Genomic DNA, 71,926 nt, shown 5'->3' with positions numbered 1-71,926 from the left:
GTGGGGGGAGGGGTATATATGTGGGGGGAGGGGTGTATATGTGGGGGGAGGGGTATATATGTGGGGGGAGGGGTATATATGTGGGGGGAGGGGTATATATGTGGGGGGAGGGGTATATATGTGGGGGGAGGGGTATATATGTGGGGGGAGGGGTGTATATGTGGGGGGAGGGGTATATATGTGGGGGGAGGGGTATATATGTGGGGGGAGGGGTATATATGTGGGGGGAGGGGTATATATGTGGGGGGAGGGGTGTATATGTGGGGGGAGGGGTATATATGTGGGGGGAGGGGTGTATATGTGGGGGGAGGGGTATATATGTGGGGGGAGGGGTATATATGTGGGGGGAGGGGTATATATGTGGGGGGAGGGGTATATATGTGGGGGGAGGGGTGTATATGTGGGGGGAGGGGTATATATGTGGGGGGAGGGGTATATATGTGGGGGAGGGGTATATATGTGGGGGGAGGGGTATATATGTGGGGGAGGGGTGTATCTGTGGGGGGAGGGGTGTATATGTGGGGGGAGGGGTGTATATAGATTGTAAGCTCCTCTGAGCCGGGCCCTCCTGTATTTTATTGTCTCCTCTATTATTGTAAATCCTGAATAATAATAATAAATATTAGGGGTGGGCTCTGTATATGTGGGGGGGGATGGGGACATATATGTGGTGTGATGTATATAGGGGGTGTATATACATATATGTGGGGGAAGGGTAGGTTGTATATATGTGGTGGGGGGGGGTATATAGATATGTGGGGGAGGGGTATATATATATATGTGGGGGATGGGTAGGTTGTATATATGTGGGGGGAGGGGTATATATATAGATATGTGGGGGATGGATATAGATATGTGGGGGAGGGGTAGGTTGTATATATGTGGGGGAGGGGTATATAGATATGTGGGGGATGGATATAGATATGTGGGGGATGGGTACACACACAGACATAGCGGCGGTTATCCCCTCCCCCTCCAGCCCGGTTCCCTGTCACACACGCCCGGTTACCCGCTCTCTCTCCGCCGCTCTCCGCTCAGTCTAGCCATGGAAGTCCGGACATGCGCAGTCCCGCCCCGCCGTCAGCTTTATTCCGGGGCGGAGGAGGAGGGACTTCCGCTGGGCGGCCATCTTTACTGAGGGCAATCTTTGTGTGAGAAAACCAAGTTCGGCGGCCATCTTTAATAAGGGAAAGCGGACCGCTGTTTGTTACATTGTCTGATGTGTATTCTGACAGGACACCGCCATCTTGGGGTGCAGATGCAGATCCCACACTATCCTTGGTCAGCCATCTTTACTAAGGGCAATCCTTCCAATGAGTTCGGCTGGTGACTGACACGTGACTTGTGAGCATGCGCAGTGGCTGCTCTTTCCGATGTGGAGAAAAAGGTAAAATATCAACTAAAAATTTCCATGAAGAAAGGCGAAAAATGAGATTTCTGTGTCCTGTGTATGACGTCATAGTCTGCCTTCCCTGACTCTCTACATATTGCAGGCTCTGGGAGCGACCCTCCCCCATATAGGTATATATACACCCCTCCCCCAATATATATATATATACCCCTCCCCCTAATATATATATATATACTCCCCCTCCCCCATATAGGTATATATATACCACTCCCCCAATATATATATACTCCCCTCCCCCATATAGGTATATATATACCCCTCCCTCAATATATATATACTCCCCTCCCCCATATAGGTATATATATACCCCTCCCCCAATATATATATATATATATATATACACCCCTCCCCCATATAAGTATATATATACCCCTCCCCCAATATATACATACTCCCCTCCCCCCAATATATATATATACACCCCTCCTCCATATAGGTATATATACACCCCTCCCCCAATATATATATACACTCCTCCCCCAATATATATATACACCCCTCCCCCATATAGGTATATATACACCCCTCCCCCAATATATATATACACCCCTCCCCCATATAGGTATATATATACCCCTCCCCCAATATATATATATATATACACCCCATCCCCCCAATATATATATACAGTGCCTTGCGAAAGTATTCGGCCCCCTTGAACTTTGCAACCTTTTGCCACATTTCAGGCTTCAAACATAAAGATATAAAACTGTAATTTTTTGTGAAGAATCAACAACAAGTGGGACACAATCATGAAGTGGAACGAAATTTATTGGATATTTCAAACTTTGTTAACAAATAAAAAACTGAAAAATGATTCAGCCCCTTTACTTTCAGTGCAGCAAACTCTCTCCAGAAGTTCAGTGAGGATCTCTGAATGATCCAATGTTGACCTAAATGACTAATGATGATAAATAGAATCCACCTGTGTGTAATCAAGTCTCCGTATAAATGCACCTGCACTGTGATAGTCTCAGAGGTCCGTTTAAAGCACGGAGAGCATCATGAAGAACAAGGAACACACCAGGCAGGTCCGAGATACTGTTGTGGAGAAGTTTAAAGCCGGATTTGGATACAAAAAGATTTCCCAAGCTTTAAACATCCCAAGGAGCACTGTGCAAGCGATAATATTGAAATGGAAGGAGTATCAGACCACTGCAAATCTACGAAGACCTGGCCGTCCCTCTAAACTTTCAGCTCATACAAGGAGAAGACTGATCAGAGATGCAGCCAAGAGGCCCATGATCACTCTGGATGAACTGCAGAGATCTACAGCTGAGGTGGGAGACTCTGTCCATAGGACAACAATCAGTCGTATACTGCACAAATCTGCCCTTTATGGAAGAGTGGCAGGAAGAAAGCCATTTCTTAAAGATATCCATAAAAAGTGTGGTTTAAAGTTTGCCACAAGCCACCTGGGAGACACCAAACATGTGGAAGAAGGGGCTCTGCTCAGATGAAACCAAAATCAAACTTTTTGGCAACAATGTAAAACGTTATGTTTGGCGTAAAAGCAACACAGCTCATCACCCTGAACACACCATCCCCCACTGTGAAACATGGTGGTGGCAGCATCATGGTTTGGGCCTGCTTTTCTTCAGCAGGGACAGGGAAGATGGTTAAAATTGATGGGAAGATGGATGGAGCCAAATACAGGACCATTCTGGAAGAAAACCTGATGGAGTCTGCAAAAGACCTGAGACTGGGACGGAGATTTGTCTTCCAACAAGACAATGATCCAAAACATAAAGCAAAATCTACAATGGAATGGTTCACAAATAAACATATCCAGGTGTTAGAATGGCCAAGTCAAAGTCCAGACCTGAATCCAATGGAGAATCTGTGGAAAGAACTGAAAACTGCTGTTCACAAACGCTCTCCATCCAACCTCACTGAACTCGAGCTGTTTAGCAAGGAGGAATGGGCAAAAATTTCAGTCTCTCGATGTGCAAAACTGATAGAGACATACCCCAAGCGACTTACAGCTGTAATCGCAGCAAAAGGTGGCGCTACAAAGTATTAACTTAAGGGGGCTGAATAATTTTGCACGCCCAATTTTTCAGTTTTTTATTTGTTAAAAAAGTTTGAAATATCCAAAAAATTTCATTCCACTTCATGATTGTTTGAAGCCTGAAATGTGACAAAAGGTCCATTGATGGAGGTGGGGAGTGAAGGCTCATTGATGGAGGTGTGGGGGAGAGGGAGGGTTCATTGATGGATGTGGGGGGAGGGAAGGCTCATTGATGGAGGTGGGGGGAGGAAAGGCTCATTGATGGAGGTGGGGGGAGGAAAGGCTCATTGATGGAGGCGGGGGGGGGGGCTCATTGATGGAGGTGGGGGAGGGAGGGTTCATTGATGGAGGTGGGGAGTGAAGGCTCATTGATGGAGGTGGGGAGGGCAAGCTCATTGATGGAGGTGGGGGGAGGGAAGGTTCATTGATGGAGGCGGGGGGGTGGGCTCATTGATGGAGGTGGGGGAGGGAGGGTTCATTGATGGAGGTGGGGAGTGAAGGCTCATTGATGGAGGTGGGGAGGGCAAGCTCATTGATGGAGGTGTGGGGGAAGTGAAGGTTCATTGATGGAGGCGGGGGGGGGGCTCATTGATGGAGGTGGGGGGGGTGGCTCATTGATGGAGGTGTGGGGGAGAGGGAGGGTTCATTGATGGATGTGGGGGAGGAAAGGCTCATTGATGGAGGTGTGGGGGGGGTGGCTCATTGATGGAGGTGGGGAGGGAAGGCTCATTGATGGAGGTGGGGGAGGGAAGGCTCATTGATGGAGGTGGGGAGGAAAGGCTCATTGATGGAGGTGTGGGGGGGGGTGGCTCATTGATGGAGGTGTGGGGGGAGGGAAGGTTCATTGATGGATGTGGGGGGAGGGAAGGCTCATTGATGGAGGCGGGGGGGGGGGCTCATTGATGGAGGTGTGGGGGGGGTGGCTCATTGATGGAGGTGTGGGGGGAGGGAAGGTTCATTGATGGATGTGGGGGGAGGGAAGGCTCATTGATGGAGGTGGGGAGGAAAGGCTCATTGATGGAGGTGTGGGGGGGGGGGGGCTCATTGATGGGGGTGGGGGGGGGGAGGGCAGGCTCATTGATGGATGTGGGGGGAGGGAAGGCTCATTTATCTCATTGATGGAGGTGTGGGGGGAGGGAAGGCTCATTGATGGAGGTGGGGGAGGAAAGGCTCATTGATGGAGGCGGGGGGGGGACTCATTGATGGAGGTGGGGGAGGGAGGGTTCATTGATGGAGGTGGGGAGTGAAGGCTCATTGATGGAGGTGGGGGAGGAAAGGCTCATTGATGGAGGCGGGGGGGGGGCTCATTGATGGAGGTGGGGAGTGAAGACTCATTGATGGAGGTGGGGAGGGCAGGCTCATTGATGGAGGTGGGGGAGGGAGGGTTCATTGATGGAGGTGGGGAGTGAAGACTCATTGATGGAGGTGGGGAGGGAAGGCTCATTGATGGAGGTGGGGAGTGAAGTCTCATTGATGGAGGTGGGGAGAGAAGGCTCATTGATAGAGGTGGGGAGGGAAGGCTCATTGATGGAGGTGGGGAGTGAAGACTCATTGATGGAGGTGGGGAGAGAAGGCTCATTGATGGAGGTGGGGAGAGAAGGCTCATTGATGGAGGTGGGGAGGGAGGCTCATTGATGGAGGTGGGGAGTGAAGACTCATTGATGGAGGTGGGGAGGGAAGGCTCATTGATGGAGGTGGGGAGTGAAGTCTCATTGATGGAGGTGGGGAGAGAAGGCTCATTGATGGAGGTGGGGAGTGAAGTCTCATTGATGGAGGTGGGGAGAGAAGGCTCATTGATGGAGGTGGGGAGTGAAGTCTCATTGATGGAGGTGGGGAGGGAAGGCTCATTGATGGAGGTGGGGAGTGAAGTCTCATTGATGGAGGTGGGGAGAGAAGGCTCATTGATGGAGGTGGGGAGTGAAGTCTCATTGATGGAGGTGGGGAGAGAAGGCTCATTGATGGAGGTGGGGAGGGAAGACTCATTGATGGAGGTGGGGAGGGCAGGCTCATTGATGGAGGCGGGGGGGGGCTCATTGATTGAGGTGGGGAGGGAAGGCTCATTGATGGAGGTGTGGGGGAGAGGGAGGGTTCATTGATGGAGGTGGGGAGGGAAGGCTCATTGATGGAGGTGGGGGGAGGGAAGACTCATTGATGGAGGTGGGGAGGGAAGGCTCATTGATGGAGGTGGGGGGAGGGAAGACTCATTGATGGAGGTGGGGAGGGAAGGCTCATTGATGGAGGTGGGGGAGAGGGAGGGTTCATTGATGGAGGTGGGGAGGGAAGGCTCATTGATGGAGGTGGGGAGGGAAGACTCATTGATGGAGGTGGGGGGAGGGAAGACTCATTGATGGAGGTGGGGAGGGAAGGCTCATTGATGGAGGTGGGGGGAGGGAAGGCTCATTGATGGAGGTGGGGGGAGGGAAGACTCATTGATGGAGGTGGGGAGGGAAGGCTCATTGATGGAGGTGGGGGGAGGGAAGGCTCATTGATGGAGGTGGGGGGAGGGAAGACTCTTTGATGGAGGTGGGGGGAGGGAAGGCTCATTGATGGAGGTGGGGAGAGAAGGCTCATTGATGGAGGTGGGGGGAGGGAAGGCTCATTGATGGAGGTGGCAAGGGAGAAGGCTTGTTTATGGAGGTGGGGGGGGGTTCATTGATGGAGGTGTGGGGGGGGGGTTCATTGATGGAGGTGGGGAGTGAAGGCTCTTTGATGGAGGTGGGGGGGTTCATTGATGGAGGTGGGGGGGTTCATTGATGGAGGTGGGGGGTTCATTGATGGAGGTGGGGGGTTCATTGATGGAGGTGGGGGGGTTCATTGATGGAGGTGTGGGGGGGGTTCATTGATAGAGGTGGGGGGGTTCATTGATGGAGGTGGGGGGGTCCATTGATGGAGGTGGGGAGGGGTTCATTGATGGAGGTGGGGGGGCTCATTGATGGAGGTGGGGGGGTTCATTGATGGAGGTGGGGGGGTTCATTGATGGAGGTGGGGGGGTTCATTGATGGAGGTTGGGGGGTCATTGATGGAGGTGGGGGGGTTCATTGATGGAGGTGTGGGGGGGGGGTTCATTGATAGAGGTGGGGGGGTTCATTGATGGAGGTTGGGGGGTCATTGATGGAGGTGGGGGGGTTCATTGATGGAGGTGTGGGGGGGGGTTCATTGATAGAGGTGGGGGGGTTCATTGATGAAGGTTGGGGGGTCATTGATGGAGGTGGGGGGGTTCATTGGTGGAGGTGGGGGGGGTTCATTGATAGAGGTGGGGGGGTTCATTGATGGAGGTGGGGGGGTTCATTGATGGAGGTGGGGGGGTTCATTGATGGAGGTGGGGGGGGGTTCATTGATGGGGGTGGGGAGGGCAGGCTGGCCGTGTAGTCACATCCAATAGTAGAGCTTCTGGATCTCCAGTTGCTGGTGGGGGTCATGCTGGTTGTGGTAGGACGGTGTCAGGACACGCAGGGCATCGCAGTTTGTTGTGTATGGGGGAGGGGCTGGGTAGCTGCAGAGCGGTCAGGGTGTCCATGCTGACCCGTGTTGTACAATGGAAGAAGCTGGCCGCTCTAATGAATGACATTTTCTGTCTCATCATGTGGGTGGCCTGGGTGTGACACTCACCTGGGAAGAGGTGGCCCTGGCATGCCGTATGGGAAGAATCGGGTGGAGGCAGTGAGATGCTTTGTGCAATGTTCTGCTGGGAAACCTTCACTCATTGCCATTCATGTAGATGTGAGACGTACCGACTACTATGGAGGCCCCTCCTCCCAACTTACAGGACTTATAAAGGATCAGCTACTGACGGCTTGGTGCCGATACTTCAACATTCCTTCAGAGGTCCAGAGGAGGCCATGGCTGGAGGGGTCAGGAAAGGGGAACCTCAATATAAGGGGGGTGGCCATAATTGTGAAGTGGAAGGAAAATGATAAATGATACAAATAAAGTGTGGCTGCATTTGTATTCACCCCCCGGAGTCAATACTTTGTAGCTCCGCCTTTCCCTACAATTACAGCTGGGAGTCTTTTTGGGGATGTCTCTACCAGCTTTGCACATCTAGAGAGGACATTTCTGTCCATACTTCTCTGCAGAATATCTCATCTCTGTCAGATTGGATGGAGAGCGTCTGTGAACAGCAATTTTCAAGTCTTGCCACAGATTCTCAATGTGATTTAGGTCTGGACTGTGACTGGGCCATTCTAACACATGAAACCATTCCATTGTAGCTCTGGCTGGATGTTTCGGGACGTTGTCCTGCTGGAAGGAGAACCTCCGCCCCGGTCTCAAGTCTTTTCTTCTAAGATTGTCCTGTATTTGTCTCCATCCATCTTCCCATCAACTCTGACCAGCTTCCCTGTCTCTGCTGAGGAAAACCATCCCCACACCATGATGCTGCCACCACCATGTTTCACAGTGGGGATGGTGTGTTCAGGGGATGGGCAGTGTTAGTTTTCCCCCACACATGGACCAAAAAGTTGAATTTTTGTCTCCTCTGAGCAGAGCTCCTCCCCCACATGTTTGCTCCTCCCCCACATGGCTTCTCCCAAACTGCAAACAGGACTTCTTATGGCTTTCTTCCACCAATGGCTTTCTTCTTCTCACTCTTCCATAAAGGGCAGATTTGTGGAGCGCACGACTAATAGTTGTCCTGTGGACAGATTCTCCCCCCTGAGCTGTGCATCTCTGCAGCTCCTCCAGAGTTCCCATGGGCCTCTTGGCTGCTTCTCTGAGGATGAATGCTCTCCTTGCCCGGCCGGTCAGTTTAGGTGGACGGCCATGTCTTGGTAGGATTGCCCGGCCGGTCAGTTTAGGTGGACGGCCATGTCTTGGTAGGGTTCCCACGGCCGGTCAGTTTAGGTGGACGGCCATGTCTTGGTAGGGTTGCAGTTGTGCCATACTCTTTCCATTTTCCCATGATGGATTGATCAGAGCTCCGTGAGATGGTCAAAGCTTGGAAGATTTTTTTATAACCTAACCCTGCTTTACACTTCTCCACAACTTTATCCCTGACCTGTCTGGTGTGTTCCTTGGCCTTCATGATGCTGTTTGTTCACTAAGGTTCTCTAACAAACCTCTGAGGGCTTTAATGTATTTATACTGAGATTACATTACACACAGGAGGACTCTATTTACTAATTAGGTGACTTCTGAAGGCAATTGGTTCCTCTAGATTTTAGTTAGGGGTATCAGAGTAAAGGGGGGTGAATACAAATGCAGCCACACTTTTCACAGATTTATTTGTATCATTTATCATTTTCCTTCCACTTCACAATTATGGCCACTTTGTGTCGGTCTATCACATAAAATCCCAATAAAATACATTTATGTTTTTGGTTGTAACATGAGAAAATGTAGGAAATTTCAAGGGGTATGAATACTTTTTCAAAGCTCTGTATATGACCCCTCCATATGTCTATGCCAGTATGGGGGGTCCTCTCATGTACAGACAGACTGAGGACTCTATATATAGTATACACATATAGGGTACAAGGTGTATATATCCCCCCTCCATACGTTACATAGTTACATAGTAGGTGAGGTTGAATAAAGACAATAGTCCATCCAGTTCCCCCTGTGTAGGTGTGTGTGTGGGCGGAGTCCCCTGTGTAGGTGTGTGTGGGCGGAGTTCCCCCTGTGTAGGTGTGTGTGGGCGGAGTTCCCCCTGTGTAGGTGTGTGTGGGCGGAGTTCCCCCTGTGTAGGTGTGTGTGGGCGGAGTTCCCCATGTGTAGGTGTGTGTGGGCGGAGTTCCCCCTGTGTAGGTGTGTGTGGGCGGAGTTCCCCCTGTGTAGGTGTGTGTGGGCGGAGTCCCCTGTGTAGATGTGTGTGGGCGGAGTTCCCCCTGTGTAGGTGTGTGTGGGCGGAGTTCCCCATGTGTAGGTGTGTGTGGGCGGAGTTCCCCATGTGTAGGTGTGTGTGGGCGGAGTTCCCCCTGTGTAGGTGTGTGTGGGCGGAGTTCCCCATGTGTAGGTGTGTGTGGGCGGAGTTCCCCCTGTGTAGGTGTGTGTGGGCGGAGTTCCCCCTGTGTAGGTGTGTGTGGGCGGAGTCCCCTGTGTAGGTGTGTGTGGCTGTAATCATCTCACATACCCCTGAATGTTCTGATCCTTGAGATGTAAGTCTAAGAGTCTCCCATACTTCCCGCAGAAACCACCTCTTGTGGTAGAAAATTCCACACTCTTGTTGCCCTAACAGTAAAGAACCCCCCACGTTGCCTGAGGTTAAAACGCTTCTCCTCTAATCGCATTGTATGCCCCCAAGTTCTCATGCAATCCTTTCGACTGAATAGCTTTTTTTCTAAGCTGAGATCCCCATTGAGATATTTATAAATTGCTATCATGTCCCCTCTCAGGCGTCTCTTCTCCAGGGAGAATAAATCGAGCAATTGCAGACGCTCTTCATAATTAAGGTCCTCCAATCCCCTAATCAGTTTAGTTGCCCTTCTCTGGACTCTCTGCAGCTCCAACACATCCCTCCTGAGGACTGGCGACCAGAACTGGACAGAATACTCCAGATGCGGTCGGAGCAGAGTTTTATAAAGTGGAAGGATTATAGTCTTATCTCTGGAATACATCCCTTTCTTTATGCATGCTAATATTCTGCCGGCTTTGGCAGCTGCAGCTTGACATTGCATGCTGTTGCCTAATCTATCATCAACCAAGACTCCCAGATCTTTCTCCATTTTTGATTCCCCCAAGGGTTCCCCTCCTAACGTGTATTGTGTTTTTATGTTTCTAATCCCCAAGTGCAAAACCTTACACTTCTCCACGTTAAACCTCATTTGCCATGTCGTTGCCCACTCCGTTATTTTGTCCAGGTCATTTTGCAGGATATCTGCTTCATGCTGTGCAGTTATTGCCCTGCCCAATTTTGTGTCATCTGCAAAAACTGATATCGAACTCCTGATCCCGTCCTCAATGCTGTTTATGAATAAATTGAACAAGGTTGGTCCCAGGACTGAGCCTTGGGGGACCCCGCTTACCACCCCAGACCAGTCTGAGTATGCGCTGTTTATTACCACCCTTTGGACACGCCCTTTAAGCCAGTTCCGTAACCAAGACCAAACCCTGCTGTCGATACCTGCAGACCTTATTTTACAAATTAAGTGCTTGTGGGGAGCTGTATCAAACGCCTTAGCGAAATCCAAGTACACCACATCCACTGGTCTGCCCCTATCTAGGTACACCACATCCACTGGTCTGCCCCTATCTAGGTACACCACATCCACTGGTCTGCCCCTATCTAGATACACCACATCCACTGGTCTGCCCCTATCCAGGTACCCCACATCCACTGGTCTCCCCCTATCTAGCTCACAGCTCAGCTCCTCGTAGAATGTTAAGAGATTGGTTTGAAAAGAACGCCCATTTGTAAACCCGTGCTGGTTACTGCTGATGATGTTGTTGTCTTTAGCATTCTCTACGATATAGTCCCTTATCATCCCCTCCAGAAGTTTACATACTATCGATGTCAGACTGACAGGCCTATAATTTCCCGGTATATGCCTCTGCCATTTGTTGAATATCGGAATCACGTTTGCTTTCCTCCAATCCCCTGGTACATCTCCTGTCCTAATACTGTCAGCAAAGATCAGGAACAGTGGTCTAGATATAACCTTACTGAGTTCCTTGAGTACTCTCGGATGTACGCCATCCGGGCCTGGTGATTTGTTTGTGTTAAGTTTATCCAGCCTTTCCCTGATTTCACCCTCTGTTAGCCATAGTGGCAAATCCTGTGTATTACTACTAACCATACAGTCATGGTCAGTGTACCCCATACAGTCATGGTCAGTGTACCCCATACAGTCATGGTCAGTGTACTCCATACAGTCATGGTCAGTGTACTCCATACAGTCATGGTCAGTGTACCCCACATACAGTAATGGTCAGTGTACCCCATACAGTCATGGTCAGTGTACTCCATACAGTCATGGTCAGTGTACTCCATACAGTCATGGTCAGTGTACCCCATACAGTCATGGTCAGTGTACCCCATACAGTCATGGTCAGTGTACCCCACATACAGTCATGGTCAGTGTACCCCATACAGTCATGGTCAGTGTACTCCATACAGTCATGGTCAGTGTACCCCACATACAGTCATGGTCAGTGTACCCCATACAGTCATGGTCAGTGTACTCCATACAGTCATGGTCAGTGTACTCCATACAGTCATGGTCAGTGTACTCCATACAGTCATGGTCAGTGTACCCCATACAGTCATGGTCAGTGTACCCGATACAGTCATGGTCAGTGTACCCCATACAGTCATGGTCAGTGTACCCCACATACAGTCATGGTCAGTGTACTCCATACAGTCATGGTCAGTGTACCCCATACAGTCATGGTCAGTGTACCCCATACAGTCATGGTCAGTGTACTCCATACAGTCATGGTCAGTGTACCCGATACAGTCATGGTCAGTGTACCCCATACAGTCATGGTCAGTGTACCCCATACAGTCATGGTCAGTGTACTCCATACAGTCATGGTCAGTGTACCCCATACAGTCATGGTCAGTGTACTCCATACAGTCATGGTCAGTGTACCCCATACAGTCATGGTCAGTGTACCCCATACAGTCATGGTCAGTGTACCCCATACAGTCATGGTCGGTGTACACCATACAGTCATGGTCAGTGTACCCCTCCTTTTCCTGTGTAAAGACTGAGGAGAAAAAAGCGTTCAGCACGGTTGCTTTTTCAGTGTCCTCTGTAACCATCCTCCCATCATCGGTAATTATGTGTGCAATATGCTCTGCCCTAGTTTTTTTGCTGTTGATATATTTAAAGAATTTCTTTGGTTTTTTTTTTACTATCCTCCTCTATTTGTCTCTCAAAGTCTATTTTAGCCATCTTGATTTCGTGTTTACTTTTCTTATTTGCCTCCTTGTATTGCTGGAAAGCTGATACTGTGCCCTCTGATTTATATTTCTTGAAGGCCATTTTTTTCCCCTAATAAGTTTTTTAACGCTACGGTTTAGCCAGCCAGGTTTGGCTTTGTCTCTTCTAAATTTATTTCCCATAGGAATGCACTGCGAGATGCCTTTGTTTAATATGTTCCTAAAGCATTCCCATTTATCCTCTGTGGTCAGTGGTCCCAGGGTTTGGTCCCAGTTTACCCTTTCCATCAATGAGTACAATTTGGGAAAGTTTGCCCTTCTGAAGTTTAGGGTTCTTATGTTCCCCACTTGCCTTGTTATATTGTTATTTACACTAAATGTGATCATCCTGTGATCGCTAGAGCCCAGGTTGTCCTGGACTCCTACCTCCGAGATTAGGTCTGGGTCATTAGTGATCAATAGATCCAGGACTGCGTTTTCTCTAGTAGGAGAATCCACCAGCTGTGACATGTAGTTGTCCTGTAAGGTTTCCGTGAATAGACGGGCCTTCTGTGAGTGTGCAGTCCCCTCTTCCCAGTCAATGTCGGGGTAATTGAAGTCCCCCAATATGATGACTGATCCTAGCTTTGCCACTTTACCCAACAGTGATATAAATTCCAGCTCTACCTCCTCCCCTTGTTTAGGTGGCCTATAGCAAACCCCCACAATTACTTTTCCCTTTTCTCCTTCCCTATGGAGTTCAACCCACACAGATTCTAACTCCATACTCATCCCTTCCGTAATGTCACTCCTCTCTATCACCTTTATATTGTTCTTGACGTAGAGACATACCCCTCCCCCTCTTTCCTTCCGGTACACCGAATACCCTGATTTCACCCTCTGTTAGCCATAGTGGCAAGTCCTGTGTATTACTACTAACCATACAGTCATGGTCAGTGTACTCCATACAGTCATGGTCAGTGTACCCCATACAGTCATGGTCAGTGTACTCCATACAGTCATGGTCAGTGTACCCCATACAGTCATGGTCAGTGTACCCCACATACAGTCATGGTCAGTGTACCCCATACAGTCATGGTCAGTGTACTCCATACAGTCATGGTCAGTGTACTCCATACAGTCATGGTCAGTGTACCCCATACAGTCATGGTCAGTGTACCCCATACAGTCATGGTCAGTGTACTCCATACAGTCATGGTCAGTGTACCCCATACAGTCATGGTCAGTGTACCCCACATACAGTCATGGTCAGTGTACCTCATACAGTCATGGTCAGTGTACTCCATACAGTCATGGTCAGTGTACTCCATACAGTCATGGTCAGTGTACCCGATACAGTCATGGTCAGTGTACCCCATACAGTCATGGTCAGTGTACCCCACATACAGTCATGGTCAGTGTACTCCATACAGTCATGGTCAGTGTACCCCATACAGTCATGGTCAGTGTACCCCACATACAGTCATGGTCAGTGTACCCCATACAGTCATGGTCAGTGTACCCCATACAGTCATGGTCAGTGTACTCCATACAGTCATGGTCAGTGTACCCCATACAGTCATGGTCAGTGTACCCCATACAGTCATGGTCAGTGTACCCCCATACAGTAATGGTCAGTGTACCCCATACAGTCATGGTCAGTGTACCCCATACAGTCATGGTCAGTGTACCCCATACAGTCATGGTCAGTGTACCCCATACAGTCATGGTCAGTGTACCCCTCCTTTTCCTGTGTAAAGACTGAGGAGAAAAAAGCGTTCAGCACGGTTGCTTTTTCAGTGTCCTCTGTAACCATCCTCCCATCATTGTTAATTATGTGTGCAATATGCTCTGCCCTAGTTTTTTTGCTGTTGATATATTTAAAGAATTTCTTTGGGTTTTTTTTTACTATCCTCCACTATTTGTCTCTCAAAGTTGATTTTAGCCATCTTGATTTCGTGTTTACTTTTCTTATTTGCCTCCTTGTATTGCTGGAAAGCCGATACTGTGCCCTCTGATTTATATTTCTTGAAGGCCATTTTTTTCTAATAAGTTTTTTAACGTTACGGTTTAGCCAGCCAGGTTTGGCTTTGTCTCTTCTAAATTTATTTCCCATAGGAATGCACTGCAAGATGCCTTTGTTTAATATGTTCCTAAAGCATTCCCATTTCTCCTCTGTGGTCAGTGATCCCAGGGTTTGGTCCCAGTTTACCCTTTCCATCAATGAGTACAATTTGGGAAAGTTTGCCCTTCTGAAGTTTAGGGTTCTTATGTTCCCCACTTGCCTTGTTATATTGTTTTTTACACTAAATGTGATCATCCTGTGATCGCTAGAGCCCAGGTTGTCCTGGACTCCTACCTCCGAGATTAGGTCTGGGTCATTAGTGATCAATATATCCAGGACTGCATTTCCTCTAGTAGGAGAATCCACCAAATGTGACATGTAATTATCCTGTAAGGTTTCCGTGAATAGACGGGTCTTCTGTGAGTGTGTAGTCCCCTCATCCCAGTCAATGTCGGGATAATTGAAGTCCCCCAATATGATGACTGATCCTAGTTTTGCCACTTTACCCAACAGTGCTAAAAATTCCAGCTCTACCTCCTCCCCTTGTTTAGGTGGCCTATAGCAAACCCCCACAATTACTTTTCCCTTTTCTCCTTCCCTATGGAGTTCTACCCACACAGATTCTAATCCATGCTCATCCCATCCGTAGTGTCACTCCTCTCTATCACCTTTATATTGTTCTTGACGTAGAGACATACCCCTCCCCCTCTTTCCTTCCGGTACACCGAATACCCTTGGATATTTGCCAGCCAGTCATGTGAGGGGTCGAACCAAGTCTCCGTTATTCCCACAAGGTCTATGTCCTCCTCATGTACTAATATTTCCAACTCATCCATTTTATTAGCTAGGCTCCTGGCATTAGCATATACCCCTCTTAGTTTTGTGGAAGTTAATGGCGGTTATGTTTATTCCTGTTTGGTCTGAGGTTTTCCCGCACAGACCTGCCAATTGACGTTGTGGACCTACTGTCGCTTCTGACCCTACAACTGCCTTCAGTCCTTTGCTCCCTCCTGACTAATTCTACTTCTGATCCCTCCCCCCCGTCTCCTAGTTTAAAAGCCCCTCCAACTTGGTGGCCCTCTTTCTCCCCAAAAGAGCTGTACCGTCCCCATTAAGGTGCAGCCCATCCTTACTAAAGAGCCGGTAGCCGACTGAGAAGTCAGCCCAGTTCTCCAGGAACCCAAACCCCTCCTTCCTACACCAGTTCCTCAGCCACTTGTTAAGTTCCCTAATCTCCTTCTGCCTCTCCTGTGTGGCTCGAGGTACCGGCAGTATTTCAGAGAAAATCACCTTGGAGGTCCTATTCCTCAATCTATCCCCTAAGTCCCTGAAATCGTTCTTTAGGATCCTCCACCTTCCTTTTACTTTGTCATTAGTGCCCACATGCACCATGACCGCTGGGTCATCCCCAGCCCCGCACAATAATCTGTCTGCCAGATCTGCGCCCTGTAAACGTTGGATAGGGGTCCTCTCATGTACAGACAAGGCTCGGACAGACTGAGGACTCTATATATAGTATACACATATAGGGTACAAGGTGTATATATATCACCCCTCCATACGTTGGATAGGGGTCCTCTCATGTACAGGCAAGGCTCGGACAGACTGAGGACTCTATATATAGTATACACATATAGGGTACAAGGTGTATATATCCTCCCTCCATACGTTGGATAGGGGTCCTCTCATGTACAGACAAGACTTGGACAGACTGAGGACTCTATATATAGTATACACATATAGGGTACAAGGTATATATATATCCCCCCTCCATACGTTGGATAGGGGTCCTCTCATGTACAGACAAGACTCGGACAGACTGAGGACTCTATATATAGTATACACATATAGGGTACAAGGTGTATATATATCACCCCTCCATACGTTGGATAGGGGTCCTCTCATGTACAGACAAGGATCGGACAGACTGAGGACTCTATATATAGTATACACATATGGGGTACAAGGTGTATAAATATCACCCCTCTCATGTACAGACAAGGATCGAACAGACTGGTGTCTCCACACGTTTATTATTGTACAGATCGTCAGATTTACATACATTGACATTCCATTATTTTCTGACCTTATAATGGATAGTTGGCGTTCTGTGCTCAGGCTCCACCCACTTCCAGATTGTTCCATGAGCCATGCTCATCCATACATGTGTTCTGCATGGTATTCCATAGTGTGACGGGGACGTTCCTTTACAGAATGTACATTTATGGGTAAAATATAGAATGATGGAACTTATATACAGTCCAGGGTAGTAAAATAAAAAGGAGAATTATTAAAGAAGTCCCAGGCTCCGTCACCATTTATACAACACGACCCTCTCATTACAAGAACATGTCTCATTGGATGGGAGCAGTCACATGATATTCAGAGCAGGGACCGGCGTTGATGACAAGCTGTATGTATGTGGACATCGTCGGTGGACTGTTGGCCTATCCTTGGCATGCTAAGGCGGTTCCTCTGAGGAAGTTCCTTGGTGTAGACTTCCTGATGGAACGGAGATTGGGCTCCGTGTATGGACAGTGTATTCTGATTTTCTTGTAGGAAGTTATTTCCTCTAAGTTCGGTCTCGGTAGAAGACGTACAGCTTAGGGGTCTGTGTGTTCTGCTGCTGGCTGCCTTTATGGTAAATTTGGGAAAGTTGGATGAGTTTTCCATTTTAGAGTCTATAACATCATAAGAATCTCCAATGCAATAGGTTTGCATGCGCCTAACTGGGTTTTGGGACTGCTGGCGATCTTTGGCTAGAGCCATTGCTGTATCAAAGGACACACTGGTGGCGTTCCTCCAGCTGGATCTTCTTTTTGGGGCGCAGTCACTTCCCGATTCTGCAGGCTCTGAGCCAACAGCTTTGTCTGGTTTTTGGGTTTTCGGTGTATCTCTGGTAGTGGATAATAAGGAACCAGCATGTAATTTACTCTTAAGAGCTGGGGGCAGCTTGGCATACTGGGGTTTTGGTGGCACCACTGGCACAGATTTGACTTGCTGCACCTTATTTGGGGTGAAAGTCAGTGTCATGGTGACACTTCCATCTGGGTTCATGCTGGAAGATCCTGAGCTTTTTGATCTGACTGGAGACTTGGTGGAGTTTGATGGTTGCTGCTCTTTGTAAGAAGAGGTTTGACTGTTCAGTAGTTGGGATTCACTTGACTCAAGGTGGGGAGTACTTAATTCTGGATTATCAACATGGACGGGTATAGATACTTTATCAGATAAACCATCTTTCTGTATCATCTCATGGGGTGAGCCAAGGTCACATTGTGAGCTTTCACTGTCCTGCAATTGGCTCCCAATAATGGATCTGTCTGCTTCCCGAGGACCACCTTCATTTTCCTGATATTGATCTTCAGCTGTCTCAGGAGACATCGGCAAAGAGAGAATTTCTGGTGAACAAATATTTTCTATCATGTTTATTGTATTATCAGCTGTTGGAAGAGGATTATCATGTACGGGGTTGTCTGATAGACAGCACAGAGGTTCTTCCCTATTCTCAGTAGTCTTCGGGGCCATATTATCCTCTGCAATATTCAAATCTTCAGCACATTCCAAGCCAAGCCGGACTGTCTCAGAGTGGGATTCCATGTTTTCCTCTAGTAAAATGTTATCTTTGTCATGATGCTTAGAAGAGACTAAGTTCTTTAATGTAAACTCCGGTACAAGAGGGACATCTCCGTCATGATATGGAGGATCCGGTACCAGAGGGACATCTCCGTCATAATTTGGAGGATCCTGTACCAGAAGGACATCTCCGTCATGATATGGAGGATCCTGTACCAGAGGGACATCTCCGTCATGATATGGAGTATCCTGTACCAGAGGGACATCTCCGTCATGATATGGAGGATCCTGTACCAGAGGGACATCTCCGTCATGATATGGAGGATCCTGTACCAGAGGGACATCTCCGTCATGATATGGAGGATCCTGTACCAGAGGGACATCTCCGTCATGATATGGAGGATCCTGTACCAGAGGGACATCTATGACATGATATTGAGGATCCCGTACATCTGCCAGATCCAGGTTCATTACGGTTGGTCGATTAATCTGTAGCACTTCCTGGCTGTAGGGATCAGGCTCCTGCTGTTCTGGGCAATCCAAGTCTTTATTATTAAACTCAACCACCAATGGAATGTCCGTGTCGTAATATTTAGGGATAGATAAATCTGGAGAACATAAATCTAATAACATTGCTTCTAACTCCAGCATATCATCCTTTCTGCCAATGGCCCCATCTTGTAGATTGAGAGGGACAGAGATTTTCTCCTGGCTCTTCTCCTCCACACTATCTTTGTCCTCCAGATTAATGCCAGGAGTTACATCTCCAGAACTGGAGCTCTCCGCTGTCTCCTTGCCTGGATGGTCACAACCTATGTAATCTCTCTCTGTACAGTAGCCAGATTCTTCAACAGAACAGATGGCCTCTGATGTTGCTCCATCTGATAGATTACATTGTGGACGACACTGATTTTCCTGATCTCTCTGGATATTGTTTGATCCATCGACCCTGTCTGGCTGACTAATAGGCTTTTGAGATTCACACAGAGCTTCTTCCTTTCCATCCTTGGTTGTGTCGGGAAATCCATCAGACGTCTTCTCCTCCATTATTTTCTTCTCTTTGGGCCTTTTGGTTTGATCCTTCTCTCCATGCTCAGGGTTCTCTTCCTCCAGCTCATGAAGATCATTCGATTTCTTGGATAAGGGGCTCAGGTCATCGTAAGCACTTAGATAAACATCTTCTAAGCTGTCATGCCAGGTACTTAATGGGTCCACACGGTCCAAGCAGCCTGCCGGAGTGAAGTACATCTGATCCGACTCATCTTCTGTACAGGGATCATCCTGGGGTGGCTCCACAGAAAACTCCTCCATCTGAACGACAAGAAAGGATATATATTAGATTTAGCCCATCCTCCCGGGAAAAGATGGCGTGTTCACATATATATATAGTGATCTATCTGAATCCCATTATCTCTTCTCTATGACATACTGCTTCTACTATGGAAGATTTCTGCCCCTGTACCCATAAGTTAGACGTTTACAGAGTGGTTTATTTATCCACTACACATGTAGAGGTATTCTCTAAGCATCTATCTCGTATCTTATGGTACTTATTCGGGCACCCTCTATGAATGTATAGGACTTTTTTTATAAGAGAAAGAACGGGCGAAGTGATCCCGCGGAATGATAAAAAAAAGGGCATATCAAATATAACTATATGTATATGTCTATATATATATATATATATATATATATATATATATATATATATATAATAAAATAGTTACTCAAAATCATGTTATATCTATATTTTGGATGATAAAAATATTTCAATATTTAAAAATTAAAGAATATATTAAATATATATTGAAATGTATAAAAGGCCTATGTGTAAAAATGGCATAAAGACATATATTTATAAGATGGTACTAATTTCAAGTTCCTCGTTTAGGCCATGCGGTTTTAATGTGTTCAAAGAAAAAATCCAAAAAGTTTCGCGCTCTAGAAAAACGTTGGGCCTCTGGCAATTTATTGGATATGGCCTCAATAATCCAAACTCGTAATCCCTCAGTAGATTTATTATGAAATTCTAGAAAATGTCTAGGAACACTGTGCTTATCGGAAAGGATTGTACCATCTCTTCCTCCCTCTGGGCAGTAGCGCTATGTACACCTCACCGTTTGACTTCGCATCGAGCTGATTACATCCCTAATTCTTGTGAGTTGCCATGTTTTTATGTGCCTAGATTTTAATAAAAATACTGCACTTAGAGGCGCTTCGCCCGTTCTTTCTTTTCTATTGTCCACAGACTGACTTCCTGTGCGGTGTTCCGTGAGAATTACCTACCCGTGAGAAAAACCTACCCTCGTCACTTCCGGTTGCACGGCAGTGTGTGTAACGCGGCGGTTACATTAAAACAGCTGTGCTGCAATACGAGTCATCTCCACTCCTGTCCCGCTCACTTCCCTCATCTTGGCTAGTAAATCTAAAAGCGGCGACGGATGTATGAAAAGACAAATCACGGAGCCCAGAGCCGCTTTTATATTTACTTGCCAAGATCAGGGAAGTGTCAGGGACAGGAGCGGAGATGACTCATATTACAGCTGTTTTAATGTTACCGCCGCGTGGGTAGGTTTTATTCACGGACACCGTGATCATTTCATCCTAGTGCGCATGCGCACTAGTCTGATCCTCAGCTGTTCCATTACGTATCCGGGGCTGTGAGCATGCGCACTACTGCGCTGCTCAGCTGTTTCTGGCAGGAAGTGACGAGGGTAGGTTTTTCTCACGGGGTAGGTAATTCTCACGTTACACCGGCCCTTTGTGCAGATTCACTTCACCCCCCATCTCCATGGTTAATCAACCTTATGGACTTACTTAGTTCCTGCTATTGCTTTATAGGTAACTTCATTGTTTTCTAGCATCTTATTGTATTATTGAGCACCTGATACATCCTCACACTGACCGCATTACACTGGACCAGAGCGCCAGCTAATCTCCCTTTTTTGTTAGGACTTTTTTTATAGGGTAACTTATTGTTAATGGCCGCAATCCAATGCTGTACGATCGAAGGTGACTCCCTGAGTCGAACCTCGCAGTTAACATTCCGGCCATGAAGAGTGTTTCTTGTAGAAGAATATGAAGTTGTTTATCCTCCTCCGAGGTGGGGAGAAGGCCCAGTAAGCATTACTTAGGGCAGAGGGTTAGTGAAAGCCTATTTGGTCTTGTAGGAATTTGACGCCTTGTGTCAGTACCCTTCGATAACAGGGCAAGACCACATTAAATGGTAAAAGGTGCCACTGGTCTCACCACATCTGGGGCATGCTGGATTGTAATTTGGCCAATTTTTAGATAAATGGATAGGCGTTAGGTAGGACCTATTTAAAATGTACAGGTGAGTGAGACAGTCAGAATGCCTGGGAGACACTCATTTACAGGTCTCCAAAACCTCATCCCAGTCTTCATCCTCCAGCTCCCCAGCATCCGCCACCCACCATGATTTTAATTGGTGAGCCAAGTTAGTAGCAGCCAGCAATAGGAGATAGCTAAAAAATGTGGAATTCAGCTTTTTAGGATCTGAACCCATAATCACCTCCACCAGGTACAGGGAATGGAGGTTGGTAATGGAACTGAGTATGGATAGTGTGATGGAGTTGGAGATAATGAAAAAAATTGTGGTTGTGTAATCCAAACCCAATCTTGAGTTCCTGAAATGATTTAACCCGCCATTGGAAAGAACATGTGAGAGATAGATGACCCCCCTGACAACTCAGATCCCATGATTAGGCACTGATAATAATTCACGTTTAGGAAATATATTATTCTTATTAAACTACCCATTCCTATATATTGATTGAACTTACAGTATATCTCCACAGGCACCACCATCTTAGCCCAGCACTCTATTACATGTTGGTAAGGACACAGTCAGGTTAGGTGTATGGCAGGGGCATCTCTTTACATATGCCGGTCCAGCGGGGAAAGGCGGTAGAAATGGGGGTGGGCTCTCTACAGGAAATGTCATGTCACAAGTCCAGGTCTTTGTGATCCATACATATAGATACAATTGATAGACACATAGGCATTGATTTACTAATACTGGAGAACCTGGTGCCCCGCTCCATAGAAACCAATCAGCTTCTAGGTTTTTTGTCAAAGTTTCATTGAAGAAGCTGAAGTTAGAAGCTGATTGGCTGCCATGCAGAGTTGCAGGTTTTGCACTCTCCAGTTTCAGGAAATCTCTCCCATAGTGTAGAGAGACTTTGGTAACATGGAAATTTCAAAGGTGATACTTATTTATTCTGTATAGAACAGTCCCTGGCTGGCTCTGAGATGCAGGGAGATCTGCCAGGAGGGAAATATTCCTAGACGTGGCCTAGAACAGGGCTCAGGGTCCTTATCCCTCCCCTTACCTTACCCCCAAACCTAACCTTATCCCTCCCCTTACCTTACCCCCAAACCTAACCTTATCCCTCCCCTTATCCCTCAAACCTAACCTTAACCCCCGAAACCTAACCTTATCCCTCCCCTTACCTTACCCCCAAACCTAACCTTATCCCTCCCCTTATCCCTCAAACCTAACCTTAACCCCCGAAACCTAACCTTATCCCTCCCCTTACCTTACCCCCGAAACCTAACCTTATCCCTCCCCTTATCCCTGAAACCTAACCTTAACCCCCGAAACCTAACCTTATCCCTCCCCTTATCCCTCAAACCTAACCTTAACCCCCGAAACCTAACCTTATCCCTCCCCTTACCTTACCCCCAAACCTAACCTCATCCCTCCCCTTATCCCTCAAACCTAACCTTAACCCCCAAACCTAACCTTATCCCTCCCCTTACCTTACCCCCAAACCTAACCTTATCCCTCCCCTTATCCCTCAAACCTAACCTTAACCCCTGAAACCTAACCTTATCCCTCCCCTAACCTTAACCCCCGAAACCTAACCTTATCCCTCCCCTTATCCCTCAAACCTAACCTTATCCCTCCCCTTATCCCTCAAACCTAACCTTATCCCTCCCCTTATCCCTCAAACCTAACCTTATCCCTCCCCTTATCCCTCAAACCTAACCTTATCCCTCCCCTTACCTTACCCCCAAACCTAACCTTATCCCTCCCCTTATCCCTCAAACCTAACCTTAACCCCCGAAACCTAACCTTATCCCTCCCCTTATCCCTCAAACCTAACCTTAACCCCCGAAACCTAACCTTATCCCTCCCCTAACCTTAACCCCCGAAACCTAACCTTATCCCTCCCCTTATCCCTCAAACCTAACCTTATCCCTCCCCTTATCCCTCAAACCTAACCTTAACCCCCGAAACCTAACCTTATCCCTCCCCTTATCCCTCAAACCTAACCTTAACCCCCGAAACCTAACCTTATCCCTCCCCTAACCTTAACCCCCGAAACCTAACCTTATCCCTCCCCTTATCCCTCAAACCTAACCTTAACCCCCGAAACCTAACCTTATCCCTCCCCTAACCTTAACCCCCGAAACCTAACCTTATCCCTCCCCTTATCCCTCAAACCTAACCTTATCCCTCCCCTTATCCCTCAAACCTAACCTTATCCCTCCCCTTATCCCTCAAACCTAACCTTATCCCTCCCCTTATCCCTCAAACCTAACCTTAACCCCCGAAACCTAACCTTATCCCTCCCCTTATCCCTCAAACCTAACCTTATCCCTCCCCTTATCCCTCAAACCTAACCTTAACCCCCGAAACCTAACCTTATCCCTCCCCTTATCCCTCAAACCTAACCTTAACCCCCGAAACCTAACCTTATCCCTCCCCTTATCCCTCAAACCTAACCTTATCCCTCCCCTTATCCCTCAAACCTAACCTTAACCCCCGAAACCTAACCTTATCCCTCCCCTTATCCCTCAAACCTAACCTTAACCCCCGAAACCTAACCTTATCCCTCCCCTAACCTTAACCCCCGAAACCTAACCTTATCCCTCCCCTAACCTTAACCCCCGAAACCTAACCTTATCCCTCCCCTTATCCCTCAAACCTAACCTTATCCCTCCCCTTATCCCTCAAACCTAACCTTAACCCCCGAAACCTAACCTTATCCCTCCCCTTATCCCTCAAACCTAACCTTAACCCCCGAAACCTAACCTTATCCCTCCCCTTATCCCTCAAACCTAACCTTAACCCCCGAAACCTAACCTTATCCCTCCCCTAACCTTAACCCCCAAACCTAACCTTATTCCTCCCCTTATCCCTCAAACCTAACCTTAACCCCCAAACCTAACCTTATCCCTCCCCTTATCCCTCAAACCTAACCTTAACCCCCAAAACCTAACCTTATCCCTCCCCTTATCCCTCAAACCTAACCTTAACCCCCGAAACCTAACCTTATCCCTCCCCTTATCCCTCAAACCTAACCTTAACCCCCGAAACCTAACCTTATCCCTCCCCTTATCCCTCAAACCTAACCTTAACCCCCGAAACCTAACCTTATCCTTCCCCTTATCCCTCAAACCTAACCTTAACCCCGAAACCTAACCTTATCCTTCCCCTTATCCCTCAAACCTAACCTTAACCCCCAAACCTAACCTTATCCCTCCCCTTATCCCTCAAACCTAACCTTAACCCCCGAAACCTAACCTTATCCCTCCCCTTATCCCTCAAACCTAACCGTAACCCCCGAAACCTAACCTTATCCCTCCCCTAACCTTAACCCCCGAAACCTAACCTTATCCCTCCCCTTATCCCTCAAACCTAACCTTATCCCTCCCCTTATCCCTCAAACCTAACCTTAACCCCCGAAACCTAACCTTATCCCTCCCCTAACCTTAACCCCCGAAACCTAACCTTATCCCTCCCCTTACCTTACCCCCAAACCTAACCTTATCCCTCCCCTTATCCCTCAAACCTAACCTTAACCCCCGAAACCTAACCTTATCCCTCCCCTTACCTTACCCCCAAACCTAACCTTATCCCTCCCCTTATCCCTCAAACCTAACCTTAACCCCCGAAACCTAACCTTATCCCTCCCCTAACCTTAACCCCCGAAACCTAACCTTATCCCTCCCCTAACCTTAACCCCCGAAACCTAACCTTATCCCTCCCCTTATCCCTCAAACCTAACCTTAACCCCCGAAACCTAACCTTATCCCTCCCCTTATCCCTCAAACCTAACCTTAACCCCCGAAACCTAACCTTATCCCTCCCCTAACCTTAACCCCCGAAACCTAACCTTATCCCTCCCCTTATCCCTCAAACCTAACCTTATCCCTCCCCTTATCCCTCAAACCTAACCTTAACCCCCGAAACCTAACCTTATCCCTCCCCTTATCCCCAAAACCTAACCTTATCCTTCCCCTTATCCCTTAAACCTAACCTTATCCCTCCCCTCGTGGTCTGAACAGCAGAGCTAGCACTTCTTCTGGGTATGGCCAATACTTGCCTGAACGTCGTGTCGCAGGTCATATTGGAGCATTTCGCTGTCCGCAGAGTATTCCGCTAATCGCTCTGTGGGGTTCTCCTCCGTAGCTTTACTCACAGATCTTGTCTCATCAACATTTGTGTCTTGGCTGTCCAGGAAGGAGAAGGAGTCTTGGACCTCCAGTGAGATTCGATGTGTCTCTGTTTTCTGCTCGCTCTCTTCATTAATTGTGGATTCTGCACAGGAAACAGTGAAAGTTCCATCATCATTATTCTTTCTTCAACTTCTTCCCTAACCCCAAAACCTAACCCTTATCCTACCCCTAACCTTACACCTCACCCTAACCCTTATCCTACCCCTAACCCTACACCTCACCCTAACCCTTATCCTACCCCTAACCTTACCCCCAACCCTAACCTTATCCTACCCCTAACCTTACCCCCAACCCTAACCTTATCCCTCCCCTTACCTTAACCCTAACCTAACCTTATCCTACCCCTAACCTTACCCCCAAACCTAACCCTTATCCTACCCCTAACCCTACACCTCACCCTAACCCTTATCCTACCCCTAACCCTACACCTCACCCTAACCCTTATCCTACCCCTAACCTTACCCCCAACCCTAACCTTATCCCTCCCCTTACCTTAACCCTAACCTAACCTTATCCTACCCCTAACCTTACCCCCAAACCTAACCCTTATCCTACCCCTAACCCTACACCTAACCCTAACCCTTATCCTACCCCTAACCTTACCCCCAAACCTAACCCTTATCCTACCCGTAACCCTACACCTACCTTATCCTACACCTAACCCCCAAACCTAACCTTATCCTATCCCTAACCTTACCCCCAAACCTAACCTTATCCCTCCCCTTACCTTATCCCCAACCCTAACCTTATCCTATCCCTAACCTTACCCCTAACCCTTATCCTACCCTTAACCTTACCCCCAACCCTAACCTTACCCCCAACCCTAACCTTATCCTACCCCTAACCTTACCCCCAACCCTAACCTTATCCCTCCCCTTACCTTAACCCCCAAACTTAACCTTATCCCTCCTATTACCTTACCTTAACCCTCAAACCAAACCCTATTTCTCCCTTACCTTAACCCCCAAATCTAACCTTATTCCTCCCCTTTCCTTACCTTACCTAACCCCCAAACCTAACCTTATCCCTCCCCTTACCCTAACCTCCAAACCTAACCTTATCCCTCCCTTACTTTACCCCTCAAACCTAACCTTATCACCTCCTTACCTTAACCCTCAAACCTAACCTTATCCTTTCCCTTTACCTTACCTTAAACCCCAAACCCAATCTTATCCCTCGCCTTACCTTAACCTCCTAAACCTAACCTTATCCCTCCCCTTACTTTACCCCCCTAACCTAACCTTATCCCTCCCCTTACCTTAACCCCCAAACCTAACCTTATCCCTCCCCTTACCTTAACCCTCAAACCTAACCTTAACCCTCCTCTTACCTGAACCCTCAAACCTTACCTTATCCCTCCTCTTACCTTACCTTAACCCCCAAGCCTAACCTTATCCCTCTCCTTACCTTAACCCTCAAACCTTACCTTATGCCTCTCCTTACCTTAACCCTCAAACCTTACCTTATCCCTCTCCTTACCTTAACCCTCAAACCTTACCTTATGCCTCTCCTTACCTTACCCCTCAAACCTAACCTTATCCCTTACCTTCCCTTAATCCCTTAACCTAACCTTATACCTTCCCTTACCTTACATTAACCCCCAAACCTAACCTTATCCCTCCCGTTACACTACCCCTCAAACTTAGCCTTATCTCTCCCCTTACCTTAACCCCCAAACCTAACATTTTCCCTCCCTTTACCTTAACCCCCAAACCTAACATTTTCCCTCCCTTTACCTTAACCCTCAAACCTAACCTTATCCCTCCCCTTACCTTAACCCCCAAACCTAACCTTATCCCTCCCCTTACCTTAACCCTCAAACCTAACCTTAACCCTCCTCTTACCTGAACCCTCAAACCTTACCTTATCCCTCCTCTTACCTTACCTTAACCCCCAAGCCTAACCTTATCCCTCTCCTTACCTTAACCCTCAAACCTTACCTTATGCCTCTCCTTACCTTACCCCTCAAACCTAACCTTATCCCTTACCTTCCCTTAACCCCTTAACCTAACCTTATACCTTCCCTTACCTTACATTAACCCCCAAACCTAACCTTATCCCTCCCGTTACACTACCCCTCAAACTTAGCCTTATCTCTCCCCTTACCTTAACCCCCAAACCTAACATTTTCCCTCCCTTTACCTTAACCCCCAAACCTAACATTTTCCCTCCCTTTACCTTAACCCTCAAACCTAACCTTATCCCTCCCCTTACCTTAACCCCCAAACCTAACCTTATCCCTCCCCTTACCTTAACCCTCAAACCTAACCTTAACCCTCCTCTTACCTGAACCCTCAAACCTTACCTTATCCCTCCTCTTACCTTACCTTAACCCCCAAGCCTAACCTTATCCCTCTCCTTACCTTAACCCTCAAACCTTACCTTATGCCTCTCCTTACCTTACCCCTCAAACCTAACCTTATCCCTTACCTTCCCTTAACCCCTTAACCTAACCTTATCCCTCCCCTTACCTTACCTTAACCTCCAAACCTAACTTTATCCCTCCCCTTACCCTACCCCTCAAACTTAGCCCTATCTCTCCCCTTACCTTAACCCCCAAACCTAACCTTTTCCCTCCCTTTACCTTAAACCCCCAAACCTAACCTTTTCCCTCCCTTTACCTTAACCCTGAAACCTAACCTTTTCCCTCCCTTTACCTTAAACTCTCAAACCTAACCTTTTCCCTCCTCTTACCTTTACCCCCAAACCTAACCTTATCCCTCCCCTTACCTTACCTTAACTCCCAAACCCAACCTTATCTCTCCCCTTACCCTACCCCTTAAACTTAGCCTTATCTCTCTCCTTACCTTAACCCCCAAACCTAACCTTATCCCTCCCCTTACCTGAACCCTCAAACCCAACTTTATACCTCAAACCTAATCTTATCTTTCCCCTTGCCCTAACCCTAAAACCCCAACCTTATCCCTCCCTTTACCTTAACCCCCAAACCTAACCCAATCCCCCCTCTTATTTTATTCCTCAAACCTAAATGTATCCGTCTCTTTACCTTACTCCTCAAACCTAACCTTATCCCTCCCCCTATACCCTAAAACTAACCCTCAAACCCAAATTTATCCCTGCCGTTACCTTAATCCCCAACTCTAACCTTATCCCCCCTTTACCCTAATCCTTTACCCTAACCTTATCCGTCCGTTTACCTTATCTTTTAGACCTAACCTGTTCCCTTCCCTTACCCCTCAAACCTAACCACTAACCCTCCTCTTACATTTACCCCCAAACCTAACCTTATCCCTCCTCTTACCTTTACCCCCAAACCTAACCTTATCCCTCAAACCTAACCTTATCCCTCCCCTTACCTGAACCCTCAAACCTAACCTTATCCCTCAAACCTAACCTTATCCCTCCCCTTACCTGAACCCTCAAACCTAACCTTATGCCTCCCTTACCTGAACCCTCAAACCTAACCTTATCCCTCAAATCTAACCTTATCCCTCCTCTTACCTTTACCCCCAAACCTAACCTTATCCCTCAAATCTAACCTTATCCCTCCCCTTACCTGAACCCTCAAACCTAACCTTATCCCTCAAACCTAACCGTATGCCTCCCTTACCTTAACCCTTTACCCTAACCTTATCCACCTGTTTACCTTATCCCTTAGACCTAACCTGTTCCCTTCCCCTACCTTACCCCTCAAACCCAACCACTAAACCTGCAAGGGAGTTACTGAGGAGACATCTTTAAAAACATAGCTGAGCCTGTATTAATAGGGTATTGGAGAAGTGACGGTCACCTATTGGCTCGCTGTTCTCCTTGTCAATGTGAGACACCATAGTGAGTCTGACTTTGTCAGTGTCACTGCTGCCCATGAAGAGGTTTCCTTCTTGGGAGAAGAGCCTCTCGGAGCTCCTGTGCAGGGCGGTGTAGCTGAGACTTGGGCACTCCATCCCTCTGGTCAGCCGAGAAAGGTTGGATGTTATGTGGAAGGGCAGTGTTACGGAGAAGGGTCCGGAAATGTGCACTCCCACACATTTCTCAGCTCGGTTCCGATTGGTCTTGGGTGATCGGCCCTGTGGAGTTGTCACCATGGAAGCTCTTCCTGGTTTTGGTGTTGTTGGTTCTGATTTTGCCTGGCCTTCTTCCTCAAAGTCTCCGTCAGTGGTTTCCCCTGGCTGAGCCTGCTCACCTCCATCTGAAAATTCATAACCAGCATCGTCCTTTTTGGACGCGGCCTCAAGGCTTTCTCGTCTAAAAGGAACTTGATGTTTGCCCAACCTTCTTGTTAGGCCTCGCTGCTCCAAATCATTAGCTGTGAGGAGAAGAAGAAGAAGCATTCAATGAAAGAATAAGTAAATGTAGCACTGCCCCCTTGAGGACTGCTGGATTCTGCACCTTCAGTTCCCCCTGGGTTATCAGTCCAGGGGTATGTAGTTGTTATTGGTGTTTTATTTGAATTTGGGATGGGAGAAGGGAATAATGGGATATTCCAAATTAACTATTCACAATGCGGAGGACTCCTACTTCTGACGATGCAGCCAGGCGGCTGTTTCACCCTGCCATTAGGTGAATTTGGATTACGTCTCTATTCAGATGACTTGATGAACTAGATTATCTTCGGGACACTCTCCTAGCATCCCCTTTCACTTGACACACTGACACCTTTCCTCTGACTATCCTACACCGGGGTGGCCCCGCTCAGGTCAGGCCCCTAGACACGATCCCCTGTACTCAGGATACTGTTTTTCTAGGGTCTTCAGTGTTCTCCACTGTTGGTGTCAATGGAAGGAATTATTCTCTACTGTTGGAGTCAATGGAGTCATTGGTGTCAATAGAGACCAACAGTGGAGAATAATTCCTTCTGTTGATACCAACGATGGGCCACTATTCCTCCCACTGACACCAATGATGGGGCACTATTCCTCCCACTGACACCAATGATGGGGCACTATTCCTCCCACTGACACCAATGATGGGGCACTATTCCTCCCACTGACACCAATGATGGGGCACTAGTCCTTCAACTCCAACTGACACCAAAACAGTGCATTGTTTACTCCCACTGGATGCCAGGACATTCTGTACTCCCATTGGTCACAGTCTGACCCCCCTAAAGCCTGAAGGAGAGTAAACTGCCCTTTGCTTAGTACGTTTGGAGACCGCTGATCTAGTGTAATGTAACGAGAAATGAAATTGAAGCGCCACACCACTGCTAAGAGGTATTTGACAAATAAATCAATTTCATTTCTTGTTACATTACAGTACAAGCCGAGGAGACAGCGGAGGTCCTCTGGGGTAGAATCTGCCGGCCCCGGAACCAATACCGTTACCAGTGAGATAACCCTACAGGTCCAGCACAGTCTTTCCACTTTCCTCATCTGCCTTTTATCTTGGATCTTTCCTACTGTCCTGACATAAAAGTCAGAGGGTCGGCATTACAGCCAGACGACCAGCGTTTTACAGGACGAGGTCCACAATGGCAGCCTTCATATTTGTCTTGGGAAACAATGACCTTCAGCCCTCCTAGTTCTGTTATTGGCATACAGAACAGTTAGGCCATGTGATGTGGAGAAGAGCGGGAGTGATTCAGGAGTTTAGCATGAGATATACTACTAATGTATTCATTTACAGCTGAGATATTATATCAGTCACACAGGGAGTGCGTTGTTTAAGGCAGGTTGACCACCTAGACTTGTATTGGGAGAAGTAAGGCACAACTATTGCTGCAAAGGAGGAACCATAGGCCGAGAATGTAATGAGCATACTCTGATTATTTCATCAAGCTTATCTAAAAGAAAAGAAAAGACGGTCCATTCCCTGTGGGATCTCCTCTGTGCACACATCTCTCTTCACAGGTCATGGCCATTTAGAGGGGACGCCATGTTGGAGTAGGAAATGGACACTAGGGGGAGGGGGGGGTGGGAAACGAGCAGAGGATTGTGGGGGCAATCTCCATGCTGGAGTTTCTGAAGGATTTTTGAAAACTTATCCCACCAGACCCCTACTATAGCTGCTACATTTCTTCCTTTACTCACCATCTGCCGTGTACGGGACGGAGCTGAGCGAATCCATGCTTTTTGCTGGCCGCAGGTTCATTTTATCCGACTTTTCATCTAGAAGAAACATTTTACATTTTATAGAGCAACCAATGACAGGATCTGAAAACCACCTGTTAGTGTAGGAGACCCTCTATTAATAATACCAGTTACCAGCTTGCAGCACTAATCTGTTTACTGATGAGCAGAAGTGTTACTGAGAGTCCACAAGAGGGCACTGCAGTATCCAAACATTGTAGAGGGTCTATGGGGGAAAGGGGATCTACAGTATCCAATGGTCGGTGCTGTAGGCATCAAACTTTGTAGCGGGTCCTCAGGGGCCCTGTGGTATCCAAGGTTGTAGTGGGTCCACAAGAGGGTGCTTCAGTATCCAAATCTCTAAAGAGGGTCCACAGGAGGACCCTGCAGTAGCCGAACTTTGTAAAGAGTCCACAGGAGGAGCTGTAGCATCCAAACTTTGAGGAGGGTCCTCTGGAGGGCTCTAAAGTATCCAAATTTTGCAGAGGGTCCTCAAGAGGGTGCTACAGTATTCAATCTTTGTAGAAGGTTAACAGTGATTGGTTAGTTTGTAGAGATGTTAGGATTGGTGTACCAGGAGTCTGTATGAGTGATTGCGTGGTCAGGCAAGGCTTCTGGGCTATTAGAATTGGTGGAGCAGGGGTCCTGGCTGGGGGGATATGTGTTTAGGTTGGTGTAGTGGGGAGTCCAGGCTGGTGGGATGGGATTGGTAGGACAGGTGTTTAGGGTCCTGAGAATGGTGTATAGGTTGGTGGCACAGGATCCTGGACTTGTAGAAGATATGTTTAGGTTGGTATGGTGGGACAGGTATTTAGAGTCCTGAGAATGGTGTATAGGTTGGTGGCACAGGAGCCTGGACCTTTGGAAGATATGTTTAGGTTGGTGTGGTGGGACAGGTGTCCAGGGTACTGAGAATGGTGTATAGGTTGGTGGCACAGGAGCCTGGACTTGTAGAAGATATATTTAGGTTGGTGTGGTGGGACAGGTGTCCAGGGTCCTGAGAATGGTGTATAGGTTGGTGGCACAGGAGCCTGGACTTGTAGAAGATATATTTAGGTTGGTGTGGTGGGGACTTTAGGCTGCTGGATGGTGGCACAGGGGCACAGGGTATTGGGAATGGTGTAGAAGGTGGGTTACACATTAAAAGTATTGCCACAGGGTCTGGGCTGGTGGGATAGACCTTAGGGTTGATTAAACAGGTGTTAAGAGCACTGGAAAAGGTAGGGGAGCTGGTGTAGATGTTAGGGAAGGTGCCAAAGGAGTCTGGGCTGGTAGGATAGGTGTTAGGAATAATAGAACATGTGTTCATTGTACTGGGAAAAGTATAGGATGTAATTGGGATAGTGCCACAAGGGTCACTCACAGGGGTCCAAGCTGGTGGGGTGGGCATTAGGTTTGATGACACAGGGGTCCAGGCTGGCGGTATAGGTGTTAGGTTTGGTGACACAGGGGTCCAGGCCCGTGGGATAGCTGTTAAGTTTGATGCCACAGGGGTTCAGACTGTTGGGGTAGGTGTTAGGTTTGGTGGTGTAGGGGTTCAGACTGTTGGGGTAGGTGTTCGGTTTGGTGGTGCAGGGGTTCAGACTGGTGGGGTAGGTGTTCGGTTTGGTGGTGCAGGGGTTCAGGCTGGTGGGGTAGGTGTTAGGTTTGGTGGCACAGGGGTTCAGACTGGTGGGGTAGGTGTTAGGTTTGGTGGTGTAGGGGTTCAGGCTGGTGGGGTAGGTGTTAGGTTTGGTGGTGTAGGGGTTCAGACTGGTGGGGTAGGTGTTAGGTTTGGTGGTGTAGGGGTTCAGACTGGTGGGGTAGGTGTTAGGTTTGGTGGTGTAGGGGTTCAGACTGGTGGGGTAGGTGTTAGGTTTGGTGGTGTAGGGGTTCAGACTGGTGGGATGAGTGTGAGTCTGTAGGACAGGAGTTTGGATGGAAGATATTCATGAGCAGTCAGTGCCAAATGTTTTCTGAGTGATGAAATCCACGTTGAGGTGAAACGGTTGCAGGACTGAGTTGTAGAAATGTTCCATTGCTCTTTGTAATAGGATTTCCTAGTGGGAGGGCTCTGTGCAATCTAAGAATGAGGAGTCCATACCGGGGGGGGGGGGGCTGTCTTCTGTGCAATCTAAGAATGAGGAGTCCATACCGGGGGGGGGGAGGGCTCTGTGCAATCCAAGAATGAGGAGTCCATACCGGGGGGGCTGTCTTCTGTGCAATCTAAGAATGAGGAGTCCATACCGGGGGGGGGGGGCTCTGTGCAATCTAAGAATGAGGAGTCCATACCGGGGGGGGGGGCTCTGTGCAATCTAAGAATGAGGAGTCCATACCGGGGGGGGGGGGGCTCTGTGCAATCTAAGAATGAGGAGTCCATACCGGGGTGGGGGGGGGGAGGGCTCTGTGCAATCTAAGAATGAGGAGTCCATACCGGGGTGGGGGGGGAGGGCTCTGTGCAATCTAAGAATGAGGAGTCCATACCGGGGGGGGCTCTGTGCAATCTAAGAATGAGGAGTCCATACCGGGGGGGGGGCTGTCTTCTGTGCAATCTAAGAATGAGGAGTCCATACCGGGGGGGCCATAGGCCTGTGCTTGTATATTAATACACTAAGAGTTATGGTATTTCATCATTGGACTGGAGGTCATCAATCAGATATTCCTCACATTTCCTACAAATCTTCATCATTACCTTATTTAGAAATTAAATATATGATATAAAAAGCAAAGAAGGAGGAGCCAAACCTTTTTCATCCTGCTTTGTTGACTTGCGCTTGGAGTCGTTATTTGATCGGCCGAGGTTGAAGATGGATTTCCATTTCTTGGCTTTTAATGAGCCTTTTCTCCTGCAAACAGTAGAAATATCATTATTGTTGTGGTAACATAGAAAGGTAATGGTCATAGTGAGTGGTTGGTGGTTCTATGGACACCTTTAGCATGGATTGGATAGGTCGCTTGCTGGACATTCTCTATGCAAAGTGATGATTTTCAGTGAAAACCGTGTAGATGTGAGAGGACCATGCATGCGGAAACCCTCTGTGATTCTTTATGATGGAGGCCTGGGGAAGATAATGGAAGCCCCGATGGTGGGAGCAGTGATGTTTGTTGATGGGAAGTTAATGAGGTTCTATGTATTATGACAGTAATTGGCAATGGGACGTGAGGCACCCCTGTACTTCCCGAGATACAGACATGTACCAGGAGTGCCCAGTGCTGGCTCTACTATTGGTATTGTCCAGGAGACGTACAGGCTGAGCTCACCTAAGTTCTCATTGTTAAGTGTTGTGTTGTAGTGTGCCAGTTCTCATTGTTAAGTGTTGTGTTGTAGCTGGTTGCTCAGACTTGTGGCTGCCGCCATCTTGTTTTTGTTACATGTTGATTATATGGTTTGATGCACAAGCATGGCATCTTGAACCTTCCTTTAGAAGCCAAGCATAGAAACAGAGCACCAGAGCCCTTCAGTCTGCACAACATTTCATCAACAGGATTATCATCCATATATGTGTATTGGAGCAAAACCTATCCCATAGAGTGGTTTACATATTATTTGGAAGGAATGCCTGGTGTGGCACCCTCCTAGATAGGTTAAAAGCATTGTTATGCTCCATCTGCTTATCAGGGGAGCCTAATCTGTTAGTTATGCCTGTTACATGTGTCCAGGTGTGAGTCACTTGGTCTGAGGGAGTGTCCCCGCTGTATCCAATAGGGGAGCCTGTTGGACAGTGGAGGAAACCTGGCCAGTGGCAAACGTGCTTTTGTGGCAGTCCCAGTGGGAGGGCACCACTGCAGTGCATCCTGGGATTGACCATAAAAGCCAAGTGCACATGTAACAGGACTCCTTGGGGGAAAGCAGAGTCCCAGGAGGAGGGTGACGGCTGTCTCTCCTCCTGTTGTCTGAGAAAGGTGGTCACAGGCATCCGGCCTGGTGAGCCAGGTGTGGAACTGAGCCTGAAGGATCCCAGAAAGCTGACAGTGGAGCTACTGGCAGAGTCATCTGGGAAAAACAGTGTCCGTGAGTACCAGGGGGCTTGCCAAGGGGTCTGCTAAGGAAGGGGGACCACTCCAGTGAAGTCAGAGGATAGAAGGTCAGCTCATACAGTTAGCAAGAATAAAGGGGGTACCAAGTATAACCCTGAAGAGTAAGAGTAAAGGGGGTGCCAAGTATAACCCTGAAGAGTAAGGGTAAAGGGGGTGCCAAGCGGGGCCCTGAAGAGTAAGGGTAAAGGGGGTGCCAAGTATAACCCTGAAGAGTAAGGGTAAAGGGGGTGTCAAGTATAACCCTGAAGAGTAAGAGTAAAGGGGGTGCCAAGTATAACCCTGAAGAGTAAGGGTAAAGGGGGTGCCAAGCGGGGCCCTGAAGAGTAAGGGTAAAGGGGGTGCCAAGTATAACCCTGAAGAGTAAGAGTAAAGGGGGTGCCAAGTATAACCCTGAAGAGTAAGGGTAAAGGGGGTGTCAAGTATAGCCCTGAAGAGTAAGGGTAAAGGGGGTGCCAAGTATAACCCTGAAGAGTATGGGTAAAGGGGGTGCCAAGTATAACCCTGAAGAGTAAGAGTAAAGGGGGTGTCAAGTATAACCCTGAAGAGTAAGGGTAAAGGGGGTGTCAAGTATAGCCCTGAAGAGTATGGGTAAAGGGGGTGCCAAGTATAACCCTGAAGAGTAAGAGTAAAGGGGGTGCCAAGTATAACCCTGAAGAGTAAGGGTAAAGAGGGGGCCAAGCGGGGCCCTGAAGAGTAATTTACTATACAGTTCACTTATCAAGTTCTTCACTACAGTGGCAAGGTGAAGCAGCGGTCTTGCCGCATTCAACATAGCTAGAAGTCCTCAAGTTGTGCATAGTTCATCCAGTTGGAGTATCCCACTCATCCCTTCTCCCATCCCAAGTTCTAAAATAAAAACAACAAAAACCAAATCACCCGGACTGTTTCCTGACTGAGCCAAACACTTAAAGCACTAAGAATCGATAAGTTGTTTCTATGGGTAACCCTAAGGAAATCCGCTTCAAGCAGCTCCGAAGGGAGTAGTGGACTCACATCTTCCATCCAATGAAAAAATACACAGACAAAAGTGCAAAGTAAGAAAAGCAAAACAAGAATAGATAGTGCCTGTTCATAGGCTAGGCCCCGAGGTCTAGTACCAAAAATTGCCAAAAGGCCTGGCCCAAAGAGGCCAGGTGCATAAAAAACGTTACTACTGTGACCTTGTGCCTTTCAACACATTCAAATCAGGAGACACTGGGCCCATCCAGTCTTCCTAAGGAAATTACTCCCGTGCCCCATATTCCGTGGATGCCCTTATTTCTGTTCCAGCCAGTACTAGCCTTCAGAGTCCCCATCACACCAACAGAGATACTTTACAGCCCTTCTTACCAAAAGGCCAGAAGGACAGCATAGCACCCCTACTGGACACTGGTAAGAACACATACTACACTGATCTTAGCCAAGAGGCTGGGAAGTGATAGGATTGTATGTTGTAGGAATGTAATGAGGAACGGTGAGCGGAAGGCAGCTGGTACAGCTTATGTTGTGGTATATAAGGGGCTAGATTATGCTTAACGAGACCGTGGTCAGAGATTTGGAATAGTGACTTACTTATGATCTGAGAACTCAATGATTGTGTGGTACGGTCGTATCTGGGGAGGACCATCACCGTGGTTCAACATGCTTGGTAGGTTGTATGATAAAGAGCGATAATAGTCCTCGGGAACACACGTTGACCAGTTCATCATAGCTGAGGGGCTGTTCAGGTTTCCTGGTAACAAACACAACATTTATCATTTCACATACAAGTGCAGAGCATGGGCCGAGGTGAAGGGAGGGAGACAACACATTGCAGCGGTGATCTCAGGGACTTTATCATCTACAGCAGTGCTCTCCAACCTGAATGCAGCCCTTTGCTTGCCTTTATGCAGCCCTTGGGGAACTATTCCTCCCATTAATTCAAGGCATTATTTCCTCCCACTGACACCAATGATAAGGCACCATTCTTTCCACTGACACCAACAGTGGGGAAAAATTCCTCTCATTGACAACAACAGTGGGGCATATTCTGTCCACTGACACCAATGATCGGCCATACTTCCTTCCACTGATATAAACATTGGAACACTATTTCTCCCACTAATACTCTAATACAAACAATTGGACACAATTCCTCCCTCTGACACCAATGATGGGGCACTATTCCTCCCACTAACACCAATGATGGGGCAGTATATCTCCCACTGAGACCAATGATGGGGCACTATTCCTCCCACTAACACCAATGATGGGGCAGTATATCTCCCACTGACACCAATGATGGGACACTATTCCTCCCACTGACACCAATGATGGGGCACTATTCCTCCCACTGACACCAATGATGGGACACTATTCCTCCCACTGATACCAATGATGGGGTACTATTCCTCCTACTGACACCAATGATGGGGCACTATTCCTCTCACTGACACCAATGATGGGACTCTGTTCCTCCCACTGACACCAATGATGGGACACTATTCCTTCCACTGACACCAATGATGGGGCACTATTCCTCCCACTGACACCAATGATGGGGCACTATTCTTCCCACTGACACCAATGATGGGGCACTATTCTTCCCACTGACACCAATGATGGGGCACTATTCCTGCCACTGACACCAATGATGGGATACTATTCCTCCCACGGACACCAATGATGGGGCACTATTCTTCCCACTGACACCAATGATGGGGCATTATTCTTCCCACTGACACCAATGATGAGGCACTATTCTTCCCACTGACACCAATGATGGGGCACTATTCCTCCCACTGACACCAATGATGGGGCACTATTCCTCCCACTGACACCAATGAAGGGGCATTATTCCTCCTCCTATTGACCACAGACGCTATGTAAATTGTTACTCCCACTCACTACCAAGCCCGAGGCATTTTCTGCTCCCACTAGGCATAGTCCTCCACTGGCTCTCCTAAAGTCTGAAGGACAATAAACTGGCCCATTGTTTTAAAAAAAAAATAGGAGAACCCTGATCTAGAGGTTTCTGAATGTCCCAATATTCTCACATCATTGGTGAAAAATCTGAAAAGTGAACAATGACATGACCATGTATATATTATATATACTCACCATCAGCTGAGCCATTTCCAAACAACTGCTCCACGTGGGTCAGAATAAATTCCACCACAATAGACTGTACTCGGACCTCCATGAATGCTGCCGTGCCATTAAACCCCGATGACTCGATGTCCTTGGACCTGCACAGTAATGCCAATCATTAGATGAATCATCCAATTCTATATGGAATAACATTCTTTCTGATAGTGCAACCTTTTTTTCGATGTATGGCTGTTGACCTTTCTTTCCATTTTACAGTATATTTTCCCAGAATATGGAAGCGATTCCTGAATGTAGAGCTGGTGCAGGAAGAACCACTATGGAATCATGGAGGGTGAGCTGCACATCGGCTTCTTACCTTAGAAGATTGGGTGCCCAGACGATGGCCAGGTTCCTGGCATGCATGTTAGTTTCAGCGCTGAATGAAGCCACATGAATCAGGTGTTTCATGAGATACTCCAGAGTCCTGTTAGATACAAATAATAATGAATTTAATAAGAGGAGGGTGAAGGAAGGGAATACATAGAGAAGAACTTAGTGCCCACAAGTCCCATCATGCTTTGTCACTGAAAAGTTACATTTTCGGTACTGATCCCTCCCTAGATGAGGGTTTATGGATATCTTGGAGCTGCAGATGATGGCTCTTAGTTTAGTAGAAGCTTTTCTTTAGCGGGTTCCTCTGAAAACAATGATAATCAGTGGTGTAACCCAACCAAAGCAGACCAAGCAGATGCCATCCCTGGACAATGTCCTCACATAGCAATCCATCCGGGCAGCAATTGCTTGTGTCAATCATTAATACATAAATTGCCGCACATTTGAGATCGGAATGTTGTAGATATAGACGAACCCGTCTTAGTAATGGAACTTTTCTATTGATTTAAGATGGAGGTCAGGGAGACAATGTACTGGTAAGACTGGGACTGTACCTGTAATGGGGAAGAGGAAGCTCCTTCAACACATCTCTGATCTTTATTAAACGTTGTTCTTCCAGTTGTATGGCCACCGCGTCCTTTAGTAGGAGGAAGAAGGTTACATTTAATCCACAGGCATAAATGTCTACATTTCATGGGTACAAGTGATGACACCTATTCTTCTTCCCTCCTGGAGGTTTATCAGGAGAGTTCCTTTAAATTAGCCTTTCTCATCCTCCTTACCCTAGAGCAGGGGTCTCCAAACTGCCGCCCTGGGGTCAGGTGCAGCCCTTTGCTTGCCTTTATCTGGCCCTTGGAGCACTATTCCATCCACTGACACCAACAATGGGGCATAATTCCTCCCACTGACACCAACAATGGGGCATAATTCCTCCCACTGACACCAACAATGGGGCATAATTCCTCCCACTGAAACCAACAATGGGGCATAATTCCTCCCACTGACACCAACAATGGGGCATAATTCCTCCCACTGACACCAACAATGGGGCATAATTCCTCCCACTGACACCAACAATGGGGCATAATTCCTCCCACTGACACCAACAATGGGGCGCTATTCCTCCCACTGACACCAACAATGGGGCATAATTCCTCCCACTGACACCAACAATGGGGCATAATTCCTCCCACTGACACCAACAATGGGGCATAATTCCTCCCACTGACACCAACAATGGGGCGCTATTCCTCCCACTGACACCAACAATGGGGTGCTATTCCTCCCATTAACACCATCAAAAGGGCACAGTTCCTTCCATTGACACCAAAAATGGGGCACAATTCCTTCAATTGACACCGACAATGGGGCACAATTCATTTCATTTATGCCAATCATAGGGGACAATTCCTTCCAATGACACCAACAATGGGGCACAGTTCATTTCATTGACGCCAATCATAGGGCACAATTCCTTCCAATGACACCAACAATGGGGCACAATTCATTTCATTAACGCCAATCACAGGGGACAATTCCTTCCAATGACACCAATGATGTGGCAAGATTCCTTCCATTGACATCAACGATTGGGCACTAGTCCCCCCACTGCATGCCAGAACATTTTATACCGCCATTGGCCCTAGTCCGGCCCCCCTAAAGTCTGAATGACAGTAAAATGGCCCTTTGTGTAGAACGTTTGGAGATACCTGCCCTAGAGGAACCCTTGAAGTAATTTTCAGGGAATCCAGCTACAAACTCTTCATCAGAAGTCAGTGGGAGGAAGCACCTTTTAGTCTGGGTACACACAGATCGACCGCTAGAATGGCCATGGCTTCTGAAGTCACTGGGACCCATACAGCTTACCTGGCAGGTCCAACACCCCCACCCCCCCTTCCTCGAAATCAAATGATATTTTAACGAAATATACATTAAAATTCTTATTAGAAACACAACAAAGTTCCTGCTAAAGATAAAACTCTATTGAGTTAATAAATAAAGCCCTGTGTGTGAATGACGTCTTGGGACTCATAGGCTATACACTATATTACCAAAAGTATTGGGACGCCTTTACACACACATGAACTTTAATGGCATCCCAGTCTCAGTCCGTAGGGTTCAATATTGAGTTACATTGTAGTTGAGGTTGAATAAAGACAACAGTCCATCCAGTTCAACCTGTACAGTGTGTGTGTGTCAGTGGCTGATCATTTCCCATAACCCTGAATGTTGTGATCTGTGAGATGTACATCCAAGAGTCTTTTAAAAGTAGCCATACTCCCCACAGCTACCACCAATTGTGGAAGAGAGTTCCACATTCTTACAGCCCTGACAGTGCAGAACCCCTTACGCAACTTAAAGTTATACCGCCTCTCCTCTAATCTCATTGTGTGGCCTTGTGTCCTCTTACACTCTTGATACTAAATAGTTTTTCCCTATGCTGAGATCACCATTGAGGTATTTGTAAATCGCTATCATGTCCCCTCTCAGGCATCTCTTCTCCTGAGAGAATAAACTAAGCACTTTCAATCACTCCTCTTAATTAGGTCCTCCAATCCCCTAATTACCTCCTCCCTGCAAACCCAGGGAGGAGGGTGAAAGGGGACACACAGGCGTGTCTGGACAGCAGGGGACACAGATACTTGAATAGATCCCCAATAGGAGGGAGAGAAGAAGCCGACAGCACTGCAGGGGGAGCCACACGAGTGTTGGTGTCAGCAATATAGGCAGTATAGCCGTCCCTACCTTGGCAGGTGCCCGGCCCCCCTTTAAAATGATGGGTTCCGAGCCCAGTACAAGAGGGCTAGCTGTACTGCCCTATCAACAGGCCTGAGAATGGTCACCAGTGTCATGCCTCTAGTTCCACCAAGTGGTATCAGCCTCGGAACTATGTCGAATGGGAGAACAATCAGCTAAAACGTAAGGAAACCCCAGAAATATCTGGAGGAACCCTGGCTGAGAATGGCTGCTCTAGACCAGGGGCTCCCCGACTTTTCAGTATAAGTCCCACATGGCATATTTTATAAATATTCACTGGCTGAAAATCAGTTTTATAAATGAATGGTTCTCCTTAGATCAGGGTCCCCATCCCCATTAATGACAACGCAACAGGGGAGCCAATGCTGGAGACTGCGGGTGGTTGGGGAGGAGTAGAAGCAGAGACCATAAGGAACCCCCAATCTGTGCACATTGAGGATATGCGGAAATGCCGCAGCTGTGCTAGTCATGAAGTCTGTTCAACTCACTTTCATTCAAAGGTTACGTAATCCATGATGGCCAGATTTAGGGCTTTGGGGCTGCAGCCTCTAGTTACATGATTCTGTGCTCCAGTGTGTGTGGGTGGGGCTTTAATGTGTGTGGATAGAGCTATAGCAGGATCATATAGGGTGGAGCTAAACCCTGGGAACACAACAGCTGCAGTCACACAGACTCGGACTCTGCCTGTCTGCAATCCACTGCTGCCTGCTGTAACCATCGGTAACCACGGCTTAAACTCTTCTCTGAAACACTGGGCTATATTGCATGACCAATATCAACTACCGCTTTGCTAAGACTTTAAAACTGCTGTGTCTACTTGTCTGGTAAAGTTACACTTACTTTTTATTATGGTGCTTTGGCCAAGATCAAACACCAAGTCTTATCTGCTGTCTCCCTCTTGCTTAGCAATTTCTTTAGGGCAAAAAAAACCCCACAATTTCACCATGTGCCTTTTTTATTATCTCTTAATTAAATAATTGTTAACCTCCCCAACCCCATTCCGGGATAAATTCAGTTTAACTCTCGGGACGGCTTGTGAGGGAAAGGCTGGCCACTTCTTGGATAAAGTGCCACTACGGCGTTAAGTGCCTGGCACTTTCAATACGGCACTACTTTAAAGGCAAGTACAAACATTAGACGCCAAGTTCTCTTAAAACTACACTTCATCTTTTCTCTTTCCCTCTGCCTTCTTTCCCCCCTCTCTCCACCCTCCAACATGCTCATACTACTCTTCATCTTTGCAATAACATCCACTCTCCTCAAACTTTCATCTCTTTACCCCCCTCTCCACCCCACAACCTGTACATATCCCCCTCACTTTTTCCCTCTCGAAATTACTGCACTTATCACCTCCTGCTCATTCGGAGCCCACACAATGCCACCTCTTCCACTTCACTGCAGCACCTGCCCTCATACAATTCCCACTCCCACCTTACAGCCCTCACCCTTCTACTACTCCTAACTTCTAGGAATATCGACCCAAACCCTGTCCCTCCCCCAGCCAACTCTTACCCCCCAGAATTTGCAGTCTACTGTGTATGACAGTAGTTATAACTTCCACACTTTTATCTCAATCCTCTTGATTCCAAGAGTCAGCCCCCCCTTTTGTGTGCCCTCTGGAATGCCCGCTCAGTCTCTAACAAACTTGCATCTGTCAATTACCTTTTTCTCTCCAAATCTCTCAATCTACTTGCTATCACCGAAACCTGGCTCCAGGAATCCGACACTGCCTCTCCAGCTGCCCTCTTCCATGGTGGTCTCCTCTGCACTCACTCACCTAGATCCAGTGGATAAAAAGGAGGCGGAGTTGGACTTCTCCTCTCCCAACAAAGCTCCTTCCAGGTTCTTCCTACACTTCCCTCTCTTTCCCTCTGCTCCTTTGAAGTACACTTCATTCGCCTTTCCCCCCCCCCAGTTTGTCCCCGGCACAGTATCACGTTTTCTTGATGACTTGTCCCCATGGCTACCCTACTTTCTCCCCTCAGAAATACTTTGCCATCATTCTCGTTGTCCTTAACATTCCAATCAATACTAACACCTTAGCCACTTCGCAACTACTCAATTTAACCTCCTCTTTCAACCTAACAGAATGGACACAAACCACCACTCACTCCAATGGCAACACTCTTGACCTTGCATTCTCCCTCCTCTTCACTCCCCTCCACCTCTATAACACCCCTTTTCTTCTCTCCGATCACAACCTTATAAGCTTCACACTCTCTCTGTCTTCTACCTCCCATGCCGCCAACCTGCAAACATTTAGCAGCAGGAACCTGCGCCACCTCCCATCTCCATTCTGCTACTGACTGCCTTTATGACAAAATTGCACCCCTATCCTGCCCAGACCTGGCCACTTCTGTCTACAACAACATACTCTCATCCTCCCTGGACACACTCGCCCCCCTTTCTACACGTAGAACCAGGCCTTCCCGGCTACAACCCTGGCAAACAGATGACACCAGAAGTCTCAAGAAATGCAGCCTTGCTCTTGAGCAAGTGTGGTGAAAAATGAAATCCCTACAAGACTTCACCCTCTACAAATCTGCCCTTCTCAAATATAACTCCTTCCTCCACTCCGCTAAACAAACCTACTACACCACTCTCATCAAACATCCAAACCTCGTCAACTCTTCTCTACCCTTTATTCCTTACTCCACCCACCACTGCCTCCACCCACTAACTTGCTTACTGCCCAGGAAATTGCCCATCACTTAAAAAACAAAATCAACACAATTCGTGATGAGATATCCTGCGTCCATCTTCCTCCACCAACCAACACCTCATGTCCAACTCCAAACTCAACATTTTCCTTCTTCAACCCTGTTACCACTGATGAAGTTACCAAACTCCTTTCCACAGCCCACCTCACTACCTGTCCCCCTGGACCCTGTCCGCTCGCAACTACTGCGAACACCCTCCTGCTCTATCCTAAACTCTCTAACCCACATCTTCAACCTCTGGCTCTCTTCTGGCACCTTTCCCTCACCGTTCAAACATGCATTGGTTACCCCCATACTTAAAAACTCTCACTAGACCCCCACCTGTCTGGAAAATGTAAAACCAATTTCCCTGCTCCCATTTGCCTCCAAGCTTCTTGAACGCCTTGTCCACAAACGTATGAGTTGCTGCATCACTGACAACAACCTTCTCGATCCCCTACAGTCCGGCTTCCGTCCACAACATTCGACAGAAACTGTCCCACTAAAACTCACCAATGACCTGCTAAATGCCAAAACCAATGGCTATTACTCCATAATCATACTCTTAGACCTTTCTGCGGCCTTTAACACAGATGACCACCCACTCCTCCTCAATAAACTCTACTCCCTTGGCCTTTATGACTCTGCTCTTTCCTGGTTCTCCTTCTACCTATCTCAGCGCACTTTCAGAGTCACATACGACAACACCCCCTCGCTCCTCTTCCTCTTTATGTTGGGTTACTCCAAGGCTCTGTCCTAGAGACCCCCCTATTCTCTCTCTATACCTCTTCCCTGGTCCAGTTGATAACCTCCCATGGCTTCCGTTACCACCTTTATGCTGAGGACACCCAGATCTATCTCTTGACTCCTCAACTCACCGTCTCAATTACTGAGTGACATATCAGCATGGATGTCACACCACTTCCTCAAACTCTTTCTAAGACTGAGCTTGTAATATTTTCTCCTCCCTGATTCCCTCCACATGACTTTACCATTGAGATCAACGGCACAACCATTGGTCCTTCCACATATGCCGGGGGTTATGGGTGTAATCCTAGACTCTGAGCTCTCCTTCAGCCCCCACATCCAATCACTGGCTAAATCTTGCCCCTTTAACCTCTGTAAGATCTCCAGAATTCACCCCTTCCTAACTAACGACACCACAAAACAACGTATTCACCCCTTGGTTATTTCCCACCTTGACTACTGCCACTCCCTCCTCACTGGCCTACCTTTACACAGGCTATCCCCCCTTAAGTTTATCATGAATGCTGCTGCCAGATTAATACACCTTACTAACCCATCCGTGACTGCTTCCCCTCTCTGCTAATCTCTTCGCTGGCTTCCCCTCCCCCCATCATATAAAATTTAAAATAGTAACCACAACTTACAAGGCCATACATAACATCACCCCCAGCTACATCACCAACCTAATTATTATTATTATTATTATTATTCAGGATTTCTATAGTGCCAGCAGTTTATGCAGCGCTTTACAATGTTAGAGGGAGACAATACAGTTACAATACAACAAAATACAAGAGGATTAAGAGGGCCCTGCTCAGAAAAGCTTACAATCTAAAAGGGTGGAGCAGGTGGTACAAGAGGTTGTAACAGTAGGGAATGAGCTGATGGAAGATTAGTTGGAGGTGTGATAGGCTTCCCTGAAGAGATGAGTTTTCAGGGATCGCCTGAAAGCAGCTAGAGTAGGAGATAGCCGTACAGGTTGAGGTAGAGAGTTTCAAGAGGATGGGAGAGGCCCTGGAGAAATCCTGGAGATGAGCATGGGAGGAGGAGACAAGGGAGCTTGAGAGTAGGAGGTCTTGAGAGGAGCGGAGAGGACGGTTTGGGTGATATTTGGAGACAAGATTGGTGATGTAGCTCCAGGCAGAGTTGTGAATGGCTTTGTATGTTGTGGTTAGTATTTTGAATTTAATTCGCTGGGCAATCGGGAGCCAGTGTAGGGATTGGCAGAGAGGGGAGGAGTCAGTGTAGGGATTGGCAGAGAGGGGAGGAGTCAGTGTAGGGATTGGCAGAGAGGGGAGGCAGACACTGAGCGGTTGGTAAGGTGGATAAGCCTGGCAGCAGCGTTCATGATAGACTGAAGAGGGGAGGAGCCTATGTAGTGGTCGGCCTATGAGAAGGGAGTTGCAGTAGTCAAGGCGAGAAATAAGAAGGGAGTGAATGAGTAGCTCGGTGGTTTCATTGTTAAAAAGGGGGGAATTTTTGAGATGTTGCGGAGGTGAAGTCTACAAGTTTTTGACAATGATTGGATTTGGGGCTGAAAGGACGGTCAGAGTCCAGGATTACACCGAGTACCCTGGCATGAGGGGAGGGATTGATGGTTGCATAAATAGTTTTGATGGAAAAGTCATGGAGGGGGGCACGTTGAGGGGGGGAAAATTACCAGCTCAGTTTTAGAGAGATTTAGCTTGAGGAAGTGGTGCGACATCCATGTTGATGTCAGTAAGTAAGTTAGCAATGCGAAAGGAGACTGAAGGAGTGGGGTGAGGGGTAGACAGATAGATTTGAGTGTCATCGGCGTAGAGATGGTATTGGAAACCGTGGGTGGTTATCAAGTGACCGAGGGAGGCGGTGTAGATTGAGAAGAGGAGGGGTCCAAGAACAGAGCCTTGGGGAACCCCCACAGAAAGGGGCAATGGGGAGGAGGAGGTAGAGTTGTGGGTAACACTGAAGGAGCGCTGCGATAGGTAGGAGGAGAACCAAGATAGAGCAGAATCATGGAGGTCAAGGGAACAGAGTTTATTAAGAAGGAGCGGGTGGTCAACAGTGTCAAATCTGCAGATATCGCCCAAATAGTCCTCTCCCAGAACCTCCTGCTCTCTAGCTCCCTTGTTACCTCCTCCCACACTCGCCTCCAGGACTTCTCCAGAGCCTCTCCCATCCTCTAGAACAGTGGTCCTCAACTCCGGTCCTCAGGGCCCACTAACAGGCCAGATTTTAGGTATTACCTTGGGGAGATGCAGACTAGAGTACTGCAATCACTGAGCAGGAAATTATATCACCTGGGATGCATTTCAGTTATCTTGCAAACCTGGCCTGTTAGTGTGCCCTGAGGACCAGGGTTGAGGACCACTGCTCTAGAACACCCTGCCCCAGTATGTCCGGTCAGATCCTACCCTGTCTGCCTTTAGGCAATCCTTGAAAACACACTTATTCGGGGGAAGCCTACCCCACCTCCACCTAAGATCTGTACTTGAGTCCCCTCCATCAGATCATCCCCCGCAGCCACTACCTTTTGTACCACCTCCCCCTCCCTTTAGATTGTAAGCTCCGTGAGCAGGGCCCTCCTATTCCTTTTGCATTGAACTGTGTTGTAATGTAAATTGTGCTGTCCCCCTATTTATTGTAAAGCGTTGCATAAAATGTTGGCGCTATATAAATCCTGTATAATAATAATATTAATAATATTTAGGAGGTAAGGACACTGGAAGGCAAAGGGATTCCGGTGATGATGAGTATTTCCATTCTCGGGGGACCTGATGATTGAGCATTGTAGTGATGGTAGGAGATCTGGGAGGGGTTTGGATACTCACAGCAAACTTGTCATAGAGTTGGTAGGTGAGCAGAGGGTTGGGCAGTTCTCGAAAGTAAGCCTTGCACAGGGAGCTGACGCAGTGGACGTCTTGTAGGTAGGGACTCTTATTTAGGTCTGGAGTTCGCTCTAAGTCAAACTCTTGTCTGTAGGAAAACACATGATGTCATGTGATATAAAACCCAAATTGCATGTCCCATGACCAGCATCCATCCCCAGGACTCACCGTAATTTCTGTACATTGGAGGAAATGCCACACAGCCGATAAATGCCGTCCACAATGCCGTGTTCTTCTACGAATTCCGTGCAGCTTTTCAGAACCTGAGGAACTGATCAGCACCGCGTCAGTACAGGAAAAATCTATACTGTAATTTGTGGAAATCTCCAAATCCTGCCCCTTCCAAGGACCTGTGACCCCACTGCTGGCTCTTCCAGGTGCCTGTCCTCCCAAGGTCTACACTTCCAGGTGCCTGTCCTCCCAAGGTCTACAGTTCCAGGTGTCTGTCATCCCATGGTCTACACTTCCAGGTGTCTATCATCCCATGGTGTCAGTCATCCCATGGTCTACACTTCCAGGTGTCTGTCATCCCATGGTCTACAGTTCCAAGTGCCTGCCATCCCATGGTCTACAGTTCCAGGTGTCTGTAAAACCCATTATGTCTGTGATCTCATGGCCTACACTTCCAGGTGTCTGTCATCTCATGATCTACACTTCCAGGTGCCTGTTATCTCATGATCTACACTTCCAGGTGTCTGCCATCCCATGGTCTACACATCCAGGTGCCTGTCCTCCCAAGGTCTACACTTCCAGGTGCCTGTCATCCCATGATCTACACTTCCAGGTGTCTGCCATCCTATGGTCTACACATCCAGGTGCCTGTCCTCCCAAGGTCTACACTTCCAGGTGTCTGTCATCCCATGGTCTACACTTCCAGGTGTCTGTCATCCCATGATCTACACTTCCAGGTGCCTGTCATCCCATGATCTACACTTCCAGGTGTCTGCCATCCCATGGTCTACACATCCAGGTGCCTGTCCTCCCAAGGTCTACACTTCCAGGTGTCTGTCATCCCATGATCTACACTTCCAGGTGCCTGTCATCCCATGATCTACACTTCCAGGTGTCTGCCAACCCATGGTCTACACATCCAGGTGCCTGTCCTCCCAAGGTCTACGCTTCCAGGTGTCTGTCATCCCATGGTCTACACTTCCAGGTGTCTGTCATCCCATGGTGTCAGTCATCCCACGATCTACATTTCCAAGTGTCTGCCATCCCATGGTCTACACATCCAGGTGTCTGTCAACCCATGGTGTCTGTCATCTCATGGCCTACACTTCCAGGTGTCTGTCGTCTCATGATCTACAGTTCCAGGTGTCTGTCATCCCATGATCTACACTTTCAGGTGTCTGTCATCCCATGATCTACACTTCCAGGTGTCTGTCATCCCATGGTCTACACTTCCAGGTGTCTGTCATCCCATGATCTACACTTCCAGGTGCCTGTCATCCCACGATTTACTCTTTCAGGTGTCTGTCATCCCATGATTTACACTTTCAGGATTCTGTCATCCCATAATCTACACTTTCAGGTGCCTGTCATCCCATGATCTACACTTCCAGGTGTCTGCCAACCCATGGTCTACACTTCCAGGTGTCTGTCATCCCATGATCTTCACTTCCAGGTGTCTGTCATCCCATGGTCTACACTTCCAGGTGTCTGTCATCCCATGGTCTACACTTCCAGGTGTCTGCCATCACATGGTCTACAGTTCCAGGTGTCTGTCTTCCCATGATCTACAGTTTTAGGTGGCTGTCATCACATGATCTACATTTCCAGGTGTCTGCCATCCCATGGTCTACAGTTCCAGGTGTCTGTCATCCCATGATCCTACACTTCAAGGTGTCTGTCATCCTATGGTCTACACTTCCAGGTGTCTGTCATCCCATGGACTACACTTCCAGGTGTCTGCCATTCCATGATCTACAGTTCCAGTTGTCTGTAATCTCATGATCCTACACTTCAAGGTGTCTGTCATTCCATGCACTTCCCCCACCTATAACTGGTCTTAACAGCAAGGAGCACTGGAAGGGCAAATGCATGTCAAAAAAGCCAAAGAGTTTCCAGTCACAACTTACCCACCATATTGCACAATGGCAGCAAAGGAGGGGTGGGCTCCCTCCAGTCACCTGTCCTCTATCTATCCATTTTTTTACGTCTGTTATCCCATGGTCTAGAAATCCAGTTGTCTGTGGTCCCATGACCTACACTTTTAGGTGCCTGTCATCCCATGATCTACATTTCCAGGTGTCTGTCATCCCATGATCTACACTTCCAGGTGCCTGTCATCCCATGATCTACACTTTCGGGTGCCTGTCATCCCATGATCTACATTTCTAGGTGCCTGTCATCCCATGATCTACATTTCCAGGTGTCTGTCATCCCATGATCTACACTTTCGGGTGCCTGTCATCCCATGATCTACATTTCCAGGTGTCTGTCATCCCATGATCTTCATTTCCAGGTGTCTGTCATCCCATGATCTACATTTCCAGGTGTCTGTCATCCCATGATCTACAGTTCCAGGTGTCTGTTATTCCATGATCTACAGTTCCAGGTGTCTGTTATTCCATGATCTACACTTCCAGGTGTCTGTTATTCCATGGTCTACACTTCCAGGTGTCTGTCATCCCATGATCTACACTTCCAGGTGTCTGTCATCCCATGATCTACACTTCCAGGTGCCTGTCATCCCATGATCTACACTTTCGGGTGCCTGTCATCCCATGATCTACATTTCCAGGTGTCTGTCATCCCATGATCTACATTTCCAGGTGTCTGTCATCCCATGATCTACATTTCCAGGTGTCTGTCATCCCATGATCTACATTTCCAGGTGTCTGTCATCCCATGATCTACAGTTCCAGGTGTCTGTTATTCCATGATCTACACTTCCAGGTGTCTGTCATCCCATGATCTACACTTCCAGGTGTCTGTCATCCCATGATCTACACTTCCAGGTGTCTGTCATCCCATGGTCTACACTTCCAGCTGCCTGTCATCCCATGATCTACACTTCCAGGTGTCTGTCTTCCCATGATTTACACTTCCCTTCCAGCTGCCTGTCATCCCATGATCTACACTTTCAGGTGTCTGTCATGCCATGGTCTACACCTACAGGTACCTGTCATTCCATGGTCTATATTTCCAGGTATTTGTGACCAGTGCCATCCCTTCCAGGTGCCAATGACCCCATTGTTTGCTTTTCTGGGTAACTGTGATCCCCGCAGAGCCTGTGACCTACCAGCTCTACAGAACTCTGAGCGAGATTGTCGTCCTTCCTCTAACAGACATTATGGAAAGTGATAAAATATTGGAAGGTATAATTGAGAACGATGAAAGATGAGACTTGGTTGAGATACATCCTCCAGTCCAAAGCAGAGAAGGTGGTCCTCGGTGCTCCATGGCGCCAAACCTGATTCCAACCCTCCATCAGTGCCAGGACGAGGTCCTCCAGTGCCCAAGGCGAAAATGGGAAACTGCAAAGCTCACAATCATTGGGGCCTGTCTTGCTGGATGCTAGAGCCTTGTATGTGATTGGGGCCTGTGTTGTCTGGATGCTCAGGTCATGTCTGCTCACAGTGGTTGGGGCGTGCTTTGTGTTTGTACTTGCGCCTTGTCTGCTCTCAGATGTTGGGGCCTGCAATGTCTGGGTGCTCAGGCCTTGTCTGCTCTTAGTGGTTGGGGACTGCATTGTCTGGGTGCTCAGGACTTGTCTGCTCTTAGTAGTTGGGGACTGCATTGTCTGGGTGCTCAGGACTTGTCTGCTCTTAGTGGTTGGGGACTGCATTGTCTGGGTGCTCAGGACTTGTCTGCTCTTAGTAGTTGGGGACTGCATTGTCTGGGTGCTCAGGACTTGTCTGCTCTTAGTAGTTGGGGACTGCGTTGTCTGGGTGCTCAGGCCTTGTCTGCTCTTAGTGGTTGGGGACTGCATTGTCTGGGTGCTCAGGCCTTGTCTGCTCTTAGTGGTTGGGGACTGCATTGTCTGGGTGCTCAGGACTTGTCTGCTCTTAGTAGTTGGGGACTGCATTGTCTGGGTGCTCTGGCCTTGTCTGCTCTTAGTGGTTGGGGACTGCATTGTCTGGGTGCTCAGGACTTGTCTGCTCTTAGTGGTTGGGGACTGCATTGTCTGGGTGCTCAGGACTTGTCTGCTCTTAGTAGTTGGGGACTGCGTTGTCTGGGTGCTCAGGACGTGTCTGCTCTTAGTAGTTGGGGACTGCATTGTCTGGGTGCTCAGGACTTGTCTGCTCTTAGTGGTTGGGGACTGCATTGTCTGGGTGCTCAGGACTTGTCTGCTCTTAGTAGTTGGGGACTGCATTGTCTGGGTGCTCAGGACTTGTCTGCTCTCAGATGTTGGGGACTGCATTGTCTGGGTGCTCAGGACTTGTCTGCTCTCAGATGTTGGGGACTGCATTGTCTGGGTGCTCAGGCCTTGTCTGCTCTTAGTGGTTGGGGACTGCATTGTCTGGGTGCTCAGGACTTGTCTGCTCTTAATGGTTGGGGACTGCATTGTCTGGGTGCTCAGGACTTGTCTGCTCTTAGTGGTTGGGGACTGCATTGTCTGGGTGCTCTGGCCTTGTCTGCTCTTAGTGGTTGGGGACTGCATTGTCTGGGTGCTCAGGACTTGTCTGCTCTTAGTGGTTGGGGACTGCATTGTCTGGGTGCTCAGGACTTGTCTGCTCTTAGTAGTTGGGGACTGCATTGTCTGGGTGCTCAGGACTTGTCTGCTCTTAGTAGTTGGGGACTGCATTGTCTGGGTGCTCAGGACTTGTCTGCTCTTAGTAGTTGGGGACTGCATTGTCTGGGTGCTCAGGACTTGTCTGCTCTCAGATGTTGGGGACTGCATTGTCTGGGTGCTCAGGCCTTGTCTGCTCTTATTAGTTGGGGACTGCATTGTCTGGGTGCTCAGGACTTGTCTGCTCTTAGTAGTTGGGAACTGCATTGTCTGGGTGCTCAGGCCTTGTCTGCTCTTAGTGGTTGGGGACTGCATTGTCTGGGTGCTCAGGACTTGTCTGGTCTCAGGTGTTGGGGACTGCATTGTCTGGGTGCTCAGGACTTGTCTGCTCTTAGTGGTTGGGGACTGCATTGTCTGGGTGCTCAGGACTTGTCTGGTCTCAGGTGTTGGGGACTGCATTGTCTGGGTGCTCAGGCCTTGTCTGCTCTTAGTAGTTGGGGACTGCATTGTCTGGGTGCTCAGGACTTGTCTGCTCTTAGTAGTTGGGGACTGCAATGTCTGGGTGCTCAGGACTTGTCTGCTCTTAGTAGTTGGGAACTGCATTGTCTGGGTGCTCAGGACTTGTCTGGTCTCAGGTGTTGGGGACTGCATTGTCTGGGTGCTCAGGACTTGTCTGGTCTCAGGTGTTGGGGACTGCAATGTCTGGGTGCTCAGGCCTTGTCTGCTCTTAGTAGTTGGGGACTGCATTGTGTGGGTGCTCAGGCCTTGTCTGCTCTTAGTGGTTGGGGACTGCATTGTGTGGGTGCTCAGGACTTGTCTGCTCTTAGTGGTTGGGGACTGCATTGTCTGGGTGCTCAGGACTTGTCTGCTCTTAGTGGTTGGGGACTGCATTGTCTGGGTGCTCAGGACTTGTCTGCTCTTAGTAGTTGGGGACTGCAATGTCTGGGTGCTCAGGACTTGTCTGCTCTTAGTGGTTGGGGACTGCATTGTCTGGGTGCTCAGGACTTGTCTGCTCTTAGTGGTTGGGGACTGCATTGTCTGGGTGCTCAGGACTTGTCTGCTCTTAGTAGTTGGGGACTGCATTGTCTGGGTGCTCAGGACTTGTCTGCTCTTAGTGGTTGGGGACTGCATTGTCTGGGTGCTCAGGACTTGTCTGCTCTTAGTAGTTGGGGACTGCAATGTCTGGGTGCTCAGGACTTGTCTGCTCTTAGTAGTTGGGAACTGCATTGTCACGCCCCCTTAAAGGAGAATTATACACACAAATGATTAGTTAAACCCACAAGTGCTTTTTTTACCACTACTATCCCTTTATACTGGCTTTTAAAGTTTTTGAATGCAGCAATTTAGAATTTTGATGAAAGGTTTAGCACTGGGAAATACTTTTTCAAAGATAAAAAGTGAATTTTATATCCAACTATAATGAGGGAAAAAAGAGGAGGAAAGAGGGACTTTGTTCCTGAATGAGGGACAGTCCCTCGAAATCAGTCCCTCGACAGGGAGCTATGTGGTTGGGGCCAGTGTTGTCTGGGTACTCGCGCCTTGTCTGCTCACAGTGGTTGGGGCCTGCGTTGTCTGGGTGCTCGCGCCTTGTCTGCTCACAGTGGTTGGGGCCTGCGTTGTCTGGGTGCTCAGGTCATGTCTGCTTACAGTGGTTGGGGCCTGCGTTGTCTGGGTGCTCAGGTCATGTCTGCTCACAGTGGTTGGGGCCTGCGTTGTCTGGGTGCTCAGGTCATGTCTGCTCACAGTGGTTGGGGCCTGCGTTGTCTGGGTGCTCAGGTCATGTCTGCTTACAGTGGTTGGGGCCTGCGTTGTCTGGGTGCTCAGGTCATGTCTGCTCACAGTGGTTGGGGCCTGCGTTGTCTGGGTGCTCAGGTCATGTCTGCTCACAGTGGTTGGGTCCTGCGTTGTCTGGGTGCTCAGGTCATGTCTGCTTACAGTGGTTGGGGTCTACATTGTCTGGGTGCTCAGGTCATGTCTGCTTACAGTGGTTGGGGCCTGCGTTGTCTGGGTGCTCAGGTCATGTCTGCTCACAGTGGTTGGGGCCTGCGTTGTCTGGGTGCTCAGGTCATGTCTGCTCACAGTGGTTGGGGCCTGCGTTGTCTGGGTGCTCAGGTCATGTCTGCTCACAGTGGTTGGGGCCTGCGTTGTCTGGGTGCTCAGGTCATGTCTGCTCACAGTGGTTGGGGTCTACATTGTCTGGGTGCTCAGGTCATGTCTGCTTGCAGTGGTTGGGGCCTGCGTTGTCTGGATTTGTTTCTTCATCCAGTAGATATGTGAGTAAACAGCCTTCCTCTTTATTTCTATCCCCTATACTTCTCCTTCATCCTCATCCTCATCCTGAGTCATCCTCATCATTTCCAGCTTACAAATGAGTGACTTACCTTCGTGGCCTGAGAGTTGGAGATGCTCCACCAAATCACACCCAAAGACTTTGTCCTTCACTATCTTCTTCTTTACCTTCTGCTTGGCCTTCATGGCTCGTGACATGGCGGCTGGCTTCAGACTTCAGACCTTGGCCGATGGAGTCACCAAACCAACCAGGATGGGCCCATACCTTCCAGCTGCTGCGATAGCACGGCGCTCCTCACCGACGTTGTGCAGATTAGAAGAGAAATTCGATGTGTAAAGGAAGTGGTCTGGTAGAGGAAGCAGTTGTGTTACAGAAATGATTACCAGTCTTGACGTGAAGAGCATTGCACTAACTCCTCCTGCACCATTTCTGCTCTGAATGTTCTGGTCGAAGGTTTAGAGGAAGCTTGAGCTAGTGTCTCAAAAACCACATCCTGTTTAGAGCATCACCCAAACCGCAGAACATGTTCACAGATCGAGCAGAGCCACTCCTAGCCTGAGCACCTGTCATTGTGTTAGAGAACTCTTGACATGGCCAATCACGGCCTCCAGCTGGGAAATTAAGATTTGAAGCTTTAGACAAATTCTATCAGCTACGTACACAACTGAAGAGCATACATGCCGACCACTATGTCGTAACTCTTTGCAGCCAGTCTGGTGGTGCCGACACCCTGCTGCGCTGCGTAGCCAGTGGGTGCCGACACCTCAGCAGCTTCCTGCCTTACCTACCCACCTCCAGGCTGCTCATTGACCTATGGATGAGCATTGTCATGCTGGTCTTTCCTGTGCCCCCAACTCCAGCCCCTCTAGTCTACGGTCTCTAAACACCTCCCCCTTCATCTCTCAGTAACTGAAACATGTTAGAACCCAGCCGGAATCCTCTTCTGCAGGGAGTTTTGGGAAGTTTAATTTCCAATAATTATAGTTTATATATGAATTTACAATAATGTCTGAGGTCTCCCTATGTGATTTAGGTGGAGCTCCGCCTACTGGGGTCCTCACTTTCCAAGGAGATTTCCTTCAGAGCTTTGTGAATGTGGTGAAGCTCTGCTGACTTCCGTCATCCAATCATGTTCAAACAAAACTGCTTTTATTTCATTTCCTTCCACCTGATTGGGTGCTCTTTGTAAAGTGAAGTTTCACCTCATTCGCTGAGCTTCGGGGAAGAATCTCATATGAAGTCCAAATTCCCTTGCTGAGAGGGCGAGCCATCACGTAAACGCCGAGAACCAGCCAAATAAAGGCTTTCACTCTGACACAATTCTGACAAAATTTGGGATAAACCTGTAAAATTTGACATCATTGGTGTCAGTGGGTAGGTTTCTGGTGTTTTTTTGGGTGCAATGGACTTTACATGGCATTTTTATTTTATTTACTATGAATCCTGTACAATAATGGCAATAATTAGAGTGACGGCTTTGTTGGGTCAGTAATGGCATCCCTGTCATGATCATCAATGACCTTATTAGAAAAGTCAGTGTTAAGGTTAGAGTTAGGATTGGGTGAGAGTTGGCGCTAGGGTTAGTATTAGGGTTACGGTCACGGTTAGGGTTAGGGTCACGGTTAGGGTTAGAATTAGGGTTACGGTCACAGTTAGGGTTAGAATTAGGGTTACGGTCACGGTTAGGGTAAGAATTAGGGTTAGGGTCACGGTTAGGGTTAGAATTAGGGTTACGGTCACAGTTAGGGTTACGGTTAGGGTTAGAATTAGGGTTAGGGTTAGAATTAGGGTTACGGTCACAGTTAGGGTTAGAATTAGGGTTACGGTCATGGTTAGGGTTAGAATTAGGGTTACGGTCACAGTTAGGGTTAGAATTAGGGTTACGGTCAGGGTTAGAATTAGGGTTACGGTCACAGTTAGGGTTAGAATTAGGGTTACAGTCTTGGTTAGGGTTAGAATTAGGGTTAGGGTTAGAATTAGGGTTACGGTCACAGTTAGGATTAGAATTAGGGTTAGAATTAGGGTTAGGGTCACGGTTAGGGTTAGAATTAGGGTTACGGTCACTGTTAGGGTTAGAATTAGGGTTACGGTTAGGGTTAGAATTAGGGTTACGGTCACAGTTAGGATTAGAATTAGGGTTGCGGTTAGGGTTAGAATTAGGGTTACGGTCACAGTTAGGGTTAGAATTAGGGTTACGGCCACAGTTAGGGTTACGGTCACGGTTAGGGTTAGAATTAGGGTTACGGTCACAGTTAGGATTAGAATTAGGGTTACGGTCACGGTTAGGGTTAGAATTAGGGTTACGGTCACAGTTAGGGTTAGAATTAGGGTTTCGGCCACAGTTAGGGTTAGAATTAGGGTTACGGTCACGGTAAGGGTTAGAATTAGGGTTACGGTCAGGGAAGGGTTAGAATTAGGGTTACGGTCACAGTTAGGGTTAGAATTAGGGTTACGGTTAGGGTTAGAATTAGGGTTACGGTTAGGGTCACGGTTAGGGTTAGAATTAGGGTTACGGTCACAGTTAGGGTTAGAATTAGGGTTACGGTCACGGTTAGAATTAGGGTTACGGTCACAGTTAGGGTTAGAATTAGGGCTACGGTCACAGTTAGGGTTAGAATTAGGGTTACGGTCACAGTTAGGGTTAGAATTAGGGTTACGGTTAGAATTAGGGTTACGGTCACGATTAGGGTTAGGGTCACGGTTAGGGTTAGAATTAGGGTTACAGTTAGGGTTAGAATTAGGGTTACGGTCACGGTTAGAGTTAGAATTAGGGTTACGGCCACAGTTAGGGTTAGAATTAGGGTTACGGTCACGGTTAGGGTTAGAATTAGGGTTACGGTCACAGTTAGGGTTAGAATTAGGGTTAGGGTTAGAATTAGGGTTACGGTCACAGTTAGGGTTAGAATTAGGGTTACGGTCTTGGTTAGGGTTAGAATTAGGGTTACGGTCACAGTTAGGGTTAGAATTAGGGTTACGGTCACGGTTAGGGTTAGAATTAGGGTTACGGTCACAGTTAGGGTTAGAATTAGGGTTACGGTCAGGGTTAGGGTTAGAATTAGGGTTACGGTCACAGTTAGGGTTAGAATTAGGGTTACTGTCTTGGTTAGGGTTAGAATTAGGGTTACGGTTAGGGTTAGAATTAGGGTTACAGTCACGGTTAGGGTTAGAATTAGGGTTAGGGTTAGAATTAGGGTTACGGTCACAGTTAGGGTTAGAATTAGGGTTACGGTCACGGTTAGGGTTAGAATTAGGGTTACGGTCACAGTTAGGGTTAGGGTTAAGGTCAAGGTTAGGGTTAGAATTAGGGTTACGGTCATGGTTAGGGTTAGAATTAGGGTTACGGTCACAGTTAGGGTTAGGGTTAGAATTAGGGTTACGGTCACAGTTAGGGTTAGAATTAGGGTTACGGTTAGGGTCACCAGTTAGGGTTAGGGTTAGAATTAGGGTTACGGTCACAGTTAGGGTTAGAATTAGGGTTACGGTTAGGGTTAGAATTAGGGTTACGGTTAGGGTTAGGGTCACGGTTAGGGTTAGAATTAGGGATACGGTCACAGTTAGGGTTAGAATTAGGGTTACAGTCACGGTTAGGGTTAGAATTAGGGTTACGGTCACAGTTAGGGTTAGAATTAGGGTAACGGTTAGGGTTAGAATTAGGGTTACGGTTAAGGTTAGAATTAGGGTCACGGTTAGGGTTAGAATTAGGGTTACGGTCACAGTTAGGGTTAGAATTAGGGTTACAGTCACGGTTAGGGTTAGAATTAGGGTTACGGTCACAGTTAGGGTTAGAATTAGGGTAACGGTTAGGGTTAGAATTAGGGTTACGGTTAAGGTTAGAATTAGGGTCACGGTTAGGGTTAGAATTAGGGTTACGGTCACAGTTAGGGTTAGAATTAGGGTTACAGTCACGGTTAGGGTTAGGGTTAGAATTAGGGTTACGGTCAAAGTTAGGGTTAGAATTAGGGTTACGGTCTTGGTTAGGGTAAGAATTAGGGTTAGGGTTAGAATTAGGGTTACGGTTAGGGTTAGAATTAGGGTTACGGTCACAGGATTAGAATTAGGGTTACGGTCACGGTTAGGGTTAGAATTAGGGTTACGGTCCCAGTTAGGATTAGAATTAGGGTTACGGCCACAGTTAGGGTTAGAATTAGGGTTACGGTTAGGGTTAGAATTAGGGTTACGGTCACAGTTAGGGTTAGAATTTAGGTTACGGTCTTGGTTAGGGTTAGAATTAGGGTTACGGTCACGGTTAGAATTAGGGTTACGGTCATGGTTAGAATTAGGGTTACGGTCACAGTTAGGGTTAGAATTAGGGTTACGGTTAGGGTTAGAATTAGGGTTACGGTCACAGTTAGGGTTAGAATTAGGGTTACGGTTAGGGTTAGGGTCACGGTTAGGGTTAGAATTAGGGTTACGGTCACAGTTAGGGTTAGAATTAGGGTTACAGTCACGGTTAGGGTTAGAATTAGGGTTACGGTCACAGTTAGGGTTAGAATTAGGGTAACGGTTACGGTTAGAATTAGGGTTACGGTTAAGGTTAGAATTTGGGTCACGGTTAGGGTTAGAATTAGGGTTACGGTCACAGTTAGGGTTAGAATTAGGGTTACGGTCACGGTAAGGGTTAGGGTTGGAATTAGGGTTAGGGTTAGAATTAGGGTTACGGTCACAGTTAGGGTTAGAATTAGGGTTACGGTCTTGGTTAGGGTAAGAATTAGGGTTAGGGTTAGAATTAGGGTTACGGTTAGGGTTAGAATTAGGGTTACGGTCACAGGATTAGAATTAGGGTTACTGTCACGGTTAGGGTTAGAATTAGGGTTACGGTCCCAGGTAGGGTTAGAATTAGGGTTACGGCCACAGTTAGGGTTAGAATTAGGGTTACGGTTAGGGTTAGAATTAGGGTTACGGTCACAGTTAGGGTTAGAATTAAGGTTACGGTCTTGGTTAGGGTTAGAATTAGGGTTACGGTCACGGTTAGAATTAGGGTTACGGTCATGGTTAGAATTAGGGTTACGGTCACAGTTAGGGTTAGAATTAGGGTTACGGTCAGGGTTAGGGTTAGAATTAGGGTTACGGTCACAGTTAGGGTTAGAATTAGGGTTAGAATTAGGGTTTCGGTCACAGTTAGGGTTAGAATTAGGGTTACGGTTTGGGTTAGAATTAGGGTTACGGTTAGAATTAGGGTTAGGGTCACGGTTAGGGTTAGAATTAGGGTTACAGTCACAGTTAGGGTTAGAATTAGGGTTACGGTTAGGGTTAGAATTAGGGTTACGGTCACAGTTAGGGTTAGAATTAGGGTTACGGTCACAGTTAGGGTTAGAATTAGGGTTAGGGTTACAATTAGGGTTACGGTTAGGATTAGAATTAGGGTTACGGTCACAGTGAGGGTTAGAATTAGGGTTATGGCCACAGTTAGGGTTAGAATTAGGGTTACGGTTAGGGTTAGAATTAGGGTTACGGTAACAATTAGGGTTACGGTCAGGGTTAGGGTTAGAATTAGGGTTACGGTCACAGTTAGGGTTAGAATTAGGGTTACGGTCTTGGTTAGGGTTAGAATTAGGCTTACGGTCACAGTTAGGGTTAGAATTAGGGTTACGGCTGGGTTAGAATTAGGGTTACTGTCACGGTTAGGTTTAGAATTAGGGTTACGGTCACAGTTAGGGTTAGAATTAGGGTTAGGGTTAGAATTAGGGTTACGGTCGCAGTTAGGGTTAGACTTAGGGTTACAGTCACAGTTAGGGTTAGAATTAGGGTTACGGTCTTGGTTAGGGTTAGAATTAGGGTTACGGTCACAGTTAGGGTTAAAATTAGGGTTACGGTCACGGTTAGGGTTAGAATTAGGGTTACGGTCACGGTTAGAATTAGGGTTACGTTCACAGTTAGGGTTAGAATTAGGGTTACGGTCAGGGTTAGGGTTAGAATTAGGGTTACGGTCACAATTAGGGTTAGAATTAGGGTTAGGGTTACGGTCACAGTTAGGGTTAGAATTAGGGTTACAGTTAGGGTTAGAATTAGGGTTACGGTTAGGGTTAGAATTAGGGTTAGGGTCACGGTTAGGGTTAGAATTAGGGTTACAGTCACAGTTAGGGTTAGAATTAGGGTTAGGGTTAGAATTAGGGTTACGGTCACAGTTAGGGTTAGAATTAGGGTTACGGTTAGGGTTAGAATTAGGGTTAGGGTTAGGGTTAGAATTAGGGTTACAGTCACAGTTAGGGTTAGAATTAGGGTTTCGGTTAGGGTTAGAATTAGGGTTACGGTCACAGTTAGGGTTAGAATTAGGGTTACGGTCACAGTTAGGGTTAGAATTAGGGTTACGGTCACAGTTAGGGTTAGAATTAGGGTTAGAATTAGGGTTACGGTCACGGTTAGGGTTAGAATTAGGGTTACGGTCACAGTTAGGGTTAGAATTAGGGTAAGGGTTAGAATTAGGGTTACGGTCACAGTTAGGGTTAGACTTAGGGTTTCAGTCACAGTTAGGGTTAGAATTAGGGTTACGGTCTTTGTTAGGGTTAGAATTAGGGTTAGGGTTAGAATTAGGGTTACGGTCACAGTTAGGGTTAAAATTAGGGTTACGGTCACGGTTAGGGTTAGAATTAGGGTTACGGTCACTGTTAGGGTTAGAATTAGGGCTACGGTCACGGTTAGGGTTAGAATTAGGGTTACAGTCACAGTTAGGGTTAGAATTAGGGTTACGGTCAGGGTTAGGGTTAGAATTAGGGTTACGGTCACAGTTAGGGTTAGAATTAGGGTTACGGTCACAGTTAGGGTTAGAATTAGGGTTACGGTCACAGTTAGGGTTAGAATTAGGGTCACGGTTAGGGTTAGAATTAGGGTTACGGTCACAGTTAGGGTTAGAATTAGGGTTACGGTCACGGTTAGGGTTAGGGTAAGAATTAGGGTAAGGGTTAGAATTAGGGTTACGGTCACAGTTAGGGTTAGATTTCGGGTTTCGGTCTTGGTTAGGGTAAGAATTAGGGTTAGGGTTAGAATTAGGGTTACGGTTAGGGTTAGAATTAGGGTTACGGTCACAGGATTAGAATTAGGGTTACGGTCACGGTTAGGGTTAGAATTAGGGTTTCGGTCCCAGTCAGGGTTAGAATTAGGGTTACGGCCACAGTTAGGGTTAGAATTAGGGTTACGGTTAGGGTTAGAATTAGGGTTACGGTCACAGTTAGGGTTAGAATTAAGGTTACGGTCTTGGTTAGGGTTAGAATTAGGGTTACGGTCACGGTTAGAATTAGGGTTACGGTCATGGTTAGAATTAGGGTTACGGTCACAGTTAGGGTTAGAATTAGGGTTACGGTCAGGGTTAGGGTTAGAATTAGGGTTACGGTCACAGTTAGGGTTAGAATTAGGGTTACGGTCACAGTTAGGGTTAGAATTAGGGTTAGAATTAGGGTTACGGTCACAGTTAGGGTTAGAATTAGGGTTACGGTTTGGGTTAGAATTAGGGTTACGGTTAGAATTAGGGTTAGGGTCACGGTTAGGGTTAGAATTAGGGTTACAGTCACAGTTAGGGTTAGAATTAGGGTTACGGTTAGGGTTAGAATTAAGGTTACGGTCACAGTTAGGGTTAGAATTAGGGTTACGGTCACAGTTAGGGTTAGAATTAGGGTTAGGGTTAGAATTAGGGTTAGGGTTAGAATTAGGGTTACGGTCACAGTTAGGGTTAGAATTAGGGTTATGGCCACAGTTAGGGTTAGAATTAGGGTTACGGTTAGGGTTAGAATTAGGGTTACGGTAACAATTAGGGTTACGGTCAGGGTTAGGGTTAGAATTAGGGTTACGGTCACAGTTAGGGTTAGAATTAGGGTTACGGTCTTGGCTAGGGTTAGAATTAGGCTTACGGTCACAGTTAGGGTTAGAATTAGGGTTACGGCTGGGTTAGAATTAGGGTTACTGTCACGGTTAGGTTTAGAATTAGGTTTACGGTCACAGTTAGGGTTAGAATTAGGGTTAGGGTTTGAATTAGGGTTACGGTCACAGTTAGGGTTAGACTTAGGGTTACAGTCACAGTTAGGGTTAGAATTAGGGTTACGGTCTTGGTTAGGGTTAGAATTAGGGTTACGGTCACAGTTAGGGTTAAAATTAGGGTTACAGTCACGGTTAGGGTTAGAATTAGGGTTACGGTCACAGTTAGGATTAGAATTAGGGTTACGGTCACGGTTAGGGTTAGAACTAGGGTTACGGTCACAGTTAGGGTTACGGTCACAGTTAGGGTTACGGTCACAGTTAGGGTTAGAATTAGGGTTACGGTCACGGTTAGAATTAGGGTTACGGTCACGGTTAGAATTAGGGTTACGTTCACAGTTAGGGTTAGAATTAGGGTTACGGTCAGGGTTAGGGTTAGAATTAGGGTTACGGTCACAGTTAGGGTTAGAATTAGGGTTACGGCCACAGTTAGGGTTAGAATTAGGGTTAGGGTTAGAATTAGGGTTACGGTCACAGTTAGGGTTAGAATTAGGGTTACGGTTAGGGTTAGAATTAGGGTTACGGTTAGGGTCACGGTTAGGGTTAGAATTAGGGTTACGGTCACAGTTAGGGTTAGAATTAGGGTTACAGTCACGGTAAGGGTTAGAATTAGGGTTACGGTTAGGGTCACGGTTAGGGTTAGAATTAGGGTTACGGTCACAGTTAGGGTTAGAATTAGGGTTACAGTCACGGTAAGGGTTAGAATTAGGGTTACGGTCACAGTTAGGGTTAGAATTAGGGTAACGGTTAGGGTTAGAATTAGGGTTACGGTTAAGGTTAGAATTAGGGTCACGGTTAGGGTTAGAATTAGGGTTACGGTCACAGTTAGGGTTAGAATTAGGGTTACAGTCACGGTTAGGGTTAGAATTAGGGTTACGGTCACAGTTAGGGTTAGAATTAGGGTAACGGTTAGGGTTAGAATTAGGGTTACGGTTAAGGTTAGAATTAGGGTCACGGTTAGGGTTAGAATTAGGGTTACGGTCACAGTTAGGGTTAGAATTAGGGTTACGGTCACGGTTAGGGTTAGGGTTAGAATTAGGGTTAGGGTTAGAATTAGGGTTACGGTCACAGTTAGGGTTAGAATTAGGGTTTTGGTCTTGGTTAGGGTAAGAATTAGGGTTAGGGTTAGAATTAGGGTTACGGTTAGGGTTAGAATTAGGGTTATGGTCACAGGATTAGAATTAGGGTTACGGTCACGGTTAGGGTTAGAATTAGGGTTACGGTCCCAGTTAGGGTTAGAATTAGGGTTACGGCCACAGTTAGGGTTAGAATTAGGGTTACGGTTAGGGTTAGAATTAGGGTTACGGTCACAGTTAGGGTTAGAATTAAGGTTACGGTCTTGGTTAGGGTTAGAATTAGGGTTACGGTCACGGTTAGAATTAGGGTTACGGTCATGGTTAGAATTAGGGTTACGGTCACAGTTAGGGTTAGAATTAGGGTTACGGTCAGGGTTACGGTTAGAATTAGGGTTACGGTCACAGTTAGGATTAGAATTAGGGTTACGGTCACGGTTAGGGTTAGAATTAGGGTTAGGGTTAGAATTAGGGTTACGGTCACAGTTAGGGTTAGAATTAGGGTTACGGTCACGGTTAGAATTAGGGTTACGGTCATGGTTAGAATTAGGGTTACGGTCACAGTTAGGGTTAGAATTAGGGTTACGGTCAGGGTTAGGGTTAGAATTAGGGTTACGGTCACAGTTAGGATTAGAATTAGGGTTACGGTCACGGTTAGGGTTAGAACTAGGGTTACGGTCACAGTTAGGGTTAGAATTAGGGTTACGGTCTTGGTTAGGGTTAGAATTAGGGTTACGGTCACGGTTAGAATTAGGGTTACGGTCACGGTTAGAATTAGGGTTACGTTCACAGTTAGGGTTAGAATAAGGGTTACGGTCAGGGTTAGGGTTAGAATTAGGGTTACGGTCACAGTTAGGGTTAGAATTAGGGTTACGGCCACAGTTAGGGTTAGAATTAGGGTTAGGGTTAGAATTAGGGTTACGGTCACAGTTAGGGTTAGAATTAGGGTTACGGTTAGGGTTAGAATTAGGGTTACGGTTAGGGTCACGGTTAGGGTTAGAATTAGGGTTACGGTCACAGTTAGGGTTAGAATTAGGGTTACAGTCACGGTAAGGGTTAGAATTAGGGTTACGGTCACAGTTAGGGTTAGAATTAGGGTAACGGTTAGGGTTAGAATTAGGGTTACGGTTAAGGTTAGAATTAGGGTCACGGTTAGGGTTAGAATTAGGGTTACGGTCACAGTTAGGGTTAGAATTAGGGTTACAGTCACGGTTAGGGTTAGAATTAGGGTTACGGTCACAGTTAGGGTTAGAATTAGGGTAACGGTTAGGGTTAGAATTAGGGTTACGGTTAAGGTTAGAATTAGGGTCACGGTTAGGGTTAGAATTAGGGTTACGGTCACAGTTAGGGTTAGAATTAGGGTTACGGTCACGGTTAGGGTTAGGGTTAGAATTAGGGTTAGGGTTACAATTAGGGTTACGGTCACAGTTAGGGTTAGAATTAGGGTTACGGTCTTGGTTAGGGTAAGAATTAGGGTTAGGGTTAGAATTAGGGTTACGGTTAGGGTTAGAATTAGGGTTATGGTCACAGGATTAGAATTAGGGTTACGGTCACGGTTAGGGTTAGAATTTGGGTTACGGTCCCAGTTAGGGTTAGAATTAGGGTTACGGCCACAGTTAGGGTTAGAATTAGGGTTACGGTTAGGGTTAGAATTAGGGTTACGGTCACAGTTAGGGTTAGAATTAAGGTTACGGTCTTGGTTAGGGTTAGAATTAGGGTTACAGTCACGGTTAGAATTAGGGTTACGGTCATGGTTAGAATTAGGGTTACGGTCACAGTTAGGGTTAGAATTAGGGTTACGGTCAGGGTTAGGGTTAGAATTAGGGTTACGGTCACAGTTAGGGTTAGAATTAGGGTTACGGTCACAGTTAGGGTTAGAATTAGGGTTAGGGTTAGAATTAGGGTTACGGTCACAGTTAGGGTTAGAATTAGGGTTACGGTTTGGGTTAGAATTAGGGTTACGGTTAGAATTAGGGTTAGGGTCACGGTTAGGGTTAGAATTAGGGTTACAGTCACAGTTAGGGTTAGAATTAGGGTTACGGTTAGGGTTAGAATTAGGGTTACGGTCACAGTTAGGGTTAGAATTAGGGTTACGGTCACAGTTAGGGTTAGAATTAGGGTTAGGGTTAGAATTAGGGTTACGGTTAGGGTTAGAATTAGGGTTACGGTCACAGTTAGGGTTAGAATTAGGGTTATGGCCACAGTTAGGGTTAGAATTAGGGTTACGGTTAGGGTTAGAATTAGGGTTACGGTAACAATTAGGGTTACGGTCAGGGTTAGGGTTAGAATTAGGGTTACGGTCACAGTTAGGGTTAGAATTAGGGTAACGGTCTTGGTTAGGGTTAGAATTAGGCTTACGGTCACAGTTAGGGTTAGAATTAGGGTTACGGCTGGGTTAGAATTAGGGTTCCTGTCACGGTTAGGTTTAGAATTAGGGTTACGGTCACAGTTAGGGTTAGAATTAGGGTTAGGGTTAGAATTAGGGTTACGGTCGCAGTTAGGGTTAGACTTAGGGTTACAGTCACAGTTAGGGTTAGAATTAGGGTTACTGTCTTGGTTAGGGTTAGGGTTAGAATTAGGGTTACGGTCACAGTTAGGGTTAAAATTAGGGTTACGGTCACGGTTAGGGTTAGAATTAGGGTTACGGTCACGGTTAGAATTAGGGTTACGGTCACGGTTAGAATTAGGGTTACGTTCACAGTTAGGGTTAGAATTAGGGTTACGGTCAGGGTTAGGGTTAGAATTAGGGTTACGGTCACAGTTAGGGTTAGAATTAGGGTTACGGTTAGGGTTAGAATTAGGGTTAGGGTTAGAATTAGGGTTACGGTCACAGTTAGGGTTAGAATTAGGGTTACGGTTAGGGTTAGAATTAGGGTTACGGTTAGGGTTAGAATTAGGGTTAGGGTCACGGTTAGGGTTAGAATTAGGGTTACAGTCACAGTTAGGGTTAGAATTAAGGTTACGGTTAGAATTAGGGTTACGGTCACAGTTAGGGTTAGAATTAGGGTTACGGTTTGGGTTAGAATTAGGGTTACGGTTAGTATTAGGGTTAGGGTCACGGTTAGGGTTAGAATTAGGGTTACAGTCACAGTTAGGGTTAGAATTAGGGTTACGGTTAGGGTTAGAATTAGGGTTACGGTCACAGTTAGGGTTAGAATTAGGGTTACGGTCACAGTTAGGGTTAGAATTAGGGTTAGGGTTAGAATTAGGGTTACGGTTAGGGTTAGAATTAGGGTTACGGTCACAGTTAGGGTTAGAATTAGGGTTATGGCCACAGTTAGGGTTAGAATTAGGGTTACGGTTAGGGTTAGAATTAGGGTTACGGTAACAATTAGGGTTACGGTTAGGGTTAGAATTAGGGTTATGGTCACAGTTAGGGTTAGAATTAGGGTTACGGTCTTGGTTAGGGTTAGAATTAGGCTTACGGTCACAGTTAGGGTTAGAATTAGGGTTACGGCTGGGTTAGAATTAGGGTTACTGTCACGGTTAGGTTTAGAATTAGGGTTACGGTCACAGTTAGGGTTAGAATTAGGGTTAGGGTTAGAATTAGGGTTACGGTCGCAGTTAGGGTTAGACTTAGGGTTACAGTCACAGTTAGGGTTAGAATTAGGGTTACGGTCTTGGTTAGGGTTAGGGTTAGAATTAGGGTTACGGTCACAGTTAGGGTTAAAATTAGGGTTACGGTCACGGTTAGGGTTAGAATTAGGGTTACGGTCACGGTTAGAATTAGGGTTACGGTCACGGTTAGAATTAGGGTTACGTTCACAGTTAGGGTTAGAATTAGGGTTACGGTCAGGGTTAGGGTTAGAATTAGGGTTACGGTCACAGTTAGGGTTAGAATTAGGGTTACGGTCACAGTTAGGGTTAGAATTAGGGTTAGGGTTAGAATTAGGGTTACGGTCACAGTTAGGGTTAGAATTAGGGTTACGGTTAGGGTTAGAATTAGGGTTACGGTTAGGGTTAGAATTAGGGTTAGGGTCACGGTTAGGGTTAGAATTAGGGTTACAGTCACAGTTAGGGTTAGAATTAGGGTTACGGTTAGAATTAGGGTTACGGTCACAGTTAGGGTTAGAATTAGGGTTACGGTTAGGGTTAGAATTAGGGTTAGGGTCACGGTTAGGGTTAGAATTAGGGTTTCGGTTAGGGTTAGAATTAGGGTTACGGTCACAGTTAGGGTTAGAATTAGGGTTTCGGTCACAGTTAGGGTTAGAATTAGGGTTACGGTCACAGTTAGGGTTAGAATTAGGGTTAGGGTTAGAATTAGGGTTACGGTCACGGTTAGGGTTAGAATTAGGGTTACGGTCACGGTTAGGGTTAGAATTAGGGTTAGGGTTAGAATTAGGGTTACGGTCACAGTTAGGGTTAGAATTAGGGTAAGGGTTAGAATTAGGGTTACGGTCACAGTTAGGGTTAGACTTAGGGTTTCAGTCACAGTTAGGGTTAGAATTAGGGTTACGGTCACAGTTAGGGTTAGAATTAGGGTTAGGGTTAGAATTAGGGTTACGGTCACAGTTAGGGTTAAAATTAGGGTTACGGTCACGGTTAGGGTTAGAATTAGGGTTACGGTTACTGTTAGGGTTAGAATTAGGGCTACGGTCACGGTTAGGGTTAGAATTAGGGTTACAGTCACAGTTAGGGTTAGAATTAGGGTTACGGTCAGGGTTAGGGTTAGAATTAGGGTTACGGTCACATTTAGGGTTAGAATTAGGGTTACGGTCACAGTTAGGGTTAGAATTAGGGTTACGGTCACAGTTAGGGTTAGAATTAGGGTCACGGTTAGGGTTGGAATTAGGGTTACGGTTAAGGTTAGAATTAGGGTCACGGTTAGGGTTAGAATTAGGGTTACGGTCACAGTTAGGGTTAGAATTAGGGTTACGGTCACGGTTAGGGTTAGGGTTAGAATAAGGGTTAGAATTAGGGTTACGGTCACAGTTAGGGTTAGAATTCGGGTTACGGTCTTGGTTAGGGTAAGAATTAGGGTTAGGGTTAGAATTAGGGTTACGGTTAGGGTTAGAATTAGGGTTACGGTCACAGGATTAGAATTAGGGTTACGGTAACGGTTAGGGTTAGAATTAGGGTTACGGTCCCAGTTAGGGTTAGAATTAGGGTTACGGCCACAGTTAGGGTTGGAATTAGGGTTACGGTTAGGGTTAGAATTAGGGTTACGGTCACAGTTAGGGTTAGAATTAAGGTTACGGTCTTGGTTAGGGTTAGAATTAGGGTTACGGTCACGGTTAGAATTAGGGTTACGGTCATGGTTAGAATTAGGGTTACGGTCACAGTTAGGGTTAGAATTAGGGTTACGGTCAGGGTTAGGGTTAGAATTAGGGTTACGGTCACAGTTAGGGTTAGAATTAGGGTTACGGTCACAGTTAGGGTTAGAATTAGGGTTAGAATTAGGGTTACGGTCACAGTTAGGGTTAGAATTAGGGTTACGGTTTGGGTTAGAATTAGGGTTACGGTTAGAATTAGGGTTAGGGTCACAGTTAGGGTTAGAATTAGGGTTACAGTCACAGTTAGGGTTAGAATTAGGGTTACGGTTAGGGTTAGAATTAGGGTTACGGTCACAGTTAGGGTTAGAATTAGGGTTACGGTCACAGTTAGGGTTAGAATTACGGTTAGGGTTAGAATTAGGGTTAGGGTTAGAATTAGGGTTACGGTCACAGTTAGGGTTAGAATTAGGGTTATGGCCACAGTTAGGGTTAGAATTAGGGTTACGGTTAGGGTTAGAATTAGGGTTATGGTAACAATTAGGGTTACGGTCAGGGTTAGGGTTAGAATTAGGGTTACGGTCACAGTTAGGGTTAGAATTAGGGTTACGGTCTTGGCTAGGGTTAGAATTAGGCTTACGGTCACAGTTAGGGTTAGAATTAGGGTTACGGCTGGGTTATAATTAGGGTTACTGTCACGGTTAGGTTTAGAATTAGGGTTACGGTCACAGTTAGGGTTAGAATGAGGGTTAGGGTTAGAATTAGGGTTACGGTCACAGTTAGGGTTAGACTTAGGGTTACAGTCACAGTTAGGGTTAGAATTAGGGTTACGGTCTTGGTTAGGGTTAGGGTTAGAATTAGGGTTACGGTCACAGTTAGGGTTAAAATTAGGGTTACGGTCACGGTTAGGGTTAGAATTAGGGTTACGGTCACAGTTAGGATTAGAATTAGGGTTACGGTCACGGTTAGGGTTAGAACTAGGGTTACGGTCACAGTTAGGGTTAGAATTAGGGTTACGGTCTTGGTTAGGGTTAGAATTAGGGTTACGGTCACGGTTAGAATTAGGGTTACGGTCACGGTTAGAATTAGGGTTACGGTCACAGTTAGGGTTAGAATTAGGGTTACGGTCACAGTTAGGGTTAGAATTAGGGTTAGGGTTAGAATTAGGGTTACGGTCACAGTTAGGGTTAGAATTAGGGTTACGGTTAGGGTTAGAATTAGGGTTACGGTTAGGGTTAGAATTAGGGTTAGGGTCACGGTTAGGGTTAGAATTAGGGTTACAGTCACAGTTAGGGTTAGAATTAGGGTTACGGTTAGGGTTAGAATTAGGGTTACGGTCACAGTTAGGGTTAGAATTAGGGTTAGGGTTAGAATTAGGGTTACGGTCACAGTTAGGGTTAGAATTAGGGTTAGGGTTAGAATTAGGGTTACAGTCACAGTTAGGGTTAGAATTAGGGTTACGGTTAGGGTTACGGTCACAGTTAGGTTTAGAATTAGGGTTACGGTCACAGTTAGGGTTAGAATTAGGGTTACGGTCACAGTTAGGGTTAGAATTAGGGTTAGGGTTAGAATTAGGGTTACGGTCACGGTTAGGGTTAGAATTAGGGTTACGGTCACAGTTAGGGTTAGAATTAGGGTTACGGCCACAGTTAGGGTTAGAATTAGGGTTACGGTCACGGTTAGGGTTAGAATTAGGGTTACGGTCACAATTAGGGTTACGGTCAGGGTTAGGGTTAGAATTAGGGTTACGGTCACAGTTAGGGTTAGAATTAGGGTTACGGTCTTGGTTATGGTTAGAATTAGGCTTACGGTCACAGTTAGGGTTAGAATTAGGGTTACGGCTGGGTTAGAATTAGGGTTACGGTCACGGTTAGGGTTAGAATTAGGGTTACGGTCACAGTTAGGGTTAGAATTAGGGTAAGGGTTAGAATTAGGGTTACGGTCACAGTTAGGGTTAGACTTAGGGTTTCAGTCACAGTTAGGGTTTGAATTAGGGTTACGGTCTTTGTTACGGTTAGAATTAGGGTTAGGGTTAGAATTAGGGTTACGGTCACAGTTAGGGTTAAAATTAGGGTTACGGTCACGGTTAGGGTTAGAATTAGGGTTACGGTCACTGTTAGGGTTAGAATTAGGGTTACGGTCACGGTTAGGGTTAGAATTAGGGTTACAGTCACAGTTAGGGTTAGAATTAGGGTTACGGTCAGGGTTAGGGTTAGAATTAGGGTTACGGTCACAGTTAGGGTTAGAATTAGGGTTACGGTCACAGTTAGGGTTAGAATTAGGGTTAGGGTTAGAATTAGGGTTACGGTCACAGTTAGGGTTAGAATTAGGGTTACGGTCACAGTTAGGGTTAGAATTAGGGTTACGGTCCTGGTTAGGGTTAGAATTAGGGTTACGGTTAGGGTTAGAATTAGGGTTACGGTCACAGTTAGGGTTAGAATTAGGGTTACGGTCACAGTTAGGGTTAGCATTAGGGTTACGGTCTTGGTTAGGGTTAGAATTAGGCTTACGGTCACAGTTAGGGTTAGAATTAGGGTTACGGTTAGGGTTAGAATTAGGGTTACGGTCACGGTTAGAATTAGGGTTACGGTCACGGTTAGGGTTAGAATTAGGGTTACAGTCACAGTTAGGGTTAGAATTAGGGTTACGGTCTTGGTTAGGGTTAGAATTAGGCTTACGGTCACAGTTAGGGTTAGAATTAGGGTTACGGTTAGGGTTAGAATTAGGGTTACGGTCACGATTAGGGTTAGAATTAGGGTTAGGGTCACGGTTAGGGTTAGAATTAGGGTTACGGTCACAGTTAGGGTT

The 71,926-nt window shown here is 47.0% G+C and overlaps 2 protein-coding genes across 3 annotated transcripts in view; both read right to left on the bottom strand.

Annotated features, from left to right (window-relative positions):
- The window catches only part of USF1 (upstream transcription factor 1), a 21,679-nt gene extending 20,585 nt beyond the window's left edge, over nt 1–1,094 (bottom strand). For both annotated transcript variants that reach the window (XM_082275059.1, XM_082275060.1), the window contains exon 1: nt 1,010–1,094. The gene's annotated coding sequence lies outside the window, so the exon portion shown is untranslated. The remainder of the gene's footprint in view (nt 1–1,009) is intronic.
- A 15,543-nt stretch (nt 1,095–16,637) lies between these two features.
- Nucleotides 16,638–55,296, bottom strand: ARHGAP30 (Rho GTPase activating protein 30). Its single transcript, XM_082275532.1, has 12 exons — nt 54,962–55,296; nt 48,074–48,176; nt 47,849–47,993; nt 39,390–39,472; nt 38,819–38,926; nt 38,473–38,600; nt 36,946–37,105; nt 34,102–34,202; nt 31,339–31,416; nt 29,100–29,615; nt 25,216–25,430; nt 16,638–19,171 (listed from the first exon to the last, which is right to left on the bottom strand). Exons 1-12 carry the CDS (start codon nt 55,065–55,067, stop codon nt 16,670–16,672), a joined length of 4,245 nt encoding a protein of 1,414 aa, XP_082131658.1. The 5' UTR covers nt 55,068–55,296; the 3' UTR covers nt 16,638–16,669.
- Between the last annotated feature and the right edge of the window lie 16,630 nt (nt 55,297–71,926).

The sequence above is a fragment of the Pelophylax lessonae genome, assembly GCF_965119305.1.
Source record: "Pelophylax lessonae genome assembly, chromosome: 13".
NCBI lineage: Eukaryota > Metazoa > Chordata > Amphibia > Anura > Ranidae > Pelophylax > Pelophylax lessonae.
The sequence above is the reverse complement of the archived record's forward strand: the minus strand, read 5'-3'. Positions and strand labels throughout refer to the sequence as shown.

What these genes read in the sequence shown, in the direction of transcription:
- ARHGAP30 (XM_082275532.1), bottom strand. Translation starts at nt 55,067, where the DNA reads ATGTCACGAGCCATGAAGGCCAAGCAGAAGGTAAAGAAGAAGATAGTG. An exon ending in CTTCCTCTTCCCCATTACAG is followed by an intron (nt 38,927 to 39,389) that starts GTACAGTCCCAG and finishes TGTATCTAACAG; the next exon opens with GACTCTGGAGTATCTCATGA. An exon ending in AACAAAGCAGGATGAAAAAG is followed by an intron (nt 31,417 to 34,101) that starts GTTTGGCTCCTC and finishes TGTTTCTTCTAG; the next exon opens with ATGAAAAGTCGGATAAAATG.